At 38.3% G+C, this 72089-nt stretch overlaps 2 protein-coding genes and 1 pseudogene across 2 annotated transcripts; all 3 read right to left on the bottom strand.

Annotated features, from left to right (window-relative positions):
- Positions 1 to 19720: 19720 nt before the first annotated feature.
- LOC132309107 (uncharacterized) lies at positions 19721 to 21298 on the bottom strand. Its single transcript, XM_059807460.1, has 3 exons — positions 21239 to 21298; positions 21060 to 21154; positions 19721 to 20840 (listed from the first exon to the last, which is right to left on the bottom strand). The coding sequence occupies exons 1-3, from the start codon at positions 21296 to 21298 to the stop codon at positions 19721 to 19723; spliced, it is 1275 nt and encodes a 424-aa protein (XP_059663443.1).
- A 6916-nt stretch (positions 21299 to 28214) lies between these two features.
- LOC132306215 (zinc finger CCCH domain-containing protein 32) lies at positions 28215 to 45836 on the bottom strand. Its single transcript, XM_059803535.1, has 8 exons — positions 45598 to 45836; positions 45402 to 45513; positions 45120 to 45262; positions 44615 to 44680; positions 44340 to 44459; positions 43860 to 44150; positions 43460 to 43777; positions 28215 to 29019 (listed from the first exon to the last, which is right to left on the bottom strand). Exons 2-8 carry the CDS (start codon positions 45493 to 45495, stop codon positions 28621 to 28623), a joined length of 1431 nt encoding a protein of 476 aa, XP_059659518.1. The 5' UTR covers positions 45496 to 45513; positions 45598 to 45836; the 3' UTR covers positions 28215 to 28620.
- A 10139-nt stretch (positions 45837 to 55975) lies between these two features.
- On the bottom strand, positions 55976 to 56074 carry LOC132310655 (small nucleolar RNA R71; annotated as a pseudogene).
- Between the last annotated feature and the right edge of the window lie 16015 nt (positions 56075 to 72089).

Genomic DNA, 72089 nt, shown 5'->3' on the forward strand with positions numbered 1-72089 from the left:
GAAAATCCGGCAGTGGGCTCAGCTGTTGGGTGTGTTAGAGTTCGAGGATTGGCGAGCACTCGAAGCTTGGCTTCGAGTGCTCGAAATGATTACAGAGAGGTGAGGGGTAGTTTGGTTGAAAGGGGGTGATGGTGAGTTGGTGTTAGAGAGTGGTGAGGATAGAGAAATGGTGGGTTGTGGAAGTGGGTTGTTGGGCATGGTTTACAAGCTGGGGTTGAGAGAGAGAGGAGAATGAAGGTTGGTGCATGCATGCATGCATGGGGGTGTGGAGTTGGGTAGGCTCGAAGTTGGTTGGGGGAAGTGGGTTTTTCGAGAGGTGGGATGGAGGTGGTTAGTTTGGGTTGAGGGAGTGGTGCATGGTGTAGATGGTTGGGGTTGCATGGTTGAGTGTGGATGAGGTTTGTTTGGTTTGAGTTGCCGAGAGTGAGGGTGGTGGATGGTGGGTTGGTGAGGATGATGTCGGGATGGTGAGGTGGGGTTGAGGTTGAGTTGGTGTGGTGTGTGAGGTTGGTGAGGTGGTTAGAGGTTGAGATGGGTTTGCATGCAAGATTTGCATGCTTGGTTGGGGAGGTGTAGGTGGTTTTGCATGCATGGGCATGCAGGGTTGTGGGTTGAGAGGAGGAAGAAAGGTGGAGGGGCATGCATGCATGGGGCTTGCATGCTAGAGGTTTGAGGTTGGTTGATGCTTGGTTGGCATGGTTGAGGCTGGGTTGGTGAGGAGGTTGATTCGAGTGCTCGAACTGAGCCTACGAGCACTCGAATTGAAGGCAGCCGAGAGAGGTTGTAAGATGGATGCAGGTTGGTGGGTTGTGGAAGTTGGTCTGCATGGGTTGGGGGGGTGGTTTGTTGATGGAGGTCGAGCACTCGAAGCTTGGTCTTCGAGTGCTCGAAATTTGGGCAGTGAGTTGGGTTAAGAAGCTGGGGCACTTGGAATGGGGTTGGGATTGCTCGAAAGTAAGGCAGAGAGTTGGGGTCTTTGGGTGAGAGAAGTTCGAGCACTCGAAGTTCAACTTCGAGGGCTCGAAGCCTGGACAGTGAGCTCAACTGATGAGTGCATTTGAGTGCAAATTGTATGAGGGCATTTGAAGATCAATCAAGTTGTTGCATGCAGTGGCTTGAGTGTTGGGGAGGAGGAGTTCGGATGAATGAAGCTTGGGAGGAAAACTGGAGCACTCAAAGCTTGCATGAGGATTAAAACAATGCATGAATGCAATGCAATGGTGCTTTAATGCAACATGTGAACCTGAACTCTAACATTTCTTGACCATTTCATGCAATGCAAGTTCTTGAACCTGAACTTAATACAATGCAAGTTCCTTTGCATGCATGAATAAACTGTGCATCATGTTGGCATCAAAGTTGCATGCATTATGATTATGATTATGATAAAAAAATTTGTATATATATAAAGAGGTGATTAATGATTATTTATTAATTTATTTATTTTTTTATTTTTTTTATATATATATGCCAATGGAAAACTTTCCAAGCCTTGATACATTGCAACATGATGCAAAATGGATGGAATTTTTCAAAAAGAAAATTTGAAGCTTAAAACATTGCAACATGATGCAAAATGGATGGAATTCTCAAAAATGAATATTTCAAGCATAGAGAATTTTTGAAAATTTGCATGTCAGTCCTAAATTCAAGCCAGGCATGGAAAATTTGAAACTTGGCACATTATTCCAATCCAATGCCTGGATGGATATATATATAAAAATAAAAATAAAAAAAATAATAATAATAATAAAAAAAAAAAAAATTTCAAACTTTGCACTTCACACAATGCATGGATGAGTTTAAGAACATTTCAACAATGCATTGAAGATGAGAGGCTATGCATGTGAGTGCCATGTCGGAAGTCCGAGAAAATTGCCTGATAGGGCCGGAAACTTCCGGGAATGAAAACAAGAGTTGAGAAGGTCTAAGAAGCCAGTCTAAAAATGTGGAACACAACTTAAGATAGTTCCAGAGAAAGTTAAATTTTGGCATTTCTACACCGTTTCCCAGAAAATTTGCAAGGCACGAGCAATTTCAAAGAGAAGGAAGCTTGGAAATTGAAAAAATTTCTTCCCTTGAGTTACTAAATTTAATGTCAATAGCTAGACAAAGCTAGAGCAGGCACTAATCCTCATAAATTGGATCCGTCAAGAGGACTTCCTCAACTTTTCGGGTTAGAATTGTGCCGTCAATGCAAGGCTTAAGCCTTTGGCTATTTACCTTGAAGAGTGATCCACTTGCAGGATCATGAAGTTCGATTGCCCCATGAGGAAAGACGGTAGTGACAATGTATGGACCATCCCATCTTGACCGGAGTTTACCGAGAAAGAGTTTCAAGCGGGAATTGAAAAGCCAGACCTTTTGTCTCGGGGCAAAAGACTTCTTAACGATGTGTTTGTCATGAAAAGCTTTAGTCTTTGCCTTGTAAATTTTTGCGCTTTCATACGCGTCATTACGCAATTCCTCAAGTTCATTTAATTGCAACGCACGATTAGAGCCAGCTTGTTTGAGATCGAAATTGAACCTTTTTATGGCCCAATACGCACGGTGCTCTAATTCTACCGGGAGATGACATGCTTTGCCAAAGACAAGTCGATATGGTGACATGCCAATGGGTGTCTTATAAGCTGTCCGGTAAGCCCAAAGCGCATCGTTTAGCCTTACTGACCAATCTTTGCGGTCCGGTCTAGCCGTTTTTTCCAAAATGTGCTTAATCTCCCGGTTAGAAATCTCTACTTGACCACTTGTTTGAGGGTGGTAAGGTGTAGCAACCTTATGAATGACGGAATACTTAGCAAGGACGGATTTTAGATAACGATTTCGGAAATGAGATCCGCCATCACTAATGATTGCTCGGGGCGTACCAAAACGACTAAAGATGTGAGACTGAATGAAATGGATCACGACTTTATGATCATCGGTTTTGGTAGCCTCGGCTTCAACCCATTTAGACACATAATCCACCGCTACAAGGATGTACTTATAGCCATAAGAAGATGGAAATGGTCCCATGAAGTCAATCCCCCACACATCAAAAATTTCAACAATTAAAATGTTGGTGAGGGGCATCATGTCTCTTCAGGACATGGATCCAAGTTTTTGACATCGTTCACACGATTTGCAAAAATTGTATGCATCCCGAAACAAGGTAGGCCAAAAGAATCCACTTTGAAGAACTTTGTTAGCGGTCTTTTTGGCACTAAAATGGCCTCCACAAGCAAGAGTATAGCAAAAATTTAGAATGCTTGTGGCCTCGGTTTCAGGAATGCATCGCCGTATGATTTGGTCCGGGCAATACTTGAATAGTTCCGGATCTTCCCAAAAGAAATGCTTGACTTGGGAGAAAAACCGGTCCCTCTCGTGTTTGGACCAATGAGCTGGAATTTTGCCAACCGCAAGATAATTGACAATATCCGCAAACCATGGAAGAGTAGAATGTGAAACTTGAAGAAGTTGCTCATCCGGAAAGGAATCACGGATGGCTGCGAATTCTGAAGATTTCTCAATAAGTAAGCGAGAGAGATGATCGGCGACAACATTGTCGGTCCCTTTTTTGTCCCGGATGTCAATGTCAAACTCTTGAAGTAAGAGGATCCATCGAATTAAACGGGGTTTTGTCTCTTTTTTCGCTAACAAATGCCTAAGAGCGGCATGATCTGAAAAGACGATGACCTTGGAGCCAAGAAGATAAGCGCAAAATTTATCCAAGGCGTACACCACAGCTAGCAATTCTTTTTCAGTGGTGGTGTAGTTCAATTGGGCATCGCAGAGAGTTTTGCTAGCATAATAAATGACATGCGGAAGTTTATCCACACGTTGGCCCAAAACTGCCCCTAATGCATAGTCGGATGCATCACACATGATCTCAAAGGGAAGAGACCAATTAGGGGGTTTCATGATTGGGGCGGAGGAGAGGAGAATGCGAAGTTTGATGAAAGCTTCCATGCAAGCGTCATCAAAATTGAACGGAACATCCTTGGCTAAGAGATTACACAAGGGCCGTGAGATTTTGCTAAAATCTTTGATGAAGCGACGATAGAATCCGGCATGGCCAAGAAAAGAACGGATTTGACGGACGGAATTCAGAGGAGGAAGATTAGAGATTAACTCAACTTTTGCCTTGTCTACCTCGATTCCCCGCTTAGAAATGGCATGTCCTAAAACAATGCCTTCTTGGACCATGAAGTGGCTTTTCTCCCAACTTAGAATGAGATTCGTCTCTTTGCATCTTTGGAGCACAAGAGATAAATTTTTGAGACACGAGTCAAAGGAGGAGCCAAATACGGAAAAATCGTCCATGAAAACTTCCAAGAACCTTTCAACCATATCGAAGAATATGGACATCATGCACCTTTGGAACGTTGCCGATGCATTGCATAGACCAAAAGGCATGCGTCGATAGGCAAAAGTACCAAAGGGACAAGTGAATGTTGTTTTCTCTTGATCTTGGGGGGCGATTGCCACTTGGTTATAGCCAGAATAACCATCAAGAAAACAATAGAAGCTTTGGCCGGCTAACCTTTCTAGGATTTGATCAATAAATGGGAGTGGGAAATGATCCTTCCTAGTTGATGAATTGAGTTTCTGATAGTCAATGCACACACGCCACCTGGTGGTGGTTCGTTGTGGCACGAGTTCACCCGCTAAATTTTCAACAACGGTGAGCCCGGATTTCTTGGGGACAACTTGTGTGGGGCTCACCCACTTGCTATCAGAGATAGGATAGATGATTCCCGCATCTAGCAATTTGATCACCTCTTTCATGACCACTTCCTTCATATTTGGATTTAACCGGCGCTGGACCTCTCTAGTAGGCTTTGCGTCATCCTCCATATGAATGCGGTGCATACAAATGGAGGGGTCAATTCCTTTCAAATCTGCCACTGTCCAACCAATAGCTTCTTTATGCTCTTGGAGCACCGCTAAAAGGTTGGTCTCTTGGTCGTTTTGAAGATCCGAGGCAATAATGACCGGAAGGGTTTGCTTTGGACCAAGGAACACATACTTGAGATGGGCCGGGAGCGGCTTAGGCTCAAGTTGTGGTGGAGATAACAATGATAGGACCGGAGGAGTGGTTCTTTTGGAATTTTCCAAGGAGGTACATCCATGATAGCATTAATATCAAGCAAGGAATTTACTTCTTGAATGGCTTGATCAACATCAAAGTTTGAGAAGTCAAAATGGGACATGCAAGTTTCAAGAGGATCTTTGCTTAGAATGAAGGGGAGAGATTCTTCGACCACTTCATCAATGACATCCACAAGAAAACAATCATCCTCATTGGAGGGATGTTGAGTTGCATGAAAGATGTGGAGTTTGACTTGCATGTTTCCAAAAGCAATGTCCATCACCCCGGTTCGGTAATTAATTGATGCATTAGCCGTGGCTAAAAATGGCCTACCAAGGATCACGAGAATGTGCTTTTTTGGGTCATGGACCGGTTCCGTATCAAGAACCACAAAATCTACCGGGAAGTAGAATTTGTCCACTTTGATGATAACGTCCTCAAGAATACCTCGTGGATGCTTGACCGATCTATCGGCAAGTTGCAAAACCACGGAAGTCGGCTTAAGATCTCCCAAACCAAGTTGTAGGTAGACTGAGTATGGAATTAAATTCACACTAGCTCCTAAGTCAAGGAGGGCCCTCTCGATTTTGCTGTCACCAATGATGCAAGAGATTGTGGGGGCACCCGAATCCTTATACTTCGGGGGAGTGCTGTGCTGAATGATAGCACTAACATTTTCAGTCAACCTCACTTTTTTTGGCAAATGATTTTTAGAAGTGCGCTTTTGAGTGCACAAATCTTTAAGAAATTTTGCATAGGGAGGGATGTGCTTGATAGCATCCAAGAGAGGCAAGTTAATCTTCACTTGCTTGAAAACTTCCCACATGTCTTGAATTTTACAATTCTTGTTCCCAAAATGTGTCGACTCTTGAAGACGTTGAGGAAACAGAGCTTTTGGCTCATAAGTAGTTTCCACATTTGGGGTGACATGTGTGGGATTTCCGTGAATGGTATTTGGACAAGAATTTGGATTAGAAGAGCATGGATTCGGATTTTTCAAAGGAGAAAATTCCTCACTTTTGTCTCCATCGACCTTGTTGTCAACCACTCTACCACTCCGAAGGGTGGTGATAGCTTAAACTTGTTCATGAGTCGGCCCACTCGGAGGAGGGGTTTCGTCAATCACATGCATTCCTCTAGGATTTTCAAAAGGTTGAGAGGGAAGCTTGCCCTTGTCCTTTTGAAGCAATTGATTCACCGAGTTAGCTATTTGGCCCACTTGATTTTCGAGATTAGCTATGGATTGAGTATGAGAATGAACCATCTGGAGCGTAGGCTGCAAGGATGTCAAGAGTTGCTTGTTGGCATCCATTATTTGCTTATTTAATGATTCCATCATTTTCTTGTTTGCAGCTACTATCTCGTCAGTTGGACACACAAGAGGTTGATTGGAGACATTTGGATTGTAGGGAGGACGGTAGCTTGAAGAGGCTTGGAAAGGTCTACCTTGATATTAAGAAGAGGGCTGATTTTGCCGCCCTTGGTTTTGGAATTGGGAATTTTGTGGGGCTTGTTGCCGCCACGAGAAATTCGGATGATCTTGCCAACCTGGATTGTAGGTGTTGGAATATGGATTGTTACCGGGCCGCGAGAACATGGCATTAGCTTGCTCTTGGTCGGGATTGGGAAATTGCTCCGGTGTGGGGCAATCTTCCGAGAGATGGAATGGACTAGTACATGAAGCACAAACTGAACTTGCCGAATTTTGAGACAATGAAGGAGGAAGATGTGGTGCCATCAATTGGTAGAATTTATGAGCGATGGCATCCACTTGAGATGATTCCTCCCTTATTGATTTTGGTTGACAAGTGTTGGTGTTGTTTGAAGTGGTTGAGGTCGGAGCCCTACGAGAATTGTGTTGAAGTGAATTTTCACTCAAATTTTCAAGTAGCGTCCAAGCCTCATCCGCATTCTTGGACATGAACATCCCACCACACGAAGAGTCAACCATGAATCTATGGGTTTCGGTCAAGCCAGCATAGAAAGCTTGCACTAATTGCCATTTTGGGATCAAATGATGAGGACATTTTCGAAGAAGATCTTGTAGCCTTTCCCAAGTCTTGTGGAGTTGTTCTCCATCAACTTGAGAAAAACTTAGAATGGAACGCCTTATTTGGTTGGTTTTACTCACCGGATAATACTTCTTAAGAAATTCTTGTTGCAATTGAGCCCAAGAAGTAATAGAGTTGGGAGCGAGGGAGTTCAACCAATATTTTGCCCTATCCTTGAGGGAGAATGGGAAAAGATGGAGATGAAGTGCATTGTCCGGAAAACCTCTCAACCGGATGGTCGAGCAGATTTCAAGGAACTCATCAAGATGCTTGTATGGATCTTCATTATCAAAGCCATGAAATGATGGAAGCATTTGAATGGTACTAGACTTGATCTCATATTGAGCTGCATCGATGTTTGGCATCACTATACAAGAAGGAGAAGCATAGGTGGTAGGAATGAAATGATCTCTAAGAGTCATTGGTTCTACATTAGGAATTTCAGCCCTGTCATTCCCCGGATTTCCTACGTTATCCCCCATTATATTGAATTCAGTTTCAAGACCCCTTGTAAGAGTGGGTTCCCTAAGGTTCCGTCTAAGAGTTCTTTCAAGTGAATTTATATCAATAGGCGAGTCAAGTGTGGGTAGAGAGAGTAACCTACGGCCGAACATCAACAATTCACAACAACATCATCACAACAAATCTTTATCATCAACTCCACATACAATGTTCCCTTTCTCCTCAATTATCAAGACAGAAAATAAATGGCCACGACAAGGACCGATGCTTGGAATTAAAAATATATAATTGAAATAGCCTCGACAAGGGCTTGCAATTTATCTACGTCTAAGCTTAACACATGCACGATATTCACAATTTGAAACTAGAAGTCACGAGACTTACCTGGGGTCCTCTAAACTTACAATTTGCTAGCAATCCCACGCCGAGCTTCGAGTCCCTAGAATCTTACAACACGAAGATGATCAAAACACACAAGGAGTATTCACAAGACACAATATGCACAACCAAACTAAATTTAACCCTAAAACTTTGGTCGCTAAACCGTTTGCAGTCCCCGACAACGGCGCCAAAAATTGATCGGTTGATCAATTATACATCAACCTTCGCAATAGCACGAATCATTGTAAAATAGGGCTATTGGTCGGGTAAGTCAAACCACTGGGACTGCGCTAGTCTAAGGCAACCTAAATGTCTAGAATCATTCTAGAGTGATGAGGGGTTGTTTATAAAGGTTTTGTTTGTTGTCACTTAAATTAGGAATTCAAAGTGCATAAAACACTAATTTGCAAGGAATTTAGGATGAAATAGAACAATAGAGAAAAGGAGACTAGGGAAGTGAATCCGCCTCCATCCCTATACATATGCTAGATTAGACCTAAATTGGGGAAAAAACAACATATGATGGTCAAGACTTACATAGCAACACATGGTTGCCATATAAGTAATCAAGAGGTACATTAGGTCTCAAACAAGTATAATCCATCAAAAGATAAACATGCTTAGACTACCTAACTAAGGTGTAGCTTATACACATTTACTTAAATGAGAGACTATCAAGTTCTTGACAAAATGATAAAGCACATGGAGTTAGAGATTAAGCATACACCATCAAAGGATTTCCTAAGCAATGGTCTATCAAAGTCACCTATCAACATGCCATGAAACCATTTCATAACCTTGCTTCCACTCTCACCATGAAAAACTCAAGCAATATGATTACTCTAAGATATCATCTAAAGCAAGATAATCAACTTAAAGAAATCATCGATACATGTATCAACATTCATTACAACAAATGAGGTGCTCTTGGTTATGAAAAGACCATAAAATATACATGGCAAATCCCCAAAATAGACTATCCTAGGACATGCTTACAAGGGAGGGACTTCATCACCTCCCTAGAGAAAGAGTTAGTTACCCATTGCTAAGCTAGAAGAAGGAGGAAGCTCCATCTTCATGGCCATTTTCATGCAACCTTCTTGGTGCTTGAAGAACACACCTCCTTTGCTCCCTTCTCTCTCCTCTAATCTTGTAGAAAATGTAGGATAGCAAATGTGTGGCCTTTGGTAGCCTTTTATCCTCCAACAAAACCCTCTCTCTCCTCCAAGGAACACCTCCAACCACTTCATAAAGAAGGAAGATGGCATTGAGGAAACCAATGTGCAAGTGGTTGAAATTGAGCCATTTCCGAGTGCAATCTGCCTGATTTTCGAGCACTCGAAAAGTGGTCTCGAGCACTCTAAATTAGTGTAATGTGCAACATGCTCTTCTTGCTCAACGCTGATCTACTTTGGTAAAACTGCTATAACTTTGTGTCCTGAACTCCAAATGATGATCTGTTTGAATATTTGGAGAGCTGATTCAGTGCTTTAAAAACTTCATGTTTTGATGAAGACCCAATTCTCAAGTCTGGTTGGTCGAAAATGGGGAGAAAGGCAGTACTTCAGTGCTGCCAGACAGTTCTGCGCACCTCTGTTAAGAAGATCATAACTCTCTGCTCCGAACTCCAAATGATGAACCGCTTGAAGATTTGGAAAGCTGATTCAGAGATCTAAATCTTTCATGTTATCATGGAAGTCCAGTTCTTGATTTTGCTAGGTCGAAAATGGCGACAAAAGTCAGGATCACTGCTGCCAGAAATTCAGAAATGGCACCCTTTTTGTTCAAAATTCCACAAGGCATCATTTTTGCTTCCTTTTTGCACTTTAACCTGAAAATGCATAAAAACATGCAAATGGAGTTAATCTACATAAAATAATCAATTAATGGACTTTGTTAATGTAATTTAGGGCGCTTGAATATACAGTATTCAGCGCTTATCAGCTCTCCACCATTAAGGAGAAGCTCTAGTGATTTTGGGAAGTCTCAAGGGGGACCTTGAGCCAAGGAGTAGGAATTTCCGAACCTCGCTAAATCGCCAAGTCGATGATTGCAATCTCTCATCTCTATCTATCTTATACTTGTGCCATACACTGCTTGAATATTTTAATTTCTCTGTGCTTAATAGTTTATTAGATTTAATATTTTTAAATTGCAAAAAATTGGCCCTTGACTCTATTCACCCCCCCTCTAGAGTCAATTAGTGACTAACAGATGAGAATGGCCTAACCAACCATTTCTCTTAAATCAGTTCCTCTTTAACACGATGTCGGGTCAAAGGTCATTGATTGTTCGATTAATCAGGAACAGTGAGAGTACAGTATTGTGCAATGTGTTGGTGTGACAGGGTGGATTCAGATGGTTTGTCTTGGGCGACAAGGTATACTAGGTGATAAGCGCCGAATATTGCATATTCAAACGCCCTTATTTGCATTAGTTGAGTCCAGTTATTGATTAGAATGTATAGTTTAGCTTTATTTGTTTATTTTGTCCTTGTTCAGGTCGGTTCCCCTAAAGGTGGTTAAAAGAACGGTGTTAGCAAACTTTTGAAGAACCAAAGCTAGCCGTTGTTGGGGACTGTTGGTTGCGTCCAGTTTTTGAAGCCATCGTGAGTATGAAATTGATGGCCTTGCATTCACTTCATGATAGTGTCGTGGCACCAACAAAAGATGTTAAGAAGATGGCTGAAGGAGTTGAGGCAAAGGAACCCGCGGGCACCCGCCGTGCTACCGCGGGCGCCCGCCAAATTGCCCATCTCACTGCCTACTTTTGCGGGGCCCCGCCGCATATTCGCGGGCCCCCGCCGAGCTCCCGCGGGCGCCCGCCGTTCATACCAGTAGCCATCTTCAGAAATGCGAGCCCCCGTGGGCGCCCGCCGGCGCATCACGAACGCCCGCCATTTTGCAGAAGGCAACTTACCTGCCCCTGATTTCCAGCTAATCCTTGTCCCCTTATCATTTTTCTGTGGTCCAGCTTCATCCTGGGGAAGTGGAGCTTGGAAATGAGGGGGAAAGAGGAGATTTTTGGTAGATAAGGAGAAGAAGGCTTGACTTTCTAGAGGAGGACATTTTACATCAAGATTTCTAGAGAGAGAAAGATTAGATAGGAGAGTTCTTGGGTGGCTAGGGCTGAGCTCAAAAATGGAAGGAGTCTTCAAGCTTCCTCTTTCCTCGAGTGCATCCATGGGTAACTAAACCTTCATCTAGGGAGGTGATGAAGCCCCTCCCTTGTAAGCATGTTCTAATTTAGATTATATTGTGGGATAACAATGTATATTCTTTGGTCATTTCATGATCTAGAGTCCTAAAATTGTTGTAATGGATTTTAAATGTTTATAAATGATTATTTTGAGTTATTCATCTTGTCTTAGATGGTTACTTCTCTTAATCGTATTGCTTGCACTTCTATAGAGACAATGGAAATGAGATCATGGAATGGTTTTCATGGTATGTTAATAGAGAAACTTGATAGTCCATTGCTTAGGTATTTCCCTTGATGGTTTATGCTTGATTCCTAGTTTCATGTACTTCATCATTTGATTAAAGGCTTGATGATCTTTTGCTTAAGAGAGTATGCTTGATGCTACACCCTAGTTTAGGTAGTTCAAATGTATAAACTTTTGATGGATCATTCTTATTTTTAATTAAGGAACGTCTTGATGATTATATGGCAATCATGTGTTGCTATATAATTCTTGACCATTATATATTATCTATCCCCAATTTAGTCTTTGTCTAGCATATGTATAGGGTTGAAGGTGGATTCACTTCCCTAGTCCCTTCTTATTTATCTCTACCTCTTTACTTTAGTGTTTTATGCATTTTAATTCTTAATTTTAGTGACAAACCAACAAATCTCTATTTACACCCTTCATCAAACTAAAGGGAATTTAAAAACCTTAGTTGCCATAAACTGGCAGTCCTAGTGGTTCGACTTACCCGACCAATAGCCCTATTTTACAAATGATTTGTGCTATTGCAAAGGTGGATGTATAATTGTCATACCGATCACTAGGTAGGACTAAGTGTCTAATAAAGTTTTTCTGGTGCAATCATTGATTATTGAGAATCTCGTTTTGAGGATTTGTGTCCAGGATACTGGATAGTACGTTTTAATGTTCTGGCGACTCATGATTATTTAGTCTTTAGGAAATCTGTTGTTTTGTCTTCTTGAAGTTTTTTAGTATGATGATTGTCGTATGGTGTGGTTGGTGGTCGTTTGTACTGGTATGTGATGGTGTAGCTTTGTGATAGATGGCGAGTGTTGGTTTAACAGAGATGTATAGATTTAGTTTGAGCTTGACTGTGTGATGGATAGACTTCCTTGTCTGGGATTTTGGGTGTCCTTTGGAGGATGAGTTGAGGTTTGATGTTGTCTTTTTCGGTGGTCTAATGATTGTTCTTTTCTCGCACTTTAGAGCCTTTCGTGACTGTGTAGAGTAGACTGATATCCATTTTGAGTCATGTATAGTGTAAAGCGTACTAGTTGGTTTTGCGTTGCGATGTTTTAAGTGATGAGTGCCCTCATAGGGTGATGAGCGTTGGAGTTTTGTGGTAGTTGTGTCTGATTACCTGGTGACGTTCGATGTCAAAGGCAATAATTTTGGTGAGTTCATGGTTTTGGGGTTTTATGAGGTGTTCTCGAGAAAGGGTGTAGTTAAGGGCCTCCTTCTTTAAGGAGGATAGATTTCGAGGACAAAATCCTTTAAGGAGGGTAGATTGTAATGTTTGTGTTTTATTTTTTATTATATATATATATATATATATATATATATATATATAGATAAGTGTGGTAGTAAATTTTAAAAAAAGAAAAAGAAAAGTCAAAAATAAATTTTGTGGTGGGACACCCCACTAGTGTAATTTGTGTGGCCAAAAGGCCACTTAGCCTCACAATTTCTCTCCCTCATTCTCTCTCCCCGGCACCATCTCTTCTTACCCTTTCCATTTCATTTTTTTTTTCTTTCACTTTGTTTCAAAACTTTAAAGTTTGATTACTTCTCAACCGGTGGGAATTTTTGAGTGCCGTTTGCAGCAATTCAAAGAGCTCGGTGAGATCTTCAAGTCTATATAAACAATTTCAGCTTTTGGCCACTCTAAGAATTCTGAAAACTTGGACCCATTTGGGGCTTTTCTACAATCAAGAGGTAGGGGTGCTCTAATTCATATTTTCTTTGATCTTTTGTGAGTTTTCCCCTTTAATTTGATTCTAAGCATGTTTGATATTAGCAATTTTGCTTCTGTTGTTGTGGTTGTATGTAATTAAGGTGATGGATGTATTATACGTGTTAATTGAACCAATAATTATGGTTATATACTTGGTGGTGAAGATACATGCTTAGTATTGACATTTTAGGTGCCCCATGATTTTCAATTGTTAAGAAAAGTGATGTTGAAATTATGAAAATAAATGTTAAGATTTCCCTTAATAATGTGATCATGATGTAGATGGAATGTATAGGATTTATTGTAAATTTTCTTGAGAAATTGTCGTGATGCTAGATATATGATGTGTATCTCTGTGGGTGTTATGTGTAAATAATATATGTGAGTATGATTTATTGATTGGATATGGAAAGCATGCTTTTGTGATTATGTCCTTATTTAATATGAGTAATTGAAGAAATTTGTTGACTTAAAGCATGCTATAAATTCATGAGAAAATTCTTCTTTAGTATGGAATGTTGTTAAGGTTTGATGATGTGAAAATTATTGTAAATTGTGAAACATGAAGCATTCATGCTTCCATTGGGAAAGAAAAAGGGGAAAAGTATTTAAAAAAAAAAACCGATGAAATTGTTTTAGGGAAAAGTTTTTGAAAAGTGTTTGTGAAAACCCAGACGCCTAGGAGGCACCTAGTGGTTCGTGGTGTTAGTATGGTCTAGAGAAGGGACTAGGAAGAGACCCTAGCAGGCCGGATGCAACGCCTTGGAGGTGCCTTATGGTTGTGGATGGCTAGCCAATCCTCTTTTCGTGACGCCTCGGAGGTGCCTTGGGTTGGATTACACTAACGGTTTGGAAGTTCAAAAGGTATGGTTTCAGAAATGGGGAGTGACATTGCAAGGCATGGCACATCATTGGCATACATGGTGCATTTGGTAATTGGTTGAGATATGTATGTTTGTTGATGATACAGTGGTTTTACTTAACTCCCTAGATATGATTCCGTTCTCTTGTTTTCTATTCTCTATGTGGATTTACGGGGTCATAAGAGGTGTGTCTTAGACACTTCCTACTGAGCGTTTAGCTCACCCCATCATTTTAACATTTTTCAGGTCATGGGAAGGAAATGGTGGACGACGTTCCTCCACAGGTTTTGATGGGTTACTGGACTGTTTGACATATTTTGTAACTATGATCTCATTTTAATATTAATATTATTATTATTATTATTATTATTATTATTTATAAACCTTGGGATGACACGTATATTATGAATTGATATAGGAAAGGATGGTAACATTTTTAGTTGACCTCCGGTTCGGGTAAGGACTCGGTTAGCGATTCAGACCCTCGAGTTCAAGTTATTACAAAACTAAACTCCATCAAAGCCAATGACCACTTTCCAATCCTTCCAGTAATCAAAGGCCTCGATAGCATGTACTTAATCAAATCACTTTGAGAAACAATGTACATAACAACCGGAAGCATAATAATACAAAGCAAGACATAACTTTTCAATTGGAGTGTACCTACATTCCACTGGAGTGAGTACTCAATTAAGGAAGTAAACAGCCTGTTCCTTTCCCCACTCATTATTTTATGCCAATAGAGTCCCAATGGATTCCTCAGCAGCCGATAAGTATAACTTTAAAGGCCGTATCTTTATTGGTGGCATCATTACTGGTGGATTGACTAAGTATCTCTTGAGTTCTTCAAAAGTTGCTTGATGCTGGTTTGTCCACTGGAAATCTTTTGTTTCTTTCAACTTCAAAATATATGAAAAAACATGGGTTTTTCCAGCATGGTTGGAAATAAATCTGCGAAGAAAACTTATCTGCCCTAGAAACCTCTAAAGCTCCTTCTTACTCTGAGGAGGTTGTGCTTCCATAATGGATTTAGCTTTGTTTTTGTCAACCTCTATTCCTCTCTGATGGACCAGAAAGCCTAAGAAATTTCCAGCTGAAACTCCAAAAGCACATTTCAATGGATTCAACTTCAACTTGTGCATCCTCATCCTTTTAAAGGCCATCTCCAGGTTAATCAAGTGTTAAGGTTAATCAAGTCCATCCTCATGACTTGATGACCATGTCGTCTATATAAATCTCTATAAACCTACTAATCACATCATGGAAAATTACATTCATTGACCTTTGGTAGGTAGCACCTGCATTCTTAAGGCCAAACGGCATGACCACCCACTCAAATGTCACAATAAAACCTGGACATCTAAACCCCATTTTTGGAATATCTTCCTCAGCAATATAGATCTGATTGTAACCAGAATGGCCATCCATGAATGATAGAATTCCATTCTTTGTCGCTGCATCTATGATAAGCGCCGAATATTGCATATTTAAGCACCCTTATTTGCATTAGTTAAGTCCATTATTTTATCATATTGCATATTCTAGCTTCATTTGCATGCTTTTGTTTATTTTCAGGTTGGTTCCCCAAAGAGAGTTAAAAGATATGCTTTGACGAGTTCTTAAAGAATCAAAGCACGCCGTTGCCAGGGACCTTCGTTTTGGCCATGATTAATGATCCACGGGACTCATGACGCTCTATGCAAAAAGTTTTAGGAAGAATTTCCATGTCTTCAGGCCGAGCCAAATCATTTCAGGTTGCAAGTAGCAAATTGGTGCAAGGCTGTAACAGCGCGGGCGTTGGTTGATATTCCGTTAGACTTTGGCCTCCAATTTTGACCCTTTTCATTTGTGAATTTGGTCTTTAGTAAAACATGAAATATGAAGGGCTATGAGTCATCTTTCCATATATATAAAGTTTGCCTCAATTGGATTTGTATCCAAACAGTTATGTCATTTTTACCCCAGGTGTGCAATGCTGAAATTTACAGCCTGACAGTAGTGAAGTTCAACTTTGTTCTTCATTTTTGGCCCACCAAACTTGAGAATTGGACTTCCATTAAACATGATGTACTTAGAGCTTTGAGTTAGCTTTCCAAATCATCAAAGGATTCATCATTTGGAGTTCGGAGCAGGGAGTTATGGCCTTTTTACCAAAGGTGCGCAGAGCTGAGGACAAGCTGCGGGCGCCCGCAAGAAACCCACGGGCGCCCGCCAAAAGGGCCAGTAGCCTCGTGAAGCCGCAGGCGCCCACCGATCTGCAAACAAGAGAGCATGGGCTCCCTCCTCTTCGCCTAATGTTATCCCCTTAATTAAGGGATTGCTCTAAAATTGTCTATGGGCTTATGGACCACGAATTTGGGGGTAGATAGGAGGATAAGGTGGATATAATAAGGCATGGATGGTAAGAAATCCATATCTCATTTTTTTTGCAAAGTCTAGAGAGAGAATTTTAGGGTGTAGAGAAAAGGAGGGCTGAGGAGAAGAGGGAGAGGGGGTGCACGAAAATGGAAGCTCTTTAGCTCTTTTGGGGGATGCAACTTCAACCATGAGAGGCTAACTATCTTCCTAAGGAGTTGATGTAACCCTTGTCAAGTAAATATGTTTTAATTGTGTTTATATTTGGGGAACTTTGCATATATGTGACAAGTTGTATAATCTAGAGATACACTTTGATGTATTTGTGTTGCATTCCATATTTAATCTTGTTGAGACTCTTATCTTGTCTAAAAAATTGTTTCTTCATGATTATGCTACTTACATCTTTATAGTGAGAATGAAGATAAGATTATACAATGGTTTTATTGACATGTTGTATGGAAATTTTGATAGTCTATAGCTTAGGGAAACCTTTAATGGATTATCGCTTAGTTTTTGACTTCATGTGCACTTACCACACAAATTGAGGACTTTGATAGTTCATAGCTTAGGAAGGATATTTCATGCTATACCCTAGTTTAGATAGATGAATTATACCAACCTTTGATGGATTATACTTAATTCTTGAATGTGTGAACTTCTTAAAGATATTGTAGTTGTCTTGTATTTCTAGATATCATGGTTACATGTATATTTTTTCCCCAAGTTAATCGCAATTAGGCATGTTTATATGGCTTGTGGTGAAGTCAATTCCCTAGCCTTTCCCACACTCTCCTTATTTGAAATTCAAATTATTTATTTGTAGTTAATTTCAGTTTATGTATGTGACAAACAAACCAATCCAAAAACTTTCTTTCATAAATCAAACCATAAATTAATCTTACAAGCTTGATTGCCATAAGCTAACATTCCCAGTGGTTCGACTTACCCGTCCAATAGCCCTATTTTATAATGATTTGTGCTATTGCAAAAGGTTGATTATTATTGATAGTCGACGAGACCCATCAATCTACCAATTGATCTGGTAGTTCTGATGAAACCCGCCTTTAAAAGCCTTTTAATTTCTTCTCTGACTTTCAGAATAACCTCGTGTGACATTCTTCTAAGAGGTTGTTTGAAAGGCCGGTACCCTTCCTTGATTGGTAGCTTGTGCTCCACCAATTTTCTAGAAAGACCAGGCAACTCTTCATATGTCCAAGTAAAATAGGTTTTGAATTCTTTCAAGAGAGAAATCAATTCCTCTTAAAAATTTGGTTCTAACAGCCCACTTATATAGGTTGGCCGTGGATCTTCCTCTGTCTCCAAATTAATTTCTAACAGTGGATCCTAAACCTCGGCCTTTAAATCATCAAGCTTTGCTGGAGCAGACTTCAAATTTTCTAGTTGGATTGCATCCATTTTACCTTCTAGATCTTCTGTGGCTTTTACTAAGTTATTGGAAAGTACCTTAGCACATCGTCTACTTCGTTCCAACCGTAATTCGGTTAGGTATGCTTTTAATCTTGCCAGGCAACAGTTCACCGCCTAGTTTCTTGCCCTCTCTTTCTTGTGAGCTTCTTCCATTAAAACTTTTCAAAGTGAAAGGCATTAGACGTCAGCCTGTGAGAGGATTGCTTGCCTTGACATCTCCTAGAACAACTCCTTAACTTCTTCTTCTATAAGAGTTTTTCTCATTGTTGCTGACTTGGGTCAGCCCTTGCTGTCTTTTCCAATGAACCTTACTGGCACAAACTCTCCATTATAAAGTTCAGCATCTGTATGATACACTTTCGCAATGAATGGTTTATTGTCTGCTTCTATAATCTTAACTTCATCGCCATCCCAAAAAATTAGCATTTGATGCAAAGTAGATGGAATGCAAAAATTGGGATGTATCCATTCGCGGCCTAATAATAAATTATAGGCCGTTGTGGATTCCATAATAAAGAATGTTATCATGATTATAACATCTCCAACAGTCAATTCCAATAGAAGAATTCCCTGTGTTTCCACTGAACCTCTAGTAAAACTGCTAATAGCCACATCACTAGGAATTACATCCTCTACTGTCTTGTCAACTTCCTCCTGACATTAATGGGAACAATATTCAGCACTGAGCCATTGTCCACCAAAACTCTTGAAAGTGGACTGCCCTCAATTAATACCTTTATATGGAGTGGCTTCAACTGCTGAATCATTCCAACAGGGGGTTTCTCTAAAACCACCTTCTTTGGAGTTGGAAGTACATCATCTTGAATTTCAATTTCACAAGGCTCTTGGAAAGCGTCGGCTTCTTCTTTTGAAAATTCCTCTGTAATTTCTTCTATGTGTATACCTTCAATCCTTTTCTCTGGAACCAAATCTAATTCAACAACTTCTATTTCTTCTGGAATTGACTCGTCATCAACAACATCACCTACCATTAAAGATGGTTGATTTGGTTTAGACTCAAAGACCAATGGAAGGATAACAACCATGTTACATGACATTTCTTCTGGAAAGTTCCCAAAACAGATTTTCTTCAAGTTGGATGAGTTCTGAGAAATCTCTAGTTCTTTTATTGGGATTACTTTTTGCGCCTTATCCTCTTCTACAAGGGACTCTTCTAGCTCAGAAGTAAAGTCTTCTAAATAGTCTGGGACTCTATCTCTTCCCCTTGCTAATTTCTGTGGGCTTTTTTACTTCACTTTTGGCTTTCCAACCATGATCCTCCTCCCACAACTTTCTTCCTTCTACTCTTCTTCTCTGAAAACGACGCTTTTGTGTTTGCGTGTAAGTTGCATCCCTATATTTGGGAAACTTGGGATGGTCCACCCTTTTCCACATTTCTGAATAAGGAATTGGGGGCTTGACCGTCTTTGGATTGAGGGTTTTGGTTTCTTTCTTTACCCAGACTTCTGAATCGACTCTGGGCTTTCCATGAGAAACACTACCAAACTCCTAATCTTTTCCGATAAGCCTTTACAATTTCTCTTCATGAAACCTGGAATCGTTTTTCCTAGGCAAGAGAATGCTTCTTTTCTCATAATCCCTTACTTCCAAATTCCTTGGTCAAAAACTGGAGTTTTATGTATATTCAGGCCTTTTTTGATTAACAGGCCTTCTGTCAACATGTCGTTCTTTAACTGGAATAGTTACAGTAACCGATTCTACCGGCTGACGGAAGTCAATCTGTCATGAACCTTTCTTTTCTGGCCACGCTCGTCACTTGATGTCTGCCCCTCTTTGTTCTTGCCCATGGACTTATGGACCTTGCACTGAGGACAACACCCTTGCTGGATAAGGGTAATTTGAGCTTCTCGGAGTTGCCTCTCTAATTCTGCCATAGTTTTTTCCAATGGAATTGACTCTGGCTCAGTAACTATTTTCCCTTTAGCCTCCTTCCTTTAAGTCCACCTTCTTTCTGGGATGGTCAGCAGTGATATTAATTATATTAGTAGTGACTATTACTCGAAAGGGATTCCCATCTATTCCCATTGCTTCACTTTTCTCTAGAAACTTCATCTTCCCCTCCTTAATTGCTTTTTGCACAATATAACGAAAAATAACACAATTATTAGTTGAATGTCTCCAAAAATTATGATACTTACAATATTCTTTTCCAAGTAAATCATTAGGAGTTGGGAGTTTATGCGCAGGAGTTAGAATTAGCTGCTTGTCAGCCATCAGTAAGTCGAATATTTGCTCAGCCTTGGTAATGTCAAAGGAATATCCTTTGGTGGAATCAAGTATCCCTTTCTTATTTGAAATAGAAGCGGCTTGGGCACTAGTCGTAGCTACAGATTTTAACTTTACAAGTGCCTCACAAATATATGGCTTTTTTATGTTTAACTCTGCCATATGGACCTTAACATCGCTATCAAGGTTAGCAGCAAAGACTTCATAATTTGGGTCGCGATAATACGTTCCTTTTGAGGAAGCTTTTCTATCCTTTTCCTCATGAAGTAATCCTTCATACTTGGCAACTCTACTCGCCAAGTCAAAGAGATCACGAAACTCTACCCCTTCAAATTTCTTGTGCAATTCAAAGTCTAGACCATTGACAGCCATTCTAACATACTCGACTTCGGGAAGATCTACATGACACTTATGCTTTGCCTTTCTGAATCTGGATAGGAAGGTTTCTATGGATTCTCCTGGCAACTGGTTAAGCCTAGAAAGATCAGCCATGGAAACTTCTGGCTCAGTTCGATAGAAATGTGAATGGAACATTTCTTTAAACTGATGCCAACTATTAATGGAATTTACAGGTAAATTAGGGTACCATCTAAAGGCATATCTGGTTAAAGTATTACGAAACAACCGGAATTTTAACCATTGATTGCCTCCTGCCTCACCACATTGAACTGTGAATCGGCTTATGTGTTTTACGGTGGATTGGTTGCCTTCGCCACTGAAAGTGGCAAATTCAGGAATTCTAAAATTCCTTGGATATTCAACATTATCTATGAACTCAGGGTATGGTTTCCTATAGATAGGTCTTCCACCCCTTCTAGTCAAACCAAATTCTTACTGAAAGAATTCAGCAAGTTGGCATCTATCCTACATCACAGGTGACTGGACTTATGGTTGGTAATTCTCCGGCCATCCTTGTGGTTGGTTGGCCATGGGTTGCCCCCCAAACATCATTGAAAATGTGTTTGGGTCTAGGTTATTCCTCCAGTGACCTCTATTGCCTCTTTGGTCAGGAGGCTCCCTTGGTATGTTTTACCCCCCACCTGCTACAGGAAAAACCTGAGGTGGTCTTTGAGGAATGGTAGGATGTGGCTGAACATTCTGCTGGCCAACATTGGGTGGAAAATACGACTAATTTCCCAATTGACATACTTGAGTTTTACCCTAAGAAGACCCAAATTGATACAAATTGTTAGAAAAAACTTCATGACTAACCTGTTGAGACATAGTCGCAGGAGCTGAATTCTGCACTTGCTGGGTCACTGGAATGGACATTGATTGTATAGGTGGCACCTGCACTGTTTATGCCTATGGTATGATACTCACAGGCTAATGAGAAGGACTCCCCTTAACAAAAGTACTTGGCTTGTTCACTGGAACGGCCGATTGTTGAGAACCTTCTGAATTGCTTGGCTTGTTGGCCAAGCTTTGAGAAATGTTTGCCAAGCTTTGAGAAAAACTTGTAAAAGACTAGTTAAGCAAAGTTAACTGATCCAACATGTGATCTGCCTTTTCATTTTGTGCAAAGACGGCTTCTTTATGACTACGAGCACTCTTCTCTATAGCATTCATGGTAGGTCCATTCGTCATTGCTTCAACGAACTTTGTAACCATATTTTCTCCTTCTTTAGGAACAGCACGCGAACTTTCATCAGGAAGTTCAATATCTTGTTCCCCTTTAATTTTGGCAGGATCTTGAATAGATTTGCAGTGTCTTTTTCTTTCCGCCATTGAAACACTCCATTCAGAATGTCCCGCCGGACGTGCCACTATATTTGGCCTGTAAAAGGCGGTCAGTTCCGATGGAACCAGATGGGTGTGCCAAGAACTACAATAGTTCTGAAGAGAGATCCAAACAATATTCCAGAAGGAAGATTGCGAGACCAGGCGACTGTGATGTGGTCTAGAATGAACACCTCAGGGTTCTTTTTATCTTTGATAGAGGACTTCGGGATAGTTAACTGGCTAGGAAGGAATGAACTACTTGAGAAAGTAATTGAATTGAATGTAAAATTATCTAATGAAAAGTAAAGTGCAGGACTAAGACTAATCGTAATGAAATTGCATTGCAATGAAAATAAGAATTTGTATTGAAATGCTGGGTTGTGTTGGGCATTGAGCAGGCCTATTACGTTACAACATAATAACCTATTTATAGAATGAAAATATAATCAGTTACAATAGCAGTTCCGAGCAGTTCCATTGATGTCTCCAAATGCTTCCAAGTGTCCAAGCCATGCAATCGTGCCTTTGATTCTTCTAGAACTTTCATGCAATCGTGCCATCACATGTAATCATACTTTGATTCTTCTGGAACTTCCATGTAATCGTGCCATCACATGTAATCATGCTTTGATTCCATTATTCCCAAATAAATTGCACGAATTTTTTTGTCTGAGCAATTGACCATTACTCCTATTTTCTCGGATGGTGGAAGCAATGGCCCCAAACGTGCAATTGGTTATAGCTAATATAGTGGCTTTTGAAGAAAACCAACCTCCATATTTTTTGGAACTCTAATCTCCACGTCTAAAACTCCAATAATTGACACGTTCCTTTGACCAAGTCATATCTCTTACGTGGTTTTTCTACAATGGACTTCCATGTTAATTCAACTGCTAAAATCCCCATCTTCATGGGCTTTTTTGAATCAAACCTTATTCCACGTGCCTTCATCAAATTAGAGTAGTTTAATATAACCAAACTATATCTAATTGGATTTTACTGAGAATCTTCCTTGAGTAAAACTTTCACCCATCAGAAACTGGCTTGACCTAAATGCTTTAATGTGCCAGAACCTAGCTTGACCAAAAATTCCTTCCACGTATCTGCTTTTCCAATGGGAGAAAATAAGGGTGTAAACACTCGGCAACTATCCCAAGCATCAATCAATCTTCTCGTGGACTCTGGCATTACCCACTGGATCCCAAAGATGGCACGCATTATATCCCACTCATCCTTTGCCCAAGGGCAATGTAGAGAAAGATGATCCACCATCTCTTCATCCCTCTTGCACATATAACACCAATTGACAAGAATCTGCCGCCACTTTTTCAAACTGTCAAAATCCTCCCCAAGACAGTTGTCCAACCAAAAAAGGCCACCACCTTCGAGAGGCTTTCGAGTGCCAAATTCCTTTCCATGGAGAGGACATCCCCTAAGCATCCATCACCTAACAATAGAAATGTCGGACCTCAAATCTCCCCTTGCTCGAAGCCTTCCACATTAACTTATCCCCACCTCATAAATCACTTGGCTATATAGCATATCCAAAAACTCAACCAAATCCTCGGAGGTTTGGGCAAAAATATAGTTAACTCATGTCCATTAAGGCCAAAAATATAGTTAGCTCCTATCTGTTAAGGCTGTGAAAGACTTTCTCATTTAACACCAAAGGTGCCCTAATATTGGAACAAAATTACACAGTTATTATAGATACTAATTATTTTAAATGACGATTTATTCCTATGTGATGAGAAAAAAAATAACCTTTTATCTAGCTTCTCTATCTTCCCTCTCTGCACTAAATTTTCTCTCACACAGGCCATCATAAACTACAATCTAAGAAAATATCACAACTACCATTGACTTGAACCGCACCCCAATGAATATGATCTCCATGAACCACCATGGCTGCCATACCAATTTTCTCACACTGCATACTCTCACCTTTCTCTCTCAACTTTTTTTTTTTCGTAACTCGCTCTCTAACTTCTCACTGTTCATTAAACACCTCCATACCTTCAATATCTAGTCTGATAAGAAAGTGAAGAGGATTGTGAGTTCTTATTAGAGGGAAGTTTTAAGGAAGGAAGAGGGTCGAAAGATGTTGCAAGTTCATTAAATAAATTTCTTTTTTCTTTTTTAAAAAAAATATTCATTAAAGAGTGCCCAACAGTGAGGGAAAAGGAAGCAGGGAGAATAAACTGCACAAAAACCCAAAGCCTCAAACTATCCACAAAATCCAAAAGAATCTCCAAAGGTTTACAATTATAGCATTGAATCCAAAAGAAAATAGACCTAAGGACATATAATCTAAATGTTCCCCAAGGAGACTCCACTCTATCAAAGGATCTCATATTCCTCTCTATTCATAAGGCCCACCAAGGGCAAATGGGACAGTCTTCCATGCATCTTTGACTTGGGCACGCACTCGGCAACTGTCCCCAAGCATCAATCAATCTTCTCGTGGACTCTGGCATTACCCACTGGATCCCAAAGATGGCACGCATCATATCCCACTAATCCTTTACCCAAGGGCAATGTAGAGAGAGATGATCCACCATCTTTTCATCCCTCTTGCACATACGACACCAATTGACAAAAATTTGCTGTCACCTTTTCAAATTGTCAATGGTCAAAATCCTTCCCAAAGCAATTGTCCAACCAAAAAAGGCTACCACCTTCAAAGGGCATTCGAGTGCCAAATTCCTTTCCATGGAGAGGACATTCCTTAAGCATCCATCACCTGACAATAGAAATGTCGGACCTCGAATCTCCCCTTGCTCGAAGTCTTCCACATCAACTCATCCCCACCCTAGAAATCACTTGGCTATATAGCATATCCAAAAACTTAACCAAATCCTCTACCTCCCAATCATGTAACAGCCTCTCAAACTACACGTCTCAAGTCAACCTCTATCATCAAGATGATAGTGGGGGACCAACATATGCCTGTCCCTCGTAATCTCGGCCAATCTCAGAAGACTCTTTAGAGACTTCTAACCACACCAAGCATCCTCCAAGAAGCTAATATGGTGCCCATCCCTCACCTTAAAGCGAATATGCTTTGAGAACTCATCCCAACCCTTCCAAATATTCTTCCAAAAGTTTACAGCCTTACACCACCCCTAGGATCTCTCCATCAAAGAACACCAATAGCATTTCAACTCTCAGTATCTTAAACAGATGACTCTCATCCATAATCTCTGACTCTCTACTCCAAACCTCCACAACCATTTAATAAAAAAAGCTTTGTTAAACAAGTCCAACCTACTCACTTCCAGCCCTCCCTTCTGAACAGGTCTGCAAATATGCTCTCACCCCACAAGATGGTACTTGAGTTCATCACCCATGCCGCCCCAAAAAAAGTTCCTCTGTAGTTTCCCAATCTTCCTTGTCACAGAAGCCGAAATCAGGAAGAGGGATATAAAGTAAGTGGGAAGTCTTGAAAGGTCGCTCTTCAGAAGGGTCAGCTGTCCTCCTTTGAAAGAAACTGTTTCTTCCAACCAGCCAAGTGCCTCTTAAACTGCTACACAACTGGATCCCAAGACAATCTCCCTAGGTAATTCAGCAGTAGGCCCAAGTAATTCAACGAAAAAGACCCTAGTCTGCACTCTAAAATACTGGCTAGCTAATCAATCTCCTCCACAGGCATAATCTCACTCTTTGCAAGGTTGCTTTTCAGTCTCGAGATCACCTCGAAGCACACCAGAACCCTCTTATGTACCTTAACTGGCTCGCCTTAACATCACATAAAACATTGGTATCATCCGCAAAAAGCCAGGTGAGGGAATCCCAATCTGACTAGAAGATCCCTGCCAACCCAGCCTTTGATGTATCCCAGGTTCCCCGCTCTCCTAATCAACATGCTGAATGCCTCCGTCACTATGATAAAAAGGGAAAGGGATAAAGGATCTCCTTGTCTCAAACCTCTCGAACTGCCAAAAAAGCCAGATGCAATGCAATTCAGAATCACTAGAACCTCACTAGGAAAATACATAATCGAATCCATCCCCTCCACATCACACCAAATCCCATCATCTCCATGACATATATAAGAAAATCCATGATATCAATGGCACCACCCTTCTTAGGGATATGAGAGCGATAAAGGAGGGAGGCACCAACAGGTCAGTGGCTTAACAGTACCAAGTTCCTACTTCTCAAAGAGAGGTCAGGGGTTCGAGCCTCCGTGGATGCATGTGTGTGTGAGTACCCAACTAGGGAAAAGAAGAAAAAAAAAAAAAAAAAAAAAGAAAAGAAAAAAAGAGGGAGGCATTCATGGACTTCTTCTGTTGGTGTTCTATTTGTTTTCCCTAGCATTCTCCAAGCTTCTATGGGTATATTATTTGGTATACTCCCCATCTTCTTAAGTGTGTCCTCTACTTCCTTATTGGTGATTCTATTTATTATTCCCATGTTAAATTCATTTACTTTAACTTCCTCTCTAGGGTATTACTCATTTAACAGATTTTGGAACTAATTTGTTCCATCCAACTAATATCTCGTTTTCGTTGACTAATATTTTATTATTATGTCCTTCGTAAATCTAATTTGGTTCGCGTCTTTAATTGATCTCAATTCTTTACTCATTTATAAATAGTTTTTTCACCCATTTTCGTGCCTAAATTTTCATATAATTCATTTAGTGAGTTTCACTTGGCTTTGCTCACAATCTTCTTGATCACTTATTGCACTTCCTCACCCCACCGCCATGTTTCTTTCTCAATAACCTTCTTTCCTTCAATTTATCCCAAAATATCTTTCACCTTATCCCGCATGCAATTCGCCATTCTGAACCACAAATTATTTACGTCATCATTCCAATCCCATTGTTTTTCGTTCAATAGTTATTCTCTAAACATTACCGTTTACTTACTTTTAATTATTTCTACTTAATGTTTTGATGTCCCTTTTCATTTTTCGTACTTAAACCATTAATTAAGATGTTTAAAATTAGTAAGAGATGTTGGATTGTGAGGCTTTCCCCAAGAATCACTTTACAATCTTTACATGTGGCTCGTTCCCTTCTTCTATATAAACAATAATCAATTTGAGATTTATTTATTACATAGTGGTGACCAGCATAACGAGAGGAGATAGAGAGAGAACTAGAGAGGAAGAGTAGGGAAAGAAGAGGGATAGTTTAGTCTTTTCATTCTATTGATATTTCTTTTTCCCCTTCTACTATGATTATAATATTAGAAGATGAATTGGTAATGAACAAAAAAGTTATGTACCGTTTGACTTAATAATGTCAAAAAGTTTAATATGTGGGTGCAAAGCACATTCCTCAGGGAAGGACCCTAAAGAATAATAAAGAAGAAGAACGAAAATTTAACTTACGTAACAGATTTAATACTATTCAAGTAGTAACAAACTTCCTTTTTGTTAAATCCCAATTAGAAATTATATAGAAATTTGAATACTATATGGTAGCGGCAGGAAATTCTGTGACTCGGAACTTGGTAACCGCATCTAGGTTATCTCACTTGATTCTGCATTACTTAATATAACTTTCGTTCTTTACCATCGACTGAAGATGTGAAGGGTTTTCATTTTAGATACTAAATACTTGCAACAAACCACCATGCAAAATTTACATCATATAAGTATGCAAGAGGTGCACATAAATAATGATTACAAAACTCGTGCTGCATATAGTCATAATGATCACAATTTACAACTGTCCCCTATAAATTTACCACATTTTATCATATCTTATACTAACTATTTAGGATCAAGATCTAAGCTTTAACATAATAATAATAATAATAACATAAACACAACTTGGCCATTTATTAGTCCATACACAAGATGAACCTCCCACTGCCAACAGAAAATTTCTACCTAAACCTTTTCAATACAGAAGATACCATAGGATATCATTCATCTCAATCTGAGGCTGCTTTGAGATGATGGATGCCCCGGAGAAGCTTCAAGAAAATTTCTACATAAAACCTGAGCCTATCAATTACGCAAAGGATCGCGGGCAAAAAACACCCTGTAGTATGCATATAGAATATATAAACTCCCATACGTTCTAAAAACTTCCTAAAATCCAATTTTGTTGCAAACAATGACCTAAATGCCGAAAAGATTAAAGTATCCCTTTATAAACTGAATAAAAAATAGGTAAAAAAAACTAATTAAACTTGAAATGACTAAAATGGATCCCAATCAAACCCAGATCCCAAACATCTTCTTCTCCTCTGTTTATTTATATAAGGGCATTTTCGGAAGAGACATGGATATTTTTTAATGAAACAGTGACCTAAAGCCTTTCTTTGTCACATTTTTTTTCAAGCTTAACGGACTTATATAACCAAAATAAAGGAAAATAAAGGATACAGGTACGAGTGTTTTCTCACTTTGCCCTTTACGCAAATAAGCTTCAGATTTACAAACTCAGAATTCCATCTTCAATCAAAAAAGAAAAATCGAGAGAAACTGGATGCATGAATACAGATTGGTAAAAGACAGGGTAATTGACTGAGCCTTTTCATTCCAAAAATAATCAGAACATCATATACAAAAGTTTCAAGTTTGAAGGAGACCAGTTACAGGCTTATAACTTCTGACGGAAATAGGTTTCTTGTTATTTGTGGGAAGGAAGGAAGGAAGTACATTTCACAAGGTGTTTGCCATTTCAGCTAGTTATTTGAGATAATATAAGTAACATACAAAAGACCATATGACCATAAATGCTCAGTTATAAGCTGGACTATAGATATACTAAATAGGTAGACTAATCCTGACAGCAAGAAATGAAACCTGTTCAAGGTGAGCTCCATTAAGCTTCTTAAGATCTAAGAATGCAGACGATGTAGGTGAAGCAAGATCTTGAAGATAACGAGTGAATTTTGGACTCTACTTTAGCTTGAACGATGAGCTTCACCACCTTGTCTCGTGCTCCTACCAATGGTTAAAGGGGCGGAACTCTGACTTGACATCTGGACATCAGAAAGTGGGACAGATCCAGTCTGAGGAAAGATCAAACCAACTGAACTACTCGGAGTGTTTCCAGGAGGCATTCTAGTTGAATGAGGATCCATTTTGGACCCCGAAATAAATTCAGGACGTAGCTCTGAATATGAAAATGAAGGAGCCATAGTAGAAAGTGAAGACCCAACCATGTAGGGAGCAACTGGAATATCAGTTAGAGACGAACCAGATGGACTGTATCTAACCGATCCCACTGGATGATCAAATTTGCATGTTTGCCCGAACTTGCAGTGACCATTTTGCATATAGAAAGAGCAAGGTTGAACCCCCTGTTCATCAAAACAGAAATCAGATGGATGGGTTCCGGATCCGATGGCACACAATATTCCAATTAAAAGACATGTCAAGAGAACAAGCAATACACAGCCTGATCAAAATATCAAGAATGTATGAATATGATCACAAAAACAAATAAAATGAAATATGATCACAATACTTCAATATCTCTTGTGGCCATTAATTGTCTATGGTTATAATCATCAAGATTGACATGCACAGTATAACCTCATTCTGCACAACATCCAATGACATGTTGATGTATAAATTGCATGTGCTATTTTCATCTAGATTTCACTGATACAACCTAATTTCACCAGCCATAGAGCAAAATAGATAAAGAATATGGTAAATTACCCTAACCTCCCCTAAGGTTTGTCCTTTGCACCCACAAAGTAAACTTTGGCCAATCTCCTCGGAGGTTTGGGCAAAAATATAGTTAGCACGTCTGTTAAGGCCAAAAATATAGTTAGCCAAATTCGATTTTATTATTATGTCCTTAATAAATCTAATTTGGCTCACGTCTTTAACTGATCTATCTCAATTCTTTGCTAATTTATAAATAGTTTTTTCACCCATTTTCGTGCCTAAATTTTCATATAATTCATTTAGTGAGTTTCACTTAGCTTTGCTCACTATCTTCTTGCCTTCACATTTGAGTTTATTATTTGTGGCTATATCTTCTTGTTGCTTACCTTTTTTGCCATGCAGCGCTTTAGAACTTTTTTGTTTTTCATTGATCACTTGTTGCACTTCCTCACCCCACCGCCATGTTTCTTTCTCAATAAACTTCTTTCCTTCAATTTCTCCCAAAATATCTTTCACCTTATCCCTCATGCAATTCGCCATTCTGAACCACAAATTATTTACGTCATCATTCCAATCCCATTGTTTTTCGTTCAATAGTTATTTTCTAAACATTACCGTTTACTTACCTTTTAATTCTTTCTACTTGATGTTTTGATGTCCCTTTTCGCTTTTTTGTACTTAAACCCTTAATTAAGATGTTTAAAATTAGTAAGAGATGTTGGATTGTGAGGCTTTCCCCAAGAATCACTTTACAATCTTTACATGTGGCTCATTCCCTTCTTCTATATAAACAATAATCAATTTGAGATTTATTTATTACATGGTGGTGACTAGCATAACGAGAGGAGATAGAGAAAGAACTAGAGAGGAAGAGTAGGGAAAGAAGAGGGATAGTTTAGTCTTTTCATTCTATTGATATTTCTTTTTCCCCTTCTACTATGATTATAATATTAGAAGATGAATTGGTAATGAACAAAAATGTTATGTACCGTTTGACTTAATAATGTCAAAGTTTAATCTGTGGGTGCAAAGCACATTCCTCAGGGAAGGACCCTAAAGAATAATAAAGAAGAAGAAGAACGAATATTTAACTTACATAACAGATTTAATACTATTCAAGTAGTAACAAACTTCCCTTTTTTAAAGTCAGAGAGTAGTGACTCAGAACTTGGTAACCGCATCTAGGTTATCTCACTTGATTCTGCATTACTTAATATTACTTTCGTTCTTCACCATCGACTGAAGATGTGAAGGGCTTTCATTTTAGATACTAAATACTTGCAACAAACCACCATGCAAAATTTACATCATAAAAGTATGCAAGGGTGCACATAAATACCAAAAAAACTAAGGTTACAAAAACAAAACATCCACTTCTAAGCTAGGCCTGCTGGCGTTTTTTCCATCTCATTTTTTTTTTTGTTTTGTTTTGTTGACAAGTGTTTTTTCCATCTCATTTGTTGGTAATTTGTTTAAATGTTTGCAATATGAAGTCAAGGGGAAGAGGGATAATATACTGAATGGATTTGAATCCATAACATGAACCCCATTCCTTATGAAGTTTGTAGGCAATCTTTCATCAAAATTTCCTATAAACAGAGAAAAAAATAATTTATGCTTGACAATAATAATAAAGGAAACTAGAGTGGCAAAAAACAAGACAAAGGGAAAAAATATATATTCTGTTCGGCTTTCATTACTTAAATTGACCTCAATTCTGTAAACTTGGATCACGTGTTACTAACAAGAATAGTATTTTCAACAGAAATATGTGACAACAAATAATGTTACTAGAAGTGCAGCCTTCAATCTTGCTGATAATTTGCTAACAGGAAGATACACACCAGCAATTTCTAAAAAGAATCACTCCAATAAGGAAGCAGCCATAATTCCACACAGAATAGCCATATTATGTGATGTCACAAAAAGATATGAAAGTAACCTACATGTGTTTGCCTAAAATGAACTAAGAAAAATGCAACGTGTCCATTTTGCTGATGTGCGACAATATGATGAGTGAATTCAGCAAGAGCTGTGGTTGCTTTCACATTAAATGCACGGTTATTTGTCTCTCTATCCCAATCAAAAGGCCAACTTGGACACATATATCCCTGGTTTTAGGGTCACATCTTTTTTCTATATAATAAGACATTATGCATCTTTTTCCGTCTTAACCCACATTAATTCAGGCCTTCTTTGTCCTAGCAGAACCTTCAACCGAACTATATCACTAAAAAATTCCACTCGTTGGCTTTGTTGAAAAAAAATTCATGATTTTCGCTCATCTTCCAGTTCCAGCAAGTTCTGATATTTTATCTCACTAATTCAGTCATATCCTGTATCCCTTTTGTTTATCACCACCTACTCCAAAAGCTTAAGCTAAAACTTTAATATTTAAATCCTTAAACACGCCCCCTCACGTGCAGCCTTCTTTTTGGTCCAACACGTGATTATCAATTTTTAATTAGGGTGACGGTGAGGTTTGAACTACAGACCTTTGGCTTTGATACCGTGTTGATCACCATCTACTCTAAAAGCTTAAGCTATTAGAGAGGGTGCAACTTTAATATTTAAATCTATCAACACCTTTCTCATCAAGGCAACATCTACCTCAGCATCCTCACTTTTCTATCATTATCTAATGAATACCTTTCTTGACTTCCATTCTATACCAATTACAAAAACTGAAATTACAAATGTATCTGTTACCCTTCTTTTTTCTTTTCAATTTTTACTTATTTTTTTATTCTTTTAAACCAACAACTCAGATCATGAAGATTAACTTATAAACAGTAATTCCCTTACAGCATTGTGTCATTTTAAAGTTGACCTTACCAAGTGTTTGCAAGGTAATAGCCTGCAATTTACAATTTGTAACTCTTTGTTAGACTCTACATCGGTAAAATATATATATATATATATATATATATATATATATATTGTGTGTGCATATTATTTCAGTTCTTCAGCATTGCCTTCTAGCATTTTGTAAAACAATTTAATATCTTTTTTTCACTAAAAGTAAGGTACACCACATTGCCTTCTAGCATTTTGTAAAACAATTTAATATCTTTTTTTCACTAAAAGTAACCCTTTCGCATTGTCTCATCACGAGTGTAATAGCTTTTCTGTTACTAGTATGACTTGTTGGAACGACACAAGCCGAGCCGAGCCGAGCCTCAATTCAGAAAGATGAAGGGCCCAAAAGTATAAGTAGGGGATCACAAATACCCCATCTCATTGGGGCGGGAAACAAATTGACATCCAAGGGAATAAAAGGGAGGTCCTTGGTCCTCCACATGACAAGCTGTTTGCATAGTCCGTTGTGATAGCTAAACGAGTGAATTCCTTATGTCGAAGACCTGGAAGTTTATTATGATAAACAATCAAATTTCAACTTTGAGATTAGTCTCCAGGTTTTTAGTTACTTTCAACCAAGCAATATGTCAGCCTACATAAGCGAACATATCAAACTATGCTTCACTTCATGCCATAAAGACAGAAGCCACATATGAGAACTCTTGACTGAAGCCCATGAAAAGACAACTTATATTTTACAAGGATATGCCTTCATGTCTCAACATCATCATTTTTCTTTTGAATTAAGAACACACACACCCAACTTAATGCACATACTCACTATATTTCATTCAGGACCTAAACCCTCAAAGTTCTATATGGGAGAATTTAGAGATACGACTTGATTTAGAGGATCGGTGGTATCAACAACAACAACAACAAAAAGCAGCATGGTGAAAACTTTCATTTTGGAAGTGAGTTTGAATCCCATTTCATAAAAAGATACATGTGTTGGACCAAAAGAAGGCCACACGTGAGGGGGTGTGTTGAAGGGTTTAAAGTTACACCTCTCTAACGACCTAAGCTGTTAGAGTGGATGATGGTTAACACACACTACATATTAATTTTCACTGGACATGGCCAAACCATCTCATACAATAACCCCTCATCTTATCCTCAGTTGGTGCCACCCCATGCTTCTGAAGAAAGCACCGATAACATTTGAAAATAACTTTTTACTAAGCCTCAATCGGATTTTCTTGAAAATGTTGGCCTAGACATCACTATACGCAATATCTCATAAACAGAAGAAACCAAATGATTTAACCAGTTTGACTTCAACCAATCAGGCTTATCAGTCTACGCAACCTCAATTTGAATTTTATTTATTATTATTATTTTTATATAAGTAATATTGTATCAGAAAGAGTTCAAAGGGGTTACACATCCTAGCCACTAAATTCTCAAAGGGTCCAAAAAATCAACTCTCTCCCATGGATTTACAATTTCTCCCTAAAATCCAACAAAAAAAAGAGAACAAAGAATAGAGAACTTCAGTGCTCCAATAGGAGTCTCCTTGCTATCAAATGATCTCCTATTCCTTTCTGTCCATAAAAACCACCAAACACACAGAGGCATTACCCTCCAAAAGTCATGGGCTTGGGCATCCGCTGTACATCCTCTCTAAGCCTCAATTAAACCCCTGGAGGATCTAGGCAAAACCCAATGGACCCCAAACAAGCTCAACAAAAGACCCCAACTGTCTTGGGCCATAGTACAGCACAACAAAAGATGATTAACTAACCATCTCCTCATCTCTCTTGCAAATATAACACCAATTAACAACAATTTGTTTCCTCCTCCTAAAGTTGTCAGAGTAAGAATCTTCCTTAGAACAACCGTCCAGGCCGGGAAAAAACCCACCTTGAGGGGGGCCTTGGACCGCCACACAGCCTTCCATCGAAAAGAAGGCCCTAGAACATCCGTGAGGCACCTGTATAGCGACTGCACAACAAATCTCCCCAGCGGAGAAGGAACCCAAACATAGGAATCAATGCCCTCTCCCACAATCTCCTGACGTTAAAGCAACTCCAAGAACCCAAAAACATCCTCCAACTCTCAATTCTGAAAGTGCCTTGAAAAACGAACATCCCAAGTTGTCCTCCTACTATCGATAACAGTTGGCCACCAAGGCGTCTCTATTCGCTGCAATCCTGGAAAGTCTAGGATAAGCGCGAGCCAAAGATCAATCCCCACACCAAATGTCCTTCCAAAATCAAATTCCCCTGCCATCCCCTACGCTAAATCTGATGTGTTTAAAAAATTCCCCACCCCTTCCCGATGAATTTCCAAACACCAACACTACCTAGGACCCTCACCTCCAAGGAGCACCAACCTCTCCTCTCCTCACAATATCTGCAAGCAATCACCCTCCTCCATAGTTTGTCTCTCCACACCAAACCTCCATAACCACCAGAAATGCCTTATTGAAAGGCTTCAATCTCTTGATACCCAACCCTCCCAACCGGATTGGTCTACAAACTTGGTCCCAACAAACCAGATAGTACTTGAACCCCTACCCTAAAACACCCCAAAGAAAATTCCGTTAAATTTGCTCAATCTGTGTAGCCACAGAACAGGGAATCTAAAAAAGAGAGAGGAAATAGGTAGGAAGGATCGACAACATGCTCTTCATCAATGTAACCCTCCCACCTTTCGATAAATATTGCTTTTTCCATCCTGCCAACCTCTTTTCAAACCTCTCCACCACGGGATCCCATCCACCCAAGTTTGGAAAAATAAACCCACCACAAATATAAATCTTCTTAACATGGATTGGAAATGGGTTAATGATTGGAAAAAATTTAAAAGTTAAAACAACAGCATGAGTCTCACTGTCCCATTCCCACTTTCAACTCCACAATGAATCCCATCTTAGATTGTGATTCTCTCTCTAAATATTGTGGGATAAGAGGATCAGTCGAGCCAAAGGGGTGTCGGGACGGTGAAGACCAAGGCGAAATAATCGCCGGTGGAATGTATTTCGGTGCTTTACATTCCGCTTATGGTTCTGAGAAAGAGAATTTGGGCATCAGGGTTATGATTTTGAGTTGGTTGGTAATAACGATGGCTGGGTAGTTATGGCAGCCAGTGTCACCTGTAGCAAATAGATGCGGCCACCAATTACTCGTTTGATTTATGTCTAGACAACATGTAAACTTGAAGAACCCAAATGAGATAAAAACAAAGAGAGCTTTGAGAGAGAGTACAAAGGGCATATATATATATATATACACACATATAGAGAAGGGGGATCGCAAGAGTGAAGGAACTACTATGGTCTTTTTGTGTAGTTAGGAATGTGGAGATTTTAAAGAAAGAGAGTGTGCATTTGCAATTTGCAGAGAGTGACGGGTGAAGAGAGAGAGTTTGTGTTTGTGAAAAAAAAAAACACTTGTGTTTGTAAGATGGGTATGACTCTTTTAACTTTTAGACAAGTGTCTATATCTCAATGTGCAATGTCACCTATCAGAAATCATCCTACATTGCCTCTATGCCACATGTGGCATCAAGAATAATCCTAGTGCACATATTCAGGAATCATCCCTAGTGGCATCACACTGATTTTCAGCCCACTCTCTAAGAAGAATAAAATTGCAAATAGTGGCACTCCTTGGTCATCCTTGGTGCCATTACAAATAAATGCTCTCTAATCTAAGGCTTCAAAAAGCTCATCTTGAATTAATAAACCTAAACTAAGCACTAATGACCTTGAGGAGCTTTGCTCCTAGGGATAAACCTCGAGAAGTTACTAGTTGATAAACCTTAAGGAAGTATTGAAGACCTTAAGGATTTCCTCATCAGTGAAAGAAACTCAAAGAAGTACTAAAGACCTCAAGGAGTTCCTCTCATATTGATAAACCTCAATGAGGCAGGTCTCGCCAAAAGATCATGTTGTAATGATTGGTCCTAGCTTTCTACAAGCACTTAGTATTGTTGTCATGACTTCCTCTCTAAGAAGCACACAGATGCCTAAAAGGGCAAAGAATCCATGTCAGACACGGACACACGCCGGACACGCCAAAAAAAAATGTCTAGATTTTTTATTTTTTTGCGAATATTCAGACACAACGCGAACATGTCGTGGACACGTGTTGGACACGCCTTGGATATGTGTCCGACATGCGTGCCCTATTTTTGGGATATTTTATTTTATTTTTTATGATAAGGCACTTGGGGATTTTAAGAAATTTTAGAAAGAAAGCTAGGTTGAAGTGTTTTTATGCTTATATTTTAGTTCAAAGGTTCAAACTCTTGCACATTCATCTTTGACTCTCTTGTTCTCTAACCAACCAAGCTTCGCTCCCGGTGGATGGTCTTTCTCTCTACTTCTTTGTCCTCCTCTTTTCTTTCTTCTTTTTCTTCTTCACAAACACTAGATACTTCTTTGTTTTCCTTTTAGAACAAAATTCTTTTTGTCTCTCTTTTTCCTTTTTCCTCTTGTTTCCATGAACTTTTTCTCTTCTATGGATTCTTACTAAGCCCTAATTCCTTTTCTAACAAAACCCTAATCCTCTTTGTTTCTTTGTTTTCTCTTCTTTCTTAACCCTCTTTCTATCATTCTCTCTTTTTCCCGGCAAAGCATAATTTGTTTTTTCATTATTAGGTTGATAAAAAATAATATTACTCTTACTTTCTTAAAGTACAACATCATGTATATATATATATATATATATATATATATATATATAATTATTATTTGCCGTGTCCCTACCGTGTCCGTGTCCTAATTTTTTAGAATTGTCCATGTCGTGTCGTGTCGTGTCCGTGTTCATGTCCCATCTCCGCGTTTGTGCTTCTTAGCTTCCTCTCCGTAGATGAACTTCATTGTGAGTGTGAAATCTAGCAAAGATGCAACTTGCCACAAGGAGCTCCTCTCTATAGATAAATTATGTTGTCTTCCTAAAGGCACTCAATATACTTTAGAATGGGTGGTTAGTATAAGACCTCTATGTATGAAACTCTAAGGAACTAGAGGAACTCCTTTATACAAAAACATATTGAGGAAGCACTAAAGCCTCTACTTCCCAAACGAGGAGGTTGATAGTTCAAGTCACAATTGGGATGAAATTTAGTATGTGAGTGTCTCTTTATCGAAAAGGACCATGAGAATATTATCTTTATGAATAAACCTCAAAACAACTACAAAGATGACATTTTGGCTAGTTAATAAGATAAGAGCACGGCTTAGGAGACTTACACAAGCCATAAGATCCTAAGGGTATTTGTCTCTGAAGCTGGAATTCAAGGATCATTAAAGAGGTCTCACCCTAAAGGCACACTCCTCAATCAACACGAAGGAAGAAAGTAGTTCATAGTTTTTTTAGACAACCACACATTCCCCGCGAATCAACCCTAGCCTCTCTCCTCCCTCTATTGTCTTATCTCATCGCATTAAACATTTATTTTATTTTATTTTTTTGGGGTAAGTACACCACAATTACCCCTAACGGGAATTTGAACCAACAACCATCCACTTGGAAAACAGAGGAGATACCACTAGCTTTAAGCTCTTGGTGGTTGCATTAAGCATTTTACCTGCCACATCGACAACATCACATTGCATTTGATGGGACAACATGCTTATCCACCTAATAGCTATACGCAATCATGCCTATTCCTGCACCGAGTCGCAGTCCCTTTCCCAATTGCTACTTTAGACCCACATGGATCCCCTCACTAGATGATAAAATAATCACATGTACTGTCAAGCTCCCTTTTACACAATCGTCAGTACATAGGAACCATCAAATCCTCCATTACTATTATAAAGCAATTAATTTGCATTTAACACAGACACCAACCAAGCCAATCACAATTAAGATAACATATACTTTTTGAAAATCCCTCATCTTCATCCCATTACCTCCTATCCTTTCAGAAGCTAGTGGACCCTTCTCATACCGACAAGTTCTACATATAGTTGCAATCCTTATTCCAATCCTCACATACACTTGTTAGGATGCCATAAGTTCATCTGGAGAGAATCAGGCTCCATCATTTGATGGATTAAATTACTAGATTAGAACAAAAATGTATAAAATCGTCTCATTTTGATGATCATCGCACTTCAGTCAAGTTCTAGTGGCGAACCTTTCAAATATTTATCCTTGGGATTGCTTCATCTACCTATGAGAAATGGTTTAAAGGAGGGAGAGAACTCTATGATTATGTCGTGGCCTTTTCGCATAGTTCTACTGTCAAAGCATTCATGTACATACAGTTTCTAGTCATCAGATATCATCATCATCCTGACCTTATTCCCATATGACTCATCAGAAATAATCTATCAAATTGACTCAACCTACATAGTTTAATCTACCAAATTTCAAACAGTTTACTGTACATTTAGTTTCTCTGCCACTACAATATTTCCAGTCACTCATGAATTCCCTAAGAGAGGAGTCCACATCTCCAATTCACTAGTAGAACACCAACACACCTGTTTCAGTTTTCAAGCGAAAAACAACCACTCACTTGGTCAAAAATATTACCAATCAGGTCCACATAGACATTCTAAAATAAAACATAAGGAAAAACACCAGTAAGCTGTTATCATGAGTCATTCAGCCACCCAACAGCCTTGCTCCATCCGTTATGTTTGGACATTACGGTCTCAAAACATATACTCTACCATGAAACTTAATAACGGAACACTTGTTTAAAAAAATAAAAAGATAGAGAGAGAGACACACACACACACACTCAAGGGCGGAGCTAATTAAGGCACCCCCCCAACAATAATTATCTCTTAATTTTTTCTTTCTTTTCACTTTTACTTTCCTAATTCATATGATTTCCTAATATATGTATATACCATATCCATTTTTTCTGGTAAATATATATACTCCATCCCTTCTTCAATCAAACTCATTTTTTTTTTTTTTTTTTCCTTCACAGTTCTCTCATTTTTCTTGTTCTTTTTTGTTTTTGTTTTTGTTTTTTTTTTTTTTTCCACTTCTTAGAATTATTCTTGTTCTTTTTTTTTCTCTTCTTATTTAAATCAATGTGTGTAATTTCATGTATCACTTCAAAATAAGAATACAAGTTGATGACAGTTGTAATTGTATTCAACGAAAATATTAAGTTGATGACAGCTGTAATTGTATTCAACGAAAATATTACCAATCACTATTTTGATTTCTATATTTGTCAAGTATTTATTTTTATTACACTACTCCTTTAGCATATTATTTTGCGATGATTTTTTTTTTTTCTTGTTCGCCTTTTGATTTAGCTCCTTTTTTTTTTTCTTATCAAGTGCACTGCGCCTCCCCTGTAATGAAATCCTGGCACTGCCCCTGTAGACACTCAGAGTCAAAAATCTTCCAAAACAGGGCTATATAGACCTATCAACACAGTTTCACAGAAATAGGCTACTACAAGTTACAGTATGTCAAAGTTGATACTTCTTACAACCTATTTAAAAATTCCAGTCCACAATTCTGCTTGCACCTTAGAGTACTCATAACACAGAATCACACATTCTACTTCTCCAGATTTAATAAATAATAAAGATCAATTCAAAACAAAGAATATGGTTTTCTGAGGGATGTGTTCCCCTTTTGAATGCTTCGTTATACAATCTTTACTTATCAAAAATAAAAAAATAAAAAATAAAAAAAAGAATATGGTAAACCCAGGATGATAGGTATTAAAATGTGAGCTCAAGTCTGTGAGAAGCCATTTTGCGCAAAACAATGCCAAAAGCCAGATCTATCTCCAGTCTTCCTCTCAGAGCAACCCACGCAGATGGGACCAGCACTAAACCAAAACATCGAATAGAACCCCTCAATCCTTCACAAGCCATTTCACAGGCTTTCTAGATCAAAATTAGCTCCATTACACTTAAGTTGGTGATCATCTTTACCTTGGCCTAAGTTTGAACCCCTAATGTAACCAACTTCAGTTTAATATAAAGGACTCACATGAACAGGAATTGTTATTTAATATTATTTGAAATGGGTCCTAATATATTGGTTACATCTGATGCACTATTTCAAATAATAATAACATGCAAAAGCACTACAAACACCACCTAAAAATTCCCCAAAAATGCCAGAAATAAGGAACAAGACCAGAGGAGTTTCATTGCTAGTCTCAACAAATGCTGATACCTTCAATCAATATGAGCAAGTTGACAAATGAGTACTTACTCCTGATCTGCAAGCTTCGATTCAATCTCCTAAAGGTGATGGTACAAAGTTGGCAACAGATCTTTTTTATTTTGTCTGATAAGTAAAGTGATCTTAAGTTGAAGATTGAAGTGGCAAAAAAGGTGAGACATAAGCAATAAGTACACCCCCCCACACACCCCCCCCCCCCCCCCCCCCCCCCCCCCCCCAACACACACACACAAAAATAAAAAAGATGACACGCACAAGAATATTTAATCTTACAACAGTTAATATTCAGTGTCTAGCCTACTGGTAACTACTTCTCCTCCATATGGGAGGTTGAGAGTCCAATCCCCATTGGGGCAAATTGGAAATGGTGGGTGTGTGAGTGCGCTGGGTGTGTGCATGCTTAACTACCAAAGAATATATATGTATATCCCATCTCTGTTGTTAGGAGAATTGAGAAGTTGCAGCGAAATTTCTTGTGGAGTGGTATGGCAGAATTGTTCAAATACCACCTTGTGAATTGGGGGCAAGTTTCTAGGCCTATTCAATTTGGAAGGTTGGGCATAAGGAGCTGTCCAACAAGGCCTTGTTGGGTAAGTGATTGTGGAGATTCGGGGATGATAGGTCCAAGTTGTGTAGAAGGGTCATAGCCAGCAAGTTTGGGGAGCACAGGGGTGGGTGGTGCTCCCTTGAGGTGAGGCAGCGGCAGCCAGCTGGGGTGGGTGTTTGAAAAGCCAGCCAGAAAGGGTGGGACGAATTTTCTAAACATAACCGCTTTAGGGTGAGGAGAGGGAGGGGTGTCAGCTTTTGGACGGATATGTGGTGTGGGGATCATTCACTAGCGTCTACCTATCCACATCTTTCTCAGACACTAGAGGGCCTTCTTTCCCTTGGAAGGCAGTATGGCAAACTAAGGCACCGCTCAAGGTGGCCTTTTTTGCATGAATGGTGGTGCTTGGGAGGATTTTGACTATTGATAAACTGAGAAAGAGACATCAGGTTATCGTTAACTGGTGTTGTATGTGCAAGAAAGATGAAAAATCAATTAGTCATCTTTTCTTGCACTGCCTGGTAGCTCGAGATAGTTGGGCAATGTTTTTTGCTCTTTTTGGAGTCCATTGGTTATGCAAGAGTCCCCACCATCCATGCTTGAGGTTGGAGAGTTGTGCAGTGGGGAAGCCTGAGATACTTCAAGGGTGGCGCCCCTTTGTTTATGGTCAGGGTGGCGCCCCTTTCTTTATGGTCGGGGTTGTGCCTGAGTGTAACAGACGGTCCTTTGATGGAGTTGAGGTTCCGGCTTGGGTGCTCAAGTTCTCTATTCTTTATGCTTTATTGTTTTTGGGTTGAGTTTGGAATTGTAAATCAATGGGGGATATAGTGAATTTTGTGGATACATTGATTGTATAGCAGACCTCTTGGTCTTGCCTTAGTTTTTGGGATGCCTTTTGAGTGCTCTTAATGAAATCTTGCCTTAGTTTTTGGGATGCATTTTGAGTGCTCTTAATGAAATATTACTTATGGATTTATATGCATATACAACATATTGGATTTGTCATAAGCAGCAACTGCAAAGAGCATCACAAGATTGAAGATGCAGGGACATAAGATCGAAGAAGCAGGGACATACTTTGGACAATATGCTGCATTTGCCATTAGCGCGAAAAATGAAATAGGATAAATACACATATTTTTTAGGTAAAAAGAGCAAGACAAGCAAACTATTAATGCCTTTAAAGCCCATAATATAGTGTAAGATTATGCCCTTAAAGATGCACTGGGCAAAGGATATCAGGTTGGTATAACAAAAGCTTGACCAAATTGTATGTCCATGTGAAGGATTTTAATATTAAAGTTACACCCTCTCTAAAAGCTTAAACTTTTAGAGTAGATGGTTGTTAACATGGTCAAGGCAGGCAAGGTCCTTGTTCAGACCTCACCATCAACCTAAGACACATGTTGGACCAAAAGAAGACGTGTACATGAGGGGGCATGTTGAAGGATTTAAATATAAAAGTTACACCCTCTCTAAAACCTTAAAAGCAGCTTTTAGAATAGATGGTTGGTAACAATTTTCAAATACCAAAAACAACCACGATCCCATTCCATGGTTTCCCTCAATTATGTTTGTGTTTACTCTAAATGCCTCTCTTTATAATGATACAATGACAAAATTCAACTTAGCCATAGTGCATGTTCCATGAACTAGTAAAAAATTATATTTAGATTATTTTGTTATCTTTAAACTTCATCATTTCTCTATGTTTGAAGCTAGCTCGAGTCATCAACCTTTTTTTTTTTTAATTTTTTATAAGTAATATAGAGCTTGAGTCATCAACCATCTTAGCAAGAAACGCAAAATGTTTCCAACATAGTTCTTCAATTATTATAATTTCATCTTAATCCTTCCTCTATCAATCATTCTCCTAATTTCACATAAGTGCAACTTAGGAGTAGTATGTTGGATCGCATACAACCCTCAAGTTATCAATATACGTATATAACATATATATGAACCTCCTGAAAGCATCTTTGTTTCCTGGGCAAGATGGAAATTTTATTCATGAAAGCATCTTACATTTACAAGAAGTTTAAATATAATTGAGCAACACAATCATAAACTAAAATAAATAGGTCTATCTCATGCATTACAGAAAATACAGAAATAGCATGTGCCTGAAGCTTTCTATATGTGTTACATCTATATTTACATGAGAAAAGAAAAAATATGAATAAATACTATTCAGAAATCATCTTTAGCCCACTCATATTCATCAACCTTTAAATTCTTCTGTTTTCTCATATAATGCATTGACATGTACCAGACTCCAGTTCTAATGTGTTGAAGACATCAATTAGACGCCTTTAGTGGGCTTAAAAATAAAAATCAGAATTCTGATCAGGAAGTTAATTCAGATTCCTAACCATATGATAGACAAGGACAACTTTAATAAACTAATACATGGATTTCCTTTTGACATTTTCAGTTAAATCAAAATTATCTTTTATGCATAAGCATTCAACACATAATAACCAACTGTAATTAAAAGTAACAATAATAAGACATGAAATTCCAGTTCTGTAGCTGCTACACTGGGGATCAGTGGAAAATATAAGTATGAACTAAAGGATCGATTATACATACCGGACGTAAAGGGTAACCCAAGTGGCTGAGGGCATAAGTTTTCCTTGATACAACCCAATCTGGTGGATGATGATACCTACAAGACGATCCAAACTTACAATCTCCGGTTTTCAAATAGTATTTGCATTCAGGTTGGTCAGGTCTCTCTGGAAATACGCGTTCCTTCTGGCTGCTACTTGAAGGACCAGTAGGAGATGGTAAGGGAGGATAAGATCCTGTAAATGCAGGCGTTGAAGAAGATAGATGTGGTACTCCATACATAGAACCTGCTCCAACTGAGGGTTGAGCACCAGGAGATAAGACGGGGCTTAAAGGTCCCTGCATCAAGAAAACTAATAACACTATAAAAAGGAGTATTTACATTTGGTAATATCTCAATGCAAAAAAAAATATTCCATACCGAGTAAGGATTCCAACCAGGAACAGGAACCACTCCCGGGGAAAGCAGCACAGGACCATAAGCACCTGGAACATATGAACCATGCAATAAAGGTGGCCTTGCAACTCTATAACTAGTCGATGCCCCCCCATATTGTTCAGGAGAAGGGACAGGAGGAGACTGCACAGTGGGATAAAAAGGATGTGCAGACGGCGGCATTGATAAGCTACCTGGTTGAGGATGATGGAATTTACAGGTTATACCAAATTTGCACTGCCCCGTTTTCAAATAGTAGGAGCACTCTTTCTCACCCTGTTGGAATGAATACATATGATGCAACCTCAGTATCCTTCCTAAGATTATATACCATGCGCAAGTTATATATGTGAATGCAAACACGCGTGCCCGCGCACAACCATCAATGAAAATTCATGCGTACATAACTTACATTTACATACACGTATATGTGATGTTGAAAGAACAGGTAGAAATAATTATTACCGGTCGTATTGGGTATCCATAGCTATTTAATCGCACATTACTCATAGATCCAGCACCATTTCTAGGATGGTGGAATTTGCAGGACGCACCAAATTTACAGGTTCCAGTCCTTAAATAATACTGAACATTTCAGAAGAATAATTAACCATTTCATCATTTGGATAATCCAACTGTATAAGAGAAATCTAATCATATTTCAGAGGAATCAACATTAGTCAAGATAAAGCATAAGAACAGCAGCAATATATCTTAAAATCAACCCGACAACAAAATACCTGGCATACAGGCTCCCCCAATCGCTCTGGATGCTCCCCTCCTCCGATCCTTACAGGTTCCCCAAACTGACAAGAGTTCCAATTCAATAATTTAGGAATCCAAATTTTAACTTACAATTATAAATTACAAAGAGAAAATAAAATAAAATATTTACCTCAACAAATTAGAATTTTTACATATTCAACAAATTACACCATCTTAAAGAATTTTTACCTATTTTTTCCTCATTCTTTCTATCTAAGAACCACACAAAACCCCAAGACATTTCAACAAATAAAACCTTAAACTTTAAAACACTCAAATTGCACAAAGCCAATATAGATTATATATCTCATAAACTATATTTTCCTATTATTGAGAAATTGGGATTAAACACCACACCTGGAAACCGAAACCCATATCACCATGTATATACATACACACACATACATACACATATATAAACCCTGAATAAAATGTAATGCGCATGAATTCAATAGCAAAACACAATGATCAAGGGCTTACTGAGCTGCGATCGCGAGGGTGATTGTAACGGCACTTGTTACCGTATCCACAGGATCCAGTTCGCATATAGTAGGCACAGTCAGGAAGGCCGGGTCGCTCCGGGTACCATTCTCTGTTCCACAACCCAAAACGCCGCATCGATTCTGCATTTGGGAACACAGAAACCCAGGTAAAACCCACCTCAACCGTTGCATTACAGAAACCCTAAATTCAAAATGTGCATTACAAACAATAAAGCTGGAAATTTCCAATGAAATTCAAATGCAAGTCCAATGAACCCACCTTCGAGACCCGTTTCGGCAACTGGTGGACCCCATTCACCCGGCGAATCCGACTGTGACCCGTTCCTCGCTGTGCTCCGTCCGTACAACTCCATTGAATATGGGGCTTTGTTCTGTAGTATAACTACGACCTTACAGAGAAAAAGGGAAGAAGGGCAAAAAGGGAATAATATATGCTTATATAGATATAGACATACACTACTCTGAATTGATTGGAGAGCTTGATCGAGGGGAGATCGCGTTGAAGAGAGATTACTACAGTGCAGTGGAGAAAATGCTCGCGCGCGCGCTCTCTCTCTCTCTATACCAGCCCGTACGGTCTGGTCTGTTGGTGTTCTCTCTCTCTCTCTAAAAGTAACACACTCTCTCTCTAAAATACTCCCTTTCTCTCTAGTGGGGAAGCTCCTTTCGTCTGTTTGTTCTCGTACCCGCCAAAGTGTCCAAAGGGTGGACATTAAAAAAAGCACCTGGGAAAATGGTAATTTCGCGGAACAGCTTAAACGGCCTTTCGGGAATAAATAGGTAACCGACAGTGGTTTCTAAGTTTCTGGTTAGTAAAATTACGGAAATGTCCTTGAATTCAGGTGTAAGTAGATAAAGTGATGTGTGATTTTGGTGTTTACACCCAATGGCAAATTATGACACGACCCGTTAACTCAACTCGAACACGATATAAAATAAGTAAGTTTGCGTTGACCTTAAACAAGTTCAGATCATAAATGAATTGACACGATTAACTCATTTACTTAACCGTGTCAGATTAGAGTTGAGGAGTTCAACCCATTTAACTCGTTTACGTTTAACTCAACATATTATAATCGTGAATATAACTTATGTAATATGTTACTTATTTAAATTCAATTATTATGAATATTTAACTCATTTCAATATAAATCTTGTCTACGCCGTATGATTTTTATTTTTATTTTAAATATTTGAATTAATTGTAACAAATTTTTTCTATTATATTTATTATTTAATTAAATATTAAATGTCTAGTTGATAAATAAGTCATTAAAAAAGTTAAAACGTGTATCCATTTAATAAACATGTTGAGTTAATATTAAAAATTTTTGACACAATTATTAAATAAATTAATTTAAATTTATATGTTTAATATAATATCTTAATATAAATACGGCCCGATTATGACCCACAAAAATAATTCGTCACTGTTTAGGTGACAAAATTAGCCTTAGCCTTTGCTATTACGTAGTTTGGTGTGATTCACTCTTGTGCTTGTAAAAATTCTTGTTAATGAAATTACAGAAGTGTCCTTTGTTCAGTTAGGTGTGGTTTCGTTGTGTACGTGACAAATTTAACCTTTGCTATTACCAAAGTTAGTGGACTCGCTGCACTCACTCTTCTAGTTGTAAAATTTCAAAGTACAACTTTGTCGTTTACATTATGTTCTGTGGTTGACCTCTGTTTTTATATGTAACCAGAGATTATTAAATTGAATTATATAAATTTTCAGACAGTGATTAATAAGTTCAGTTTAAACGTCCATACAAATAATATGAAATTTAAGTACTCTATTTATCTGCTCATTGAGTAGGTAATTTGATGTAGTCTAATAATAAATACACAAATAGTGTGTAATTATAAAATTAAAAAAGTGATAAATAAAAAATTTAAATTGAGTGACTAAATTTATTCTAAAAAAAAATTATTATTACTATTTATTACTTTTCTAATTTTATAATTACTAATTATTTATATATTTATGATAAAAAAAAAAAAAATGACCTCCTAACATATGAGTAGATAAATCTTGTCTTAATAGTCAAAGATTTGAGAGATTGAAAACATGCCTCTTTTTTAACATGGTGGAAGATTTTGATACTTTGTATTATAATGATTGAGGGAACAATTTTTTCCCCCCTCACTTAAAATTGGGAATATATTCCTATATGTGATGAAAAGTTTAAAAATTAACGTAAAGTTATATGCATGAGTAAAAGGCATGCTATATAGACAAAGTAGGTGATGTTGCCTTTTTTTGATTGGACATGGTCTTTAATTTTGTCAGATTGAAATAAACCAACCCTAAAAGCCCATTTATACGTTTTACAAAAATGGAATTGTCCCCCCTATTTGATGAGTTAAACTACACCTAGAAAAAAACACTTTGTTACACTGGCCATATTTGAATCATCTACGGTAATAAATGATTAAATACGTTCATTGTACGTTTGAAATTTTTCCCAACTACATCCATATTATAAATGATTGAATGCTCCCATTGTATATTGCAAAGGGGCGCAAATAAAATTTTCTCAAATACATCCATGTTATACACTAAGTATTGATTATTCATTACGGGTCAATAAAATTTTTATTTTGAGTGTGATAATTAACCAAATGTAACCATCAAGAATAATTATATATCTTCTACCTTGCAAATTAGTGTAAGGTTAAGCATTTTATTATCATTATTTTATTTATTTATTGCAAGGAAGGTCAAGCATTCAGGTTCTATAGGTGAAACATTCAAGATTAAGCAGTCAGGTTCTCTGTAGTTGTTGATTCCAAGGGAGAATCTTCAAGTTAATGTTCAATAAAAAAGTGTGATTTTAATCAAACGGCTATAATGTTTTACTGCAAGTAGATTTAGCAAGCACCTCTGCAGACGTAAGGCTAGTTGCAAATTGCAACGTGTTCTTCAAACCTAAGGCGGCTTTGGCGTGATGGGTCTTGGTAGTTTGGGTTGCTATCAGGGCACACCAGCTCTCTCTTTCTCTGTCTCACACAAAAACACACGCACCACACTCGTTTTAAATTTTTTTATTTGGAATCGAGCTGTATCTTGCAGAATTGGGATCCTCTTCCTCTTCCGTTAGGAAATTACCCCCAAGATCTCACTTTATAATGGCAAATAAAATAGATAGGAGTACGCACATAAATAAAACAAGATTTACGTGATTCAACGAATTACTTACATTTATGAGTCGAAGGACAACTATCTTAACAAGTATCTTTTCTTTCAATATAAAGGTTACGCCCTCACAATCTCGCTCTTTTACAACTCACACACTCTCTCTCCCACTTCACACTTTTCTTCTCACACAATATTCTCTCAACTTCACCTCTATTTATAGGGTCTTCAAATTCATTTCCTTATTAGACAAGTATTCTTACCTACGAAGGAGTTACAAAAACAATTTTTAGCTCTAAAATAGAAGCATTCCAATAAGAAACAATTTTCTCCACAAGTCTAAGGCCCTTTGAAAAGTCTCAAATGAAAAAAAAAAGTTGATTCTCACACATATCAAGCACGTTGGGCCGGTTCAACTTTTCAGAATCTCCACTTTAGTTTCTGAGGCATGTTGGACATGTCTGCAGAAGTTGGACTAGCCCATCTTTTCCAAAACTAAATTTCTAGCAAAATTTAAGACACACTCTAACAATCGATACCTTGGCTCAAATTTCGTCTTTACGCTCTCCTTCGTAGCTCCACCTTAAACAAGATTTATCTGCCTTGTATAAATACATCTTCCTTCTTGTTGCTCTTCACCATTCTATCACATTCACCTATTGATAACAAACTCCAAGTTCAAATAGTCAAACTTGGAATCTAATCTGGCATCATCGAATCAGACTTTCCTTACTTCTAGGAGGAAGGTTTGTGCTGCATCCATTACTCCGGTGGATCTAAAAACAATGTAACGACGGGCAATGACAAATGATGGTTCGAAAACCACAACAACAATAATGAATCATGTAAAAATTAACCCCAAAATTCATATACCAGACCCTAGATTCATGTTTAATGGTGAAGAAACACAATCGGGATACAAAACAAACAATTATAAAAGTGCTGTCTCCTATGGAAAAGGATTCTATGGAGCGGTTGATAAAAATTTGTAGAAAATTCATTTTAAGTCGAAACAGGGCAAACCAGAATTATTTAGAAACTAGACATAATGGATAAGATGACTGAGCCACTTCCGAATGTGGAAACATTCACAATTAGATCAGTTTTTAGAACTAAAAATAGCTTTATAGTGTAAGCTGAATTAAACCATTCAACTTCATTCATTTGGAAAAATGTAAGGAATTGAGAAAAATGTCAAGGCTTTGGTTGTAGAAAGTAGACAAGATGCGCTAAAAATCTGGAAGATTTGATAATTGTTAGATGTTAAGAAGTTCATCAAATACATCACTTAAAAATCCGTTTCCCAACAATGATAAAATACCAACAGTAGGCACCGTCGCAATTTTAGAAAAATATATGTTCTTTCAAAAATCACTAAATTTTACTGAGAGGGAACTAAACACATAAGGGAACTTGCGATAACAATTTTTGTATGTTTGGAATACTACGGCCCTCAGAAAAAATTATTGATTCTCAACACAATGGAAAGAAAAGAAAATCCATGCTTGCTCCCAAACCCAAATTCAAGATACAATTCATCTAAAATATAGGCAACAACCCATAATATGCTCAAGAGTCATTTCAATACAACAAAGGTATGTCAAATCCACAATTTACATCAATTTCCTCAAAATCAATTCATACAAGCATTTCTTCAAACAGTACATATACATGAATATAATGCCTCCAATCAAGCAATTTCAGCAGCTTCCCATGCTCTCCAAATCAGTCATTGGTACCTGAAAATTGTTGGGTGAGACGACGTCCAGTAGGAAAAACCTAACAAATGCCTCAATTAGGTGTCATGCATATGCTTAAAATTTTAGAAAAGTACCACACGTGAATACATATAGGAGTTGTATTTCTGAGGAAAAAATACCAATCCTTGGATTTCAATTTTCAAAACAAAACAATGAACAATAACATGGTAAAATAAGCATGTGAATTTCTTCAACTAAAACAAAACCACATAATATTTCAAATTATCAGGACATTCAAAAGAATTTTTCATAAAAACACGTGGTTGTAGCAATATTTAGAACCAAGAGTTCAAATCTTTAGACAACCTAAGAAATAAAAGCTAAATTTCTAGAGAAAAATATCCTTTAAAAAAAAAACATGCAAATAACCATCATAATATACCAAGTTGTAGAACATGATCATAACTTTCTTTGTTTAAAGAGCAAAAATGGTAACAATTCACCACAAAATTCAGAAATCAAAAGAGAATTTTTTTAAGAAAACCCCTCAAAGTTGTAAGAGCTAAGGGTGTGATTGGATAGATAGGGGAGAAAAGAAAAGAAAAGAAAGGATAATATTAGTTAGAAAAGAAGAGAAAAGAAAAGAAATGATAGTAATAATTTCTACTCGTGTTTGGATAGATATGGAAGAAAAGAAATGAAAAGATAATTATTCTTATTTGGATAAGATAAAGGAGAGAAAATAAAAGAAAGGATAGGGACCAAATTACTGTCCTAGCCTTTCATAACCACTTCACACATTATCCATTTCCAAAATCTCACATAGGATATTTTGGAATGTTTCTTTCTGATAGTTCAATGCAATGGGTAAAAACAAAAGTAAATATATATATATATATATATATATATATATAATGAAAAAGAAAAAAATAAAAATAATAGGTGAAAACAAAATTAGGACATAAATGGAATAACTTTTCTGTATATTGATTTGTGGAGGGTATTTTTGGTATTACCAATTAATCACTTACTCCACTATCCTTTCTCTCCCTATCTTCTCAAAGTGGGAGAGAAACCAAATGAGGAATAAGGAGCCTATCCTCTCTTCTCTCTCCATTTAACCCACCCAAACACACTCCCACCCTATTTTTTCTTTTCTTTTATCTCTCTATCCCTCCAAACAACCCTACCAAACACACCTACCAAACACACCCTAAAGAAATTCCTACCAGGATATGACAATTGAAAGCTTCGTTTTCTCCTTTCTTTTTAGCCTTTTCTCTCTCTTTCCCCGTCTCTTTCTCTCTCTAGAAATCACATGGTTGTGCTCCCTCTTTGTCTCTCTAAAACTCTCGGCCGGACCATTTTTCTCTCTTTCCCCGTCTTTTTCTCTCTCTAGAAATCACACGGTTGTGCTCCCTCTTTGTCTCTCTAAAACTCTCGGCCGGACCTTTCTTTTCCCACCCTATTCTTTCTCTGTTTCATCCTCTCAACTGTATTGTCTCCACCAAAGAAAAAGACCAAGGCTAGAAGTGTGTTTTGGGGCAAAATGTGTGTGTCCCTTATGCATGTGCAAGGGCATGTGTCTTTTGAACCTATTTTGGGGCTAACATTTGAGTTCACTATCCCAATCTTACATAATGTCACAAACCTCCCCCACAAGCAAATAAAAATGCAACAAGGACCTTCACTTTAAATCCCACATTTAAGAAAAATCACATCAAGTTACCTCACATAAAATATAATAAAAATCTATACTTAAATCTCCTAATTACTAATACAAAGTCTCCAAAATTAAATTGATCATACAATTAATCAAGTTTAAACCTTAAATTAAAAATTCAGGGTGTTACAAACAAGCTTTCATTTTGCCTTTTGCAACTGCTCCACCTAACATAATACTTCCCAATAAAACATAGAGATTATTTACCTTCTTTCCCAAAAGCATGATACATGGCTCTTTTCTAATCTTCATCAACCCATTATTTACTTCACACCAACAACCTTTCGAATCCAAAGTCCCTATAGAAATTACATTCCTTTGAACACTTGGAACATGACATACATTCATTAAGGTCCTTATCAATCCATTCATTGTCTTGATTTTGATTGTTTGAATTCTCACATCACTAGAAAAATTATTCTCCATAAATACTTTACCAACTTCAAGTTTGTAGGAGGTAAACCACTCTTTATGAGGACATATATGAAAAGAATAAGAAAAATCAAGTATCCACTCTTTAGCTTCTTTCTTGATATCAACAATTAAAAGGGCTTTATCAACATCATTTCCCCCACTCGTATCCTCAGACACAAGATGCATTCTCCTTTCCTTTTGGAAAGCACCACTTAAGATGCCGCTTTACCCCACTATTGAAGCACATTTTCTCCGATAATGGCATAAAATTCCTTGGAGATCCAAACTTCTTCTTTTCTTATGCAATAAGTGCATAAGACTCATTATGTTTATCTTCACCATTCAACTTTTCATTGAGCATAATACACTCTTAACTTATTCAATCGTGATGGTATTTCTCCAATACAACAAAGTATTTAATAAATGCTTATAAGTAGAGCATACCGATGTCAACAAGATAATAGATTTATCCTCGTCACTCAACTTAACATCTATATTAAATAAGTCACAAACAATCTTATTAAACTCACCAAGATGTTCTTGTAAGCTTACACCTTTCTTTCTAAGAAAGGAGTACAACTCTTGTTTTCGGAGTGAGATTTGTTGACCTAAAGGTCTTAACCTGAGGGCAATCTAGTAATTTTGATTCTTACAACTCATTAACGGTGTTTGATCACTAATGTTTACATTAAGTGTTGTGTTAGATGAGTACATGATGAGCGTTGAAAAGTGCGCATTTAAACCCCTTAAGCTTAGGTATTCTAGAACATTTATCTATCTTATTTTCCCCGCTTTGTATTGATTTCATGTTATTTCCATTTTTAAGTACTTATCCCTAAAATAAGCTAACTCAGCCAAATAAGAGCAGAAATGAAGCAATTTTGGGATGAATCAAAGAAAGGAGCAAAGTAGAACAAAATGAAGCAAATGGTGGAATTTCAGCAACTTCGATCGATCTCAAGAAAAGTTCGATCGATCCAACTTTCATCGATCTAAGCACTTCAAGATGGATCTGAGCCATGTTTGTCCCTATTCAAAGATCGCAAAGTTCGATCGATCTAACTTGATTCTCTGATCGATCGAACTTTCTTGTCCTAATCTACATGCTAGATCTTATCCAGCTGTACCACCCTGCTAACCACTTTTGTCCTTTTCCCAAAAATATCTTCAAAATATCTCAGATTTGTTTTATCCAAAAAGGTGCCGCCATAGACGATCGATCCAGCTTCAATTCGATAGATCTCAGCCATGTTCGATCGATCTCACCACAAGTTTGATCGATCGAACTTTCCAAATCTCGAGAAAATCCAAATTATAGTTCATTAAAAGTTGTCTCATATCTAATCATTGGAGCAATATTTGGTGTACTAGTCCAGCTCATTTGGGATGATATTTGACCTACCTATATAAGGAATATGAGCCACTTTTTGAGATATACTTTTGGGAGGAGAGACTTTTGATACTTGGGAGGCACAATTTTCATATCTTAGCAAGGAAGAAAGGAGAGGAGGAGGCTAGATACACAAGCTTGGAGTTCTTCCATCAACCAAGAAGAGGAGCAATCTCTACCATGGAGTTAGCCCTTGAGGGTTGGAGGACACCATCCATGAGTGGTTAGACATCCTCTTGGGGCTAGAGTTAGCCCTAAGCATACTTTCTACATCTTGATTTATGTATTTTTGAGGGGATTTGTATTGTGATACATGTTTTGACACTTTTATATATATAGATCTTGTTTATTCAATGATTTATATGGTTTAATGCTTCCAATTGATCATTTCATTCTATCCATATGTCTATGTATGCTAGAATAGATGTTTATGTGTTTGTCTCTATTTCTTGTGTTATTGATGCATGTCTATGTGTATTAATGCTATAGATCTAGAGATTGTCAAGATATAGTCCTTCATGGAATGTTCTTGTGGTTTATTTGATGGTTCATACTCATTTCTTGATGGATTGTACCTTTCCCTTAGTTTAATTAGTTTAATTTCATGTCATTAGCTTAATTGTAGTGTAGTTGTAGTTTAGATGTTAAATGGGAGGACAATCCATGCTTGTTGTTTGATATTCCATACTTATAAAAGTAAGTAACATATATCTCTAAACTTGTGATGTTTTTGGTTATGAGCTTAAAGAAAGGATTAATGGCTTAATTTGATATGTTGTGCTATCCACCATGATGCTTAGATAATATATACTTAATTTGTCATCCATGCTTGTTGAAATCAACCATACACACACACTATGCTGCAATACATGTTTTCCCCTCATTAATCATTCATTAAGGGTGTAGAAAAGCTATGCTTAGTGGTGATCCCTAAATTCCAAGATCTCTCTCTTATTTTCTCTCATTTATATTTAATTGCCTACTTTAGTTTAAATTACATCTTAGTGTAATTCAACCACCAACCAATCTTTTGATCACTCGACCTATTAATCATAATCTTGATTCCTTAACCTTGTACGACCCACCAATCCCTTGGGACGATCCCTACTTGCTCTAACTATATTTTTAGTGAAAGGTAGTAATGGCAATTTCTAAATGTAAAACTTGGCCACATTCATCATAGCTCTACACCATTATCTTTTGGTATCACAAACCGTGGGGTTTCGTGGGTGACGACTCGGGGCACACCAAGTTTTTGGCGCCATTGCCGGGGATTGATTAAAGGCAACGTCGTATTTGTGGAATCAATTTGGAATTAGTACTCTTTTGATCATGTCTTTATTTTGTTTTTTATTTTTCTTTTAATTACTCATTGTGTTTATTCTTGTTTGACTAGGAGTATTGAGCTAGGAAGCAAGTAAAGGAGCATTCAAGCGAATGAGCTAAGCAAAAGAAGGAAAAGGCTAAAAATCTAAAAATTTGCAAAGCTAAAATTGAAATTGAAGTGCTAAAGGACCATTTGTGAGCTCTTTCTTAACTCAATCTCTAGTTAAATCGTCGGCCCGTGTGGAGGCTTGTATTTCAATTCTTAGATTAATCGTGAGCCCACGTGGAAGCAATTTACTTTTCTTGCATATTGTTGATAGCATGGGAGTATGGGAACATTGTATGTGGAGGAAGTTTGTTGATTGTTGATTTGTTGTGAAGTTGAAGTGTTTGTCATTATTGCTTGTTGTGTTGTATTGTGCATGCATGGTCGTAGATCATTGAGACCTACTTTTGTCCCTCTAAATTTTCATATTGAATCCGTTGTTCGAAACCCTAGGGGAAGAGGAAGTTCTAGTCAATCTATTTCATCAATGGAAGGACATAATGAAGACCATGTGGAGGACCTTGGTTACATAGAGCAACAAGGCATCCTCCACCCCAATGTGCATCATGATAACATGCAAGTACCATTAGGCATGCCGAGGCCATTCATTCATCCACTACAACAACAAGGCCAAGTTCCATTAGGAATGCCAAGGCCAATCTATGCTCCACCACCTCCCATCATTCAAGGCAATCAAGGTGCCCATGTTGCACCTCCAATTGCTAATCCTCCCCTTGCTTTAAGAGCTCACTATGTGCCTAATGAATACAATGCACCCATATGCATTCAATTGCCACCATTTAGAGCACACCACTATGAGATCAAACCACAAACCATTCAAATGCTTCCTAACTATCATGGACTTCCAAGTGAAGAACCTTACAAGCATTTGGATGAGTTTCTTAAAGTATATTCCACCGTGAGATACACGGACATGCCGGAAGAGGTCTTAAGGCTTAAAATTTTTCCATTCATCCTTAAAGACAAGGCTAAATATTGGTTTAACAATTTTAGACCTTTTTCAATAACTTCTTGGGCAGAAATGCAACAAGAGTTCTTGAAGAAGTACTATCCGGTTTCTAAGACCAATTCCATGAGAACCTCAATTTGGGAGTTTTCACACGGGGATGGGGAAATGTTCCATGAGGCATGGGAAAGATTCAATGAATTGCTTAAGAAGTTTCCACATCATGACATGCCCAAATGGCAATTAGTTCAATATTTCTTCGAGAGCTTATCGGACAATTACAAGGGCATGGTTGATGCTTCCATGGGTAGCTCTTACATTAATAGGTATGATGATGATGTGTGGCGTCTTTATGAGAGCATAAGTGAAAATTCTTTGCATTGAACTTTATCTTCTAAGAATGGTAGGAATTCAAATGGAAGGAAAAGTGTTCGCTTACTTCAAGTCGACCATTCTAATGAAATAGCCGCTGAGATGAAATACTTATCTCAAAGGTTTGATCAATTCTTGATCAACCAAAACTCGGCAAATCAACTATCTTCCATCCTTAACCATTCCCATCATGCATCCAATGAGACATGTATGACTTGTTCAAGTGTTTTACATTCTACTTCCAATTGTCCCCATGGACATGTGCAAAGTGAGCATCATGAACAAGTCAATGCAACTTTTGTTAATCAAGGGAACAATCCTTATGGCAATCATTATAATCCTAGTTGGAGGAATCACCCAAATTTCTCTTAGAAAAGCCAAGGGGAAGGCTCAAACCCTCCCCAAGGTGGTTTCCAAGGAAAGTACATTCCACCTCCACTACAAAGCCAAGGTTCCCAAGGATATAGACCATACCAATCACAAGGAAACCAATTTTTAAATTCTCATTTACCCAATCAATCATATTCCTAAGGAAATGTTAGAAGTCCCATTTTTGAAGAGAAAGTTTTAACCGCTCTAAGCACTCTAGAGGCTAACACTCAATTTCTTCATTTTCATTCTCAATCCATTGCTAAGCTAGAAACCCAAGTAGGGCAAATAGCTAGCACTTTAAATGCAAGAGAGAAAGGAAAAATGCCTTTGAATGCCCCACAAAAGCAACAATGTATTGTGGAGACTCATTCCTCATCGGAAGGTCACACAATTGAGCATGTCAATGCGGTGACTACCTTGAGAAGTGAGAAGATTGTGGACAACCAAGTGTGTAATGACCTGGTCTTTTTCCTCCTTTTCTATTTTCGGTGATTTTCTTTTTTCGATTTTTTCTTATTTCGTCTTTTACTCGTTTATCGTATTTCCTTGCTTAACCTCACTTTGGGTGTTCAGATTTGACTCCAATTTTGCATGCATTCATGATACTTGATTTCCATGACATTGGTATTTTCAGTTTTGTTGAAAAGCATGCTAGTTGCTTTTATTTTTCATAAAGGGCATGAATGCATACTTTAGTGTTTCATAACTTTTGGGGTTTTAGTGTAATTATGTAAAATAATTATTTTTCGTTTGAGGGACCTTTTTGCAATTTATTTTGGAAGATATTTTGAAAAAAGGATCATTTTACAATTTTTGAAAAATGTGACAAGTGTCACATTCTCATGGTGCCATTTGTTGGCAATTAGGTGAAGAAACTTGGTACCATAATTTCTTGACAATTGGAAGGTGGAGAGTCATCCATTTGTTGGCTTAGGATTGGTGCACATGTAACCATTGGATTAGTGATAAGTGTAAGCTTAGGATTAAGTCTTAGAAGAGGCATTGGATTAGTGACAAGTGTAAGGCCATGATGTAGTCTTGCATTGTGTGTGTGTGAGAGGTAGTGCAAGAGCACATAGTGAGTGGAGGATCTCTAGCCCTTCCACTCACCATTTTTACACTTTACCTTCTTCATTTCATTATCTCACATGAACCCTAACAAATCCACCATTGGAGGAAAGCTTAGTTCATAGCTTACCTTTTCAATTTGGCTCACTTCCATACACTTCAGACTAAAAACCTTGGGAGAGAAAAGTTTCCTCTCATTCTCCTCTTCAAGAACCCTAAACTTGTTTTCCATTTTGTGCTTGGTAGCTTGGATTATAGAGATACAATTCTCTATTGAGGTAGGGGTGGTAGTATGTTTATATTTTAAGTGTTTTATAATCCTTGAGGTTTAATATATATTGTGTACATGCTTTTAATATGATGGTTTTGCATATTATAGGAAACCCTCACTTCTTGACATAGGGTTTATTGGATTAAGCATGTATGTTATGTATAAACCATGTGTAGAGGATTATAAAATTTAGTAGTATGTAAATTCTAGAAATTTCACATGTGTTAGTGATATGGAACACTTGTAGAATTATTGATGTTATATGCAATCTCTATTGATATGAATTGCTATATTTGTTGTTACAATAATTCTATGTCGTTGTGAATTACTAATTGTAATTATTTGGAAGCTTATTGCTATAATGTTGATATTTAGTATATGAAGCTTATTGTTGAGGCATGACCGAAGTTGTTAAGTTAATGGTATTTTATTGTGCATAGTACAATAATGAGGAATTGTCATTTGGCATGCTATTCTAGACTTGGAACCCTAAGACATGGTTTGTATGGTCTTAAAGTACTTGTGCATGGAAGGTGGTTTATATGCCTTGTTATTTATATATAAGTTTTGAACTTAATATATATTTTGGATTCTCTTGGGACATGGTTACTAGTAACATGGATAGAGTTTGGCTCTAGTACGGGAGGTATAAGTTCTCCCCAATTGAGATAGTGCGCACTTAGGGTGGTCTTCCCTGCGGGTTAATGCCCGGAATAACCGTTGAAGTCTCGGCAGAATTCCGAGCTTAGGTGTCTAAGGATTCCACTTTTGATTTCGCATTCAATTCCAAGTTGACAATCAATGCTTAAGTTGTAACTTGTGATTTTTGTTTCATGCGATTTGATGTTGTTAAGTACATACTTTTGATATTGTGTTGTGATAGAATCAGTGCATTAAGTTTAAGATGATCCCTTAGAACACCTTAAACATAGACGTTAAGTGGAATGCTCCCTTGTATTCGTCTATATTGATCTTGTAATGATATTGAAACTTTAGGGTATACGCATATGCTTCTCCTACGAGTAACTTGATTACTCACCCTAGTGGTTTAGGTTGTTTTTCAGGTAAAGAGACCATGTTCATGAATGCTCATCATCCTTAGAAGCTTTTGAGCTAGTTGAGATTTTTTTGTATATTAGCATGCACTTGTTTAGCATGTTTTATCTTTTGGATGTAATACTTTTGCATACCATGGATGGATGGTATTTTAGAAGCTAAGATGGTTTCCTTCATGTAATGTGTATCTAAGTACTCTTTTTGATACTTGTTTTGTATGTATAACATGAGGCTAAGAGCCATTAACATGAAAGGTTGCAAGTATATTTATTTAAAACTTAAGTATTGCCATTGTAGCTTATTTGTGAGAAATGGAGGCTTTGTATGCTAAAACTTATTAATGGAATGTAAAGAGGCTTTAGGCCATGTTGATACATCTATTTTATTATATTGCATGCACTTGCATACTCACTTTGGTAAACAATACCTTTCTTGATGAAACAAAATCCTAAAGTTGCATATTTTTTAGTCTTGACCCTATTCTGTTCCAAGGGTATTTCGGGTATTTCAAAATGCATTTTCTTCATTTTTCCTTAAATTCATGTAGAAAACTCAATTTTGAGGGGGGTTTCTTTTTTGTGTTTTTCCAGAAAATGTTATGTTGGCCCTCAAAATCTCATTTTTTTGCTGAAAAACCCCTACTGCCAGTCCTTTTGTTGACCATTCTGTTTTTTTGCATCTAACCGTTTAGATGGGGCTATCTAAACATTTAGATGTGTGTGGGTAGTGGGGTTGGATGTGATTTTTAGCCTTCTAACCGGTTAGAAAGGCTTCTTAAACGTTTAGATGACCTAAGGTTGACTATTTTGACCATTTTGCTTCTGTTTCTTCCGTTAGTCATAACTTCTTCATCCGGACTCCAAATTAAGTGAATTTTTTTTTTTGAAATTGATTAATTTTTGATTGTCTATCCAACGGTGTCCTTGGTTATACTTGGATATTTCTGAATAATTATCAGTTTACCCTTTTAGCTTTATTGCTCGTTTTTCTTTGTTTTGTTGTTTCTCCTCCATCCGGACTCCGAATCATGCGATTCTTGAGTCCATCTCGATTAGTTTTTTGTTATCTTTCCAGCGGTGTGCTCGGTAACACTCACTTTTATGTTGGAAATGACCATTTTACCCCTAGGTCCCTTTTTGTCCATTTTTGAAGCGTCACTTCCGCACTTGTTTTCTTTTGATTTCATGACCTCATTGAGGATCATATTAGTGTCTTAGAGACGTGTTGTACCTCTAGGGACTATTGTTTTATCTTTTGGTTCCGCATTTCGGATCCGTTATCGGGTCAACTTTTGGTTCATCACTGACGCACCGGGTTGAAAAACTTGGGCAGTCACAAGTGGTATTAGAGCTCCTAGGTTTGAACATCTTAGGACGATGGGTTTTGGGTGCATATCATGCTTTTGTTGATGTACTTTGATGCATTCACATGCTTTTGATAACATGTTTCAGCATTATAACCTGTTTATGTGTTTCTTGATAACACGCTTGGTAGTATGACATGTCTTTGTGCTTATATGCCTATATGGTTAAGAGCATTTTAGTTTGACATGTATGCTTATTTGTTTTAAGTGCTTAACTATTTTAAGAGCTTTCTTTGATTGCTTTAGCATGACAGTATGTTGCATATCTTGTCTTGCTTCGTGTCTTGTGCATTCATAGTGTGAGTTGCACTTGGTCATAATAACTTGTGTTATTGTTGACCTCCTTTCTTTTACACATTTAGCACCATGGTTGTCACGTATGGAGAGTCTTCACGTCAGGGCACTGAGGAGTAGGTGGCTGACACGGAGTTCACACGGGGTTTGGGAAGGCCCAGGATTCCAGTTCGTGGTGTAGATGCTAATCCGCCACGGGCACCGACTTATGAGGAACGAGTGGCTCAGGGTATCACTCAGGGAATTACTGAATCTCTACAGGAGATGATACTCAGGCAGGTGGCAAGGATACAGATTCTAGCACCGGCACCGATAGTTAATGAGGCACTAGAGTACTTTATGCGACTTCAGAGGGTCAAGATTGATCCATTTGCGGGGAGTTCAGATCCGCTAGTCTTAGAAGCTTGGTTGGACCGTATGGTTCGCAAGTTAGACAGTATGGCAGTACCCACGGACAGGTTGAGGATTTCCTTGACTGCTTCTTTGTTCATGGGGGATGCAGATATCTGGTGGAGGTCTATGACCAATGTTCATAATGTTGAGTTGATGACTTGGAATGAGTTTAGGGGTTTATTCTTCGAGCGCTTCTTTCCTAGGTCTATGAGGCGGGAGATGAGAACACAGTTTGCAGGTCTTTATCAGGGCACCATGAGTGTCATTGAGTATGAGACACGATTTACTTCTCTCTCTCGTTATGCCGAGGATATGGTAGCAATAGACGAGGCCAGGGCAATGAAGTTTCAGGATGGGCTACATCTTGACATCAGGCCACGGGTCTTAATTCTTGATTTGAGGACTTACAGAGAAGTGGTCCAGAGGGCTATGCTAGCTGAGGCTGAGGAACGGGATCAGTTACGGATTAGGGGTTCAGATAAACAGCCTCGCGGAGATAATCCATCATCTTCCGGGAGTCAGTGGAAGAAGGCCAGGGCAGGGAACAATACTCACTCATAGGGGGCATCACAGTAGAATCGTTCTATACCCACAGTTCCTGTATCTTCGGGATCAACCCAGGGAGTGGTTTGTTACCATTGTCAGCAGTCGGGGCACATCAAGCCTTGTTGCCCACAGCTTCGGGCACAGGCCAGTCAGACTTCAGTTTCTACAAAGATAGGGCAGGGAGCTTACTTCTATTGCAAGTGGCCAGGTCATCTCAGGAAGGATTATCCAAAGTTGTTGAATAAGTCACGTGGTGGCACAGATTCACAGATGGTACCGGCACAGTCTGCAGTGGTTCAGTCTGGTTTTAGAGTCCCTCAGGCGCCACAGCGCCAGTTGGCACTTATCCAGCCAGGGGTTCTACACCTACTGCTTCTACACATCAGTCAGGCTATCAGGGCAGTTCACAACAGGGCTTAGGGACTCAGGGACGAGCCTATGCTCTTCCACAGGCGGATGCTTCTGTAGGCACCTCTTCAGTTTGAGGTATTTTTCTAGTTTTTAGTTCTTGGGCACAAGTTCTTGTTGACACGGGTGCATCACATTCTTTCATTTCTGCATCATTTTCACATTTATTGGGTCTGGAGGTCACACTTCGGGACAGTTTTCTCTGTGTTAACACACCAGTAGGGGGTCCAGTGTCTTTGGATCGTGTTTGTCGGGGTTGTGCTATTGAGATAGCTGGACGAACTTTGGAGTTCGATTTTGTTGTTCTCGACATAACAGGTTTTGACGTCATTCTTGGAATGGATTGGTTGTCATTCTTTCGGGCTACGATTGATTGCTTCCGCGGGAGGGTGTCTGTTTGTACTTCCAAGGGAGATTGTTTCCATTTTGTGGGAGATCGGAGTGATTCCCACCCGATGATGGTTTTTAGCATTGGTGACTAGAGTCGCCATAGATCCTACTTGGCTAGTTTGCTAGTTGACGAGGATAGCATTCCGGGCCGTGTTCTTTCGGCAGTTGTTGAGGATTATGTTAATGTCTTTTCTGAGGAACTGACAGAGTTACCTCATTTAAGGGAAGTGATTTTTGCCATTGATGTCATTCCCGGCACGGCACCCATCTCTATGGCACCGTACCGTATGGCACTAGCAGAACTTGATGAACTGAAGGGTCAGTTGGATGATTTAAAAGCTAAGGGCTTTATTCATCCTAGTGCTTCACCATGGGGAGCACCGGTTCTTTTTGCGAAGAAGAAGGATGGGTCTTTGAGACTTTGCATCGATTATCGCAAGTTGAATCAAGCTACGATCGAGAACAGGTATCCTTTGCCTAGGATTGATGACTTGTTTGATCAGTTGAAGGGAGCGACATGCTTTTCGAAGATTGATTTAAGGTTGGGCTACTATCAGTTAAGGGTTAAGGATGAGGATATATCCAAGACCGCTTTTCGTACACGGTATGGCCATTATGAGTTTCTGGTGATGCCATTTGGTTTGACCAATGCTCCAACAGCTTTTATGGATTTTATGAACTGTGTATTCAGTGACTATCTTGATAAGTTTGTTGTGGTGTTCGTTGATGACATTCTCGTGTACTCAGCTTCAAGGGAAGAGCATGAGTATCACTTAAGAGCAGTTTTACAGATCCTTAGGGATAACCAATTGTATACCAAGTTCGAGAAATGCGAATTTTGGCTACCAGAGGTGAAGTTCCTTGGACATGTCGTGTTAGGGGGCGGTGTTGCAGTGGATCCGTCGAAGATTGAGTCTGTGATGGATTGGGAGTGTCCAAAAACAGTGTTTTAGATTCGGAGCTTTCTTGGCCTAGTCGGCTATTACAGGAGATTTGTTCGGGATTTCTCTCATCTAGCGGCACCTATGACTCGACTTACTCGCAAGGGAGTCAAGTTCATATGGAACGAGGCTTGTGATTTTGCTTTTCAGGATTTGAAGGTCAGGTTGACATCAGTTCCAGTTTTGATCATACCTGAACGTGGTTTGGGTAATGTAATCTATTGTGATGCTTCACGGGAAGGTTTGGGTTGTGTTCTAATGCAGACTGAACGGGTGGTAGCTTATGGGTCTCGATAGTTGAAGACTCACGAGTTGAACTTTTTGACACATGATTTGGAGTTGGCAGCAGTTATCCTCGCCTTGAAAGGGTGGAGACATTATTTATATGGGGAGAAGTTCAAAGTTTTCTCCAATCACAAGAGTCTCAAATATCTCTTCTCTCAGAAGGATTTGAATTTGAGATAGCGCAGATGGGTTGAGTTCATGGAGGACTATGACTTTGAGTTACAGTATTATCTGGGAAAGGCCAATGTGGTGGTCGATGCATTGAGTAGGAATTCACGGGGTACTCTTGCTAGCATTTCCATTCACAGATGAAAGATGTTAGAAGAGCTTGCAGATCTTGGTTTGTAGTTGTGTGAGGATGTTTCAATGGCTATTTTGTTTAGCCTTGTGGCTCAATCGGCTCTTGTTAGCAAAGTTATTGAGGCATAGTAGGAGGATGGGGAGATGAAGTCCATCCACGATCAGATTTCAGGCAGCGGGAATGTAGAGGGTTGGACCTTGCATTCAGACAGTGGTCTCAGGTACAGAGGGAGGGTGTTTGTCCCTTTGTCTTGTTGTGACGATGTTCTTCGGGAATTTCACCATTCTCGACTCGCAGTACATCCTGGTGGTACAAAGATGTATCACAATTTGCGGAGACAGTTTTGGTGGAAAGGTATGAAATGGGATGTTTCTCAATTCGTAGCTAAATGCCTTACTTGTCAGCAAGTGAAGGCAGAGCATCAGAGACCGACAGGTTTGTTACAACCACTACTAGTGGCAGAGTGGAAGTGGGAACACATCACTATAGATTTCATGACGGGACTTCCGAGATCCAAGGCAGGTAATGATGTCGTTTGGGTCATTGTTGATAGATTGACTAAGACGGCTCACTTTTTGCCTATCGCAGTGACAGACGATGCAGAGAGACTTAGTGGATTGTATGCGGGGCAGATTGTCAGGCTTCACAGGGTTCCAGTAACCATTGTTTTGGATAGGGATCCCAGGTTCACGTCTCACTTTTGGTAGATTTTTCAGGAGGCTCTTGACACGGGGCTTCATTTCAGCACGACATTCCATCCTCAGACTGACGGTCAGTCGGAGCGTACCATTCAGATATTGGAGGATATGCTATGGGCTTACATTTTGGATTTTGGGGGTAGTTGGGAAAACTACTTACCCTTGGTTGAGTTTGCTTACAACAACAGTTACCAGACCAGTATTGGCATGGCACCTTTTAAGGCGTTGTATGGCAGACCTTGCAGATCTCCAGTTTGTTGGACTGAGGTAGGTGATACAGTCGCCTTGGGTCCCGACATTGTCATTGAGAGTACAGAGAAGATCAAGTTAATTCGGTAGTGGTTGGCTACAGCTCAGAGCAGGCAGAAGAGTTATGCTGATAAGAGGAGGAGATCCTTGTCTTTTGAGGTAGGAGCCCACGTCTTTCTCAAGATTTCTCTACAGAAGGGACTTCTGAGATTTCGACAGACGGGCAAGTTGTCTCCTAGGTTCATAGGACTATTTCAGATTTTGGAGCGCGTCGGTGAAGTTGCTTATCGTTTGGCATTGCCGCCAGACTTGGATAGAGTTCACGACGTCTTTCATGTATCTATATTGAGGAAGTATGAGCCGGATCCATCGCATGTTTTACGGTGGACAGATGTTGTTGTTAATGAGGACGTGACTTACGAGGAGGGTCCAGTCCAGATTCTTGATTCACGGGAGCAGGTTTTGCCGACCAAGACCATTCCATTGGTTAAGGTCTTATGGAGACATCACGGTGTTGAGGAGGCTACCTGGGAACTCGAGCAGGAGGTTCGCTCTCGTTATCCCCATTTGTTCTCTCTTTCAGGTACGACTCGATTTTGGGGACAAAATCCATTTAAGGACGGTAGGTTGTAATGACCTGGTCTTTTTCCTCCTTTTCCACTTTCGGTGATTTTCTTTTTTCATTTTTTTTTTCTTAGTTCGTCTTTTACTCGTTTATCATTTTCCTTTGCTTAACCTCACTTCAGGTGTTCGGATTTGACTCCGGTTTTGCATCCATTCATGATACTTGATTTCCATGACATTGGTATTTTTACTTTTGTTGAAAAGCATGCTAGTTACTTTTATTTTTCATAAAGGGCATGAATGCATACTTTAGTGTAATTATTCATTACTTTTGGGGTTTTAGTGTAATTATGCAAAATAATTATTTTTCATTTGAGGGACCTTTTTGTAATTTATTTTGGAAGATATTTTGAAAAATGATCATTTTGTAATTTTTGGAAAATGTGTCAAGTGTCAAATTCTCATGGTGCCACTTGTTGGCAATTGGGTGAAGAGACTTGGTACCATAGTTTCTTGACAATTGGAAGGTGGATAGTCATTCATTTGTTGGCTTAGGATTGGTGCACATGTAACCATTGGATTAGTGACAAGTGTAAGCTTAAGATTAAGTCTTGGAAGAGGCATTGGATTAGTGACAAGTGTAAGGCCATGATGTAGTCTTGCATTGTGTGTGTGTGTAAGAGGTAGTGCAAGAGCACATAGTGAGTGGAGGATCTCTAGCCCTTCCACTCACAATTTTTACACTTTACCTTCTTCATTTCATTATCTCACATGAACCCTAACAAATCCACCACTGGAGGAAAGCTTAGTCCATAGCTTACCCTTTCAATTTGGCTCACTTCCATACACATTAGACTAAAAACCTTGGGAGAGAAAAGTTTCCTCTCATTCTCCTCTTTAAGAACCCTAAACTTGTTTTCCATTTTGTGCTTGGTAGCTTTGATTATAGAGATACAATTCTCTATTGAGGTAGGGGTGGTAGTATGTTTACATGCTTTTCATATGCTAGTTTTGTATATTATAGGAAACCCTCACTTTTTGACATAGGGTTTATTGGATTAAGCATGTATGTTATGTATAAACCATGTGTAGAGGATTATAAAATTTAGTAGTATGTAAATTCTAGAAATTTCATATGTGTTAGTGATATGGAACACTTGTAGAATTATTGATGTTATATGCAATCTCTATTGATATGAATTGCTATATTTGTTGTTACAATAATTCTATGTCCTTGTGAATTACTAATTGTAATTATTTGGAAGCTTATTGCTATAATGTTGATATTTAGTATATGAAGTTTATTGTTGAGGCATGACCTAAGTTGTTAAGTTAATGGTATTTTATTGTGCATAGTACAATAATGAGGAATTGTCATTTAGCATGCTATTCTAGACTTGGAACCCTAAGACATGGTTTGTATGGTTTTAAAGTACTTGTGCATGGAAGGTGGTTTATATGCCTTGTTATCTATATATAAGTTTTGAACTTAATATATATTTTGGATTCTCTTGGGACATGGTTACTAGTAACATGGATAGAGTTTGGCTCTAGTGCGGGAGGTATGAGTTCTCCCCAATTGAGATAGTGCGCAATCAAGGTGGTCTTCCCTGCGGGTTAATGCCCGGAATAACCGTTGAGGTCTCGGCAGAATTCCGAGCTTAGGTATCCAAGGATTCCACTTTTGATTTCGCATTCAATTCCAAGTTGACAATCAATGCTTAAGTTGTAACTTGTGATTTTTGTTTCATGCGATTTGATGTTGTTAAGTACATCCTTTTGATATTGTGTTGTGATAGAATCATTGCATTAAGTTTAAGATGATCCCTTAGAACACCTTGAACATAGACGTTAAGTGGAATGCTCCCTTGTATTCGTTTATATTGATCTTGTAATGATATTGAAACTTTAGGGTATACGCATATGCTTCTCCTACGAGTAACTTGATTACTCACCCTGGTGGTTTAGGTTGTTTTTCAGGTAAAGAGACCATGTTCATGAATGCTCATCATCCTTAGAAGCTTTTGAGCTAGTTGAAGAATTTTTGTATATTAGCATGCACTTGTTTAGCATGTTTTATCTTTTGGATGTAATACTTTTGCATACCATGGATGGATGGTATTTTAGATGCTAAGATGGTTTCCTTCATGTAATGTGTATCTAAGTACTCTTTTTGATACTTGTTTTGTATGTATAACATGAGGCCAAGAGCCATTAACATGAAAGGTTGCAAGTATATTTCTTTAAAACTCAAGTATTGCCATTATAGCTTATTTGTGAGAAATGGAGGCTTTGTATGCTAAAACTTATTAATGGAATGTAAAGAGGCTTTAGGCCATGTTGGTACATCTATTTTATTATATTGCATGCACTTGCATACTCACTTTGGCAAACAATACCTTTCTTGATGAAACAAAATCCTAAAGTTGCATATTTTTTAGTCTTGACCCTATTCTGTTCCAGGGGTATTTCGGGTATTTCAAAATGCATTTTCTTCATTTTTCCTTAAATACTTGTAGAAAACTCAATTTTGAGGAGAGTTTCTTTTTTGTGTTTTTCCAGAAAATGTCATCTTGGCCCTCAAAATCTCATTTTTTGCTGAAAAACCCCTACTGCCAATCCTTTTGTCGACCATTCTGTTTTTTTGCATCTAATCGTTTAGATGGGGCTATCTAAACACTTAGATATGTGTGGGCAGTGGGTTGGACGTGATTTTTAGCCTTCTAACCGGTTAGAAAGGCTTCCTAAACATTTAGATGACCTACGGTTGACTATTTTGACCATTTTGCCCCTGTTTCTTCCGTTAGCCATAACTTCTTCATCCGGACTCCAAATCAAGTGAATTTTTGGTTGAAATTGATTACATTTTCATTGTCTATCCAACGGTGTGCTCGGTTACACCTAAATATTTTTGGATAATTACCAGTTTACCCTTTTAGCTTTATTGCTCGTTTTCTTTGTTTTGTCGTTTCTCCTCCGTCCGGACTCCGAATTATGCAATTCTCGAGTCCATCTCGATTAGTTTTTCATTATCTTTCCAGCGGTGTGCTCAGTAACACTCACTTTTATGTTGGAAATGACCATTTCACCCCTAGGTCCCTTTTGTCCATTTTTGAAGCGTCACTTCCGCACTTGTTTTCTTTTGATTTCGTGACCTCATTGAGGATCATATTAGTGTCTTAGAGACGTGTTGTACCTCTAGGGACTATTGTTTTATCTTTTGCTTCTGCATTTTGGATTCGTTATCGGGTCAACTTTCGGTTCATCACTGACGTACCGCGTTGAAAAACTTGGGCCGTCACAACGTGGGTATGTCCAATAAAGAGAGTGAACCGGTGCAACCACAAGTTGACACCCATCCCGTTTCACATCCTATTCCTCCTTCATTGCATATGCATGATTTTTCAAATGGGAATATCTTGAAAAGAGATTTGAAAAGTGATTTTGAAAAGAAAGATTTGCAAAATGATTTCAAAACTTCTTGTGTTGAAGAGACTTTAAAGAAAATTTCTGAAAAGGTTTTTGAGCCAAGAGCTCCATTTTTGGTTGCCTTAAAAGGATCCATTTCAAATAACAAGCAAAAGGCCAAAGCAAATGAAATTATTAATGTGTTTAGGCAAGTGAAAGTCAATCTTCCACTTTTAGATGCAATCAAGCAAATTCCGGCTTATGCCAAGTTTTTAGAAGACTTATGCACCCAAAAGAGGAAGAACAAAAGCCAAGCACCTAGGAAAGTGATCTTAACCGAGCAAGTAAACTCAATTTTGCAGCATAACACTCTTCCGAAGTTAAGGACCCCGGTTCACCTACCACTTTATACATTGATAAGCGCTGAAAAGTGCGTATTTAAACCCCTTAAGCTTAGGCATTCTAGTACCTTTATCTATCTTACTTTATCGTTTTAGATTGATTTCGTATTTTTTTCATTTTCAGGCACTTATCCCAAAAATTAGCTAACTCAGCCAAATAAGAGCAGAAATGAAGCAATTCTGGGATAAATTAAAGAAAGGAGCCAAGTGGAAGCAAAAGGAAAAAAAATGTGGAAGTCAACATTTTTGATCGATCTCAGATCAAGGTTCGATCGATCCAACATGATCGATCTCAGCACTTTAATATGGATCAGAGCCATGATGATATTTTCAGAGATCCCAAAAGTTCGATCGATCCAACATCATTCTTCGATCGATTGAACTGCTTTGTCCTTATCCAAATGATTGATCTTATCTAGTTGTACCACCCTATCAACCACTTTTGTCCTTTCCCCAAAAATATCTTCAAAATATCTCAGATTTGTCTTTATCCAAAAAGTGCCACCAATGAAGATCGATCCAAGCCCAAGGTTCGATCAATCGAACTTCCTCCAGTGCGAAAAAGTTAAATTTTCAGCTCATTAAAAGTTATCCTTTATCCAATCATTGGGGAATATTGTGTGCATGACCCCAGCTCATTTTTAGGTGTCATTTGACCTACCTATATAAGGATAAGGATTACTTTTTACAAGGGAGGACCTCATACCATATCATATCATCTCATACCTTGTAAGAACTCTTGGAGAGCAAGCTTAGAGGAGGAGGAGGCTAGAGACACCATTGGAGACTTTTCATCAACCAAGGAGCAAATCTCTAACATGGAGTTAGCCCTTGAGGGTTGGAGAAGCACTACCATGAGTGGCTAGACATCCTCTTGGGGCTAGAGTTAGCCCCAAGCATGCTTTCTTCATCTTGATTTTGTGTATTATTGAGGGATTAGAGTTGTAATACATGTTTCGGCACTTATATATATATAGATCTTGTTTATTCAATGATTTATGTGGTTTAATGCTTCCAATTGATCATTTCATTCTATCCATATGTCTATGTATGCTAGAATAGATGTTCATGTGTTTGTTTCTATTTCTTGTGTTATTGATGCATGTCTATGTGTATTAATGCTATAGATCTAGAGATTGTCAAAACATTGTGCTTAAAAGAATGCTCTTGTGATTTTCTAGATAGTCCATGCTCATTTCTTGATGGATTGTGTCTCTCCCTTAGCTTAATTAGTTTAATTTCATGTCATTAGCTTAATTGTAGTGTAGTGGTAGCATAGTTGTTAGATGGGAGGACAATCCTTGCTTGTTGTTTGATGTTCCATACCTTTGAATGCAAGTAGCATATGTCTCTAACCTTGTGGTGTGTTTGACTTGTGAGCTTAATGAAAGGATTAATGACTCGTTAGATATATTGTATTTTTCACATGCTATTTAGACAATATATACTTAATTGCTAGATATATTGTGCTTTTCACATGTTGATTAGACAATGTATGCTTAATTGATCACCCTTGCTAATTGAATCAACCAAACACACACACACATCAATATTGCAACACACATTTCCCTCACTAGTCACTAGTTAAAGGTGTAGAAAAGAATTGATTGGTGGTGACCTCTAAACCCCAAGATCTCTCTCTCTCTTACTTACTCTTTATTGCATTCAATTATTTAGTTTAATTTGCTCTCTAGTTTAATCAACCAACCAACCATTTGTTTGATCACTCGACCTACTAACCCAAATAGTGATTCCACAAGCTAGTACGACTCCAATCCCTTGGGACGATCCTTACTCACCCTTGCTACGTTAGTAGTAGTGGTGGTAGTGGTTTTTATAAATTTAAACTTGACCAAAAAGGCTTTTCTTGAACTGCACATTCACTACATTATTTTGGCGTATAGGAACGGCCTCCGTTGTCAAATTTTGGCGCCGTTGCCGGGGATTAGGTAACGTCGTATTTGTGGAATCAATTGGGAATTAGTACTCTTTTGATCGTGTCTTTACTTAGTTTTTATTTTTCTTTTGATTACTTATTGTGTTTGTTCATCTTTGACAAGGAGCATTGAGCTAGGAAGCAAGCAAAGGAGCATCCAAGCAAAGGAGCTAAGCAAGCAAGGAAAAATGCTAAAAATTTAAAAAATTGCTAAGCTAAGCTATAAATTTGGAGTTGAAGTGCTATAGGACCTTTGTGAGCTTTTTCTTACTTAATCCCTTAGTTAAATTGTCGGCCCACGTGGAGGCTTGTTTTTAATTTCTTAGATAAATCGTGAGCCCGCGTGGAGGCTTTTTTAATTGTTCTTTGCATCATTGTTGTTAAAGCATAGGAGTATGGGTTAAGTGTTTGTGGAGGAAGTTTCATTGAAATTGTTGTGAAGTTGAAGTGTTTGATCATTCATTGTGTTTATGTGTTTTTACATTGTGCATGCATGGTCGTAGATCACTAAGACCAACTCTTGTCCCTCTTGATTTGTATCTTGAATCCGTAGTTAGAAATCCTAGAGGAAGAAGAAGTTCTAGTTCGGGCTGTTCCATTACATCAATGGAAGGCCATAATGAAGAGAATGTAGAGGACCTTGGTCACATAGACCAACAAGGTATCTTTCATTCAAATGTGTATCATGAGAACATTCAAGCACCATTAGGCATCTCTAGGCCATTCATTCACCAACCACAACAACAACAAGGCCAAGTTCCATTTGGAATGCCAAGGCCAATGTATGCTCCACAACCTCCCATCATTCAAGGAAATCAAAATCAAGGTGCCCATATTGCACCTCAAATTGCTAATCATCCACTTGCTTTAAGAGATCACTATGTGCCTAATGAATACAATACACCCACATGTATTCAATTGCCATCATT

Source organism: Cornus florida, unplaced genomic scaffold (genome assembly GCF_030987335.1).
Source record: "Cornus florida cultivar Cherokee Brave unplaced genomic scaffold, ASM3098733v1 CherokeeBrave_3.0.0_Hap2_Chr05, whole genome shotgun sequence".
Lineage (NCBI taxonomy): Eukaryota > Viridiplantae > Streptophyta > Magnoliopsida > Cornales > Cornaceae > Cornus > Cornus florida.

Excerpts from the sequence above, each read along its gene's own strand:
- LOC132309107 (XM_059807460.1), bottom strand. The coding sequence starts at position 21,298 with ATGTCCATTCCAGTGACCCAGCAAGTGCAGAATTCAGCTCCTGCGACT. Across the intron at positions 21,155-21,238 it reads CTGCGACTATGTCTCAACAG|TCGTATTTTCCACCCAATGT; the intron begins GTTAGTCATGAA and ends TTGGGAAATTAG. Across the intron at positions 20,841-21,059 it reads TTTCCTGTAGCAGGTGGGGG|AAGGGGTGGAAGACCTATCT; the intron begins GTAAAACATACC and ends TGGTTTGACTAG.
- LOC132306215 (XM_059803535.1), bottom strand. The coding sequence starts at position 45,495 with ATGGAGTTGTACGGACGGAGCACAGCGAGGAACGGGTCACAGTCGGAT. Across the intron at positions 44,460-44,614 it reads TGGGGGAGCCTGTATGCCAG|TATTATTTAAGGACTGGAAC; the intron begins GTATTTTGTTGT and ends TGAAATGTTCAG. Across the intron at positions 29,020-43,459 it reads TGGGTTACCCTTTACGTCCG|GGGGTTCAACCTTGCTCTTT; the intron begins GTATGTATAATC and ends TTTGATGAACAG.